This window comes from Zalophus californianus, chromosome X, assembly GCF_009762305.2.
Source record: "Zalophus californianus isolate mZalCal1 chromosome X, mZalCal1.pri.v2, whole genome shotgun sequence".
Classification (NCBI taxonomy): domain Eukaryota; kingdom Metazoa; phylum Chordata; class Mammalia; order Carnivora; family Otariidae; genus Zalophus; species Zalophus californianus.
This window is the reverse complement of record NC_045612.1, coordinates 117259999-117323250: the sequence shown is the minus strand read 5'-3', so window position 1 is coordinate 117323250 and position 63252 is coordinate 117259999. Positions and strand designations below refer to the sequence as shown.

General features: G+C 43.1%; 2 protein-coding genes across 5 annotated transcripts; one reads left to right on the top strand and one right to left on the bottom strand.

Moving 5' to 3' along the window:
- Nucleotides 1-9870: 9870 nt before the first annotated feature.
- On the top strand, nucleotides 9871-37113 carry LOC118356484 (carbonic anhydrase 5B, mitochondrial-like). 4 transcript variants are annotated; one of them, XR_004819797.1, is made up of 7 exons: nucleotides 9871-10162; nucleotides 15580-15774; nucleotides 25215-25412; nucleotides 30081-30258; nucleotides 31165-31223; nucleotides 32450-32605; nucleotides 36806-37113. XR_004819797.1 is itself a non-coding variant. In XM_035725377.1 (4 exons), exons 2-4 carry the CDS (start codon nucleotides 15633-15635, stop codon nucleotides 28615-28617), a joined length of 384 nt encoding a protein of 127 aa, XP_035581270.1. In that variant the 5' UTR covers nucleotides 9885-10162; nucleotides 15580-15632; the 3' UTR covers nucleotides 28618-28703. The 4 variants fall into 4 exon arrangements, 1 of the variants encoding a protein (XP_035581270.1); XR_004819795.1 differs by having other exon boundaries at nucleotides 30081-30273; XR_004819796.1 differs by lacking the exon at nucleotides 9871-10162 and adding an exon at nucleotides 10288-10357 and having other exon boundaries at nucleotides 30081-30273.
- Nucleotides 37114-46122: 9009 nt separating this feature from the next.
- LOC118356572 (collectrin-like) lies at nucleotides 46123-53385 on the bottom strand. The gene is made up of 4 exons (XM_035725772.1): nucleotides 53258-53385; nucleotides 52897-52955; nucleotides 48974-49059; nucleotides 46123-46267 (listed from the first exon to the last, which is right to left on the bottom strand). Exons 1-4 carry the CDS (start codon nucleotides 53313-53315, stop codon nucleotides 46123-46125), a joined length of 348 nt encoding a protein of 115 aa, XP_035581665.1. The 5' UTR covers nucleotides 53316-53385.
- Between the last annotated feature and the right edge of the window lie 9867 nt (nucleotides 53386-63252).

Sequence of the window (63252 nt, the reverse complement as noted above, 5' to 3'; positions counted from 1 at the left end):
TTTAGAGGGAGAGGCGGCCAAAAGTTAGGCCCGTCATTCTAGCAGTTTCACTATTAGGTGAAATGGAAATTTCCTAGAAGGGGGAGCTCACATAACTTAGCCCTGAAAAAAAGTCAGACTAGATGAAGTTATCTTGAGAAATGTTAGACTAGATAAAGTCATCATGGGAAGGAAAAGCCAGTAGATGGAGATGATCACAAAGCTAATTATTTGCATCAGGGAACAAAGCCATGTTAGAGACAAATCTGATTCAGCCTTCCTTTAGCCTTAAACTTCCTAAAAGTATCAAATGTTTCTCTTTTGCTCTTACTTAATCACATATGTGACTAGGATTGAAGACAGTAAAATGCAGAATTATAGTTAAGCCATTCTTTGAAAAGCAAAGAAAGTCTCTTCCCTTTTGAATTATGATGTCTCTTTTTTCAAAATAAAATTCACCATTTATTAAACAATTTCTATGTGCCAGGCACTCTAGTAGTGCCTAATATAAATATGATTTTTAAAAATTATCATTACTAAAATAGAATTTACAAACAATATTATATGAATTTCAGGTGTACCAAAGAGTGATTCAACATTTATATACATTACAAAATGCTCACCACAATAAGTGTAGTTGCCATCTGTCACCGCACAGTTATTACAATTTTATTGACTACATTCCCATGCTATAATTTCACTTTCACTATTCTATACTTTATCAATGTTTGTTGTCTCATTTGAAAAATGACAGAGGAAAAAAAAAAGGCAGGAAAAGAGAGCAAATGAAGTTCTGTATAGAAAATACAGAGAAGCCAAAAGAGAAAAATACAAAATATCCATAATACCACCAGCATGAATGACCAATGCTAATATATTTGAGAGTTGAAACATACCTGCCTTAGCTTTGGATCTTCTTGTGTGTTCTTGTGTGATGCTGTTGTTTCATCTCATTATAGCAGCACTATCAGAATCGTAATGGTGGAATAGCATGGACCCTTGTTTTCTTCCTTAGTCTATCTAATGGGAGTGCTGCTCTTCCACAGGATCTGGTGGGTCACTTTCAGTTTGATGTGTCGTGAGATAAAAAGTCTCCTTTTACTAAAAATTCTTTTTATCCAGAATTCATGTTGAATTTTATCAACTGCTCTTTCAACTTCTCTTAATATGATCCTAGAGATCTTACCATTTGGTACATTTTACTAATAAATTCCTTTATGTTGATCCAACCCGTAGATAAGCTCAGTTTGATGATTTTTAACATACTCCTGGACTTATTTGCTGTGCTTTTCCTTAGATTTTTAAACCTATTTTCATAGAAGAATATCATTTAGGTTCCTTTTCAAGTGCTGATTCTTGAAGTTTATTTTTTTCTGGCCCTTACATTACCATCTTGAAAATGGTATGCAAAGATTTCTAATATCCTCTACATTTACAAATACTTTAAAATGCAGAAGAAGGGGCACCTGGGTGGCTCAGTCATTAAGCGTCTGCCTTCGGCTCAGGTCATGATCCCAGGGTCCTGGGATTGAGCCCTGCATTGGGCTCCCTGCTCAGTGGGAAGCCTGCTTCTCCCTCTCCCACTCCCCCTGCTTGTGTTCCCTCTCTCGCTGTGTCTCTCTCTGTCAAATAAATAAATAAAATCTTAAAAAAATAATAAAAAATAAAATGCAGAATGCAGAGTTGAAGAATCTGGACCATACATATTTTGGGGGAAGAGTTCTTTCAAAACTTCCATTTCTTATATTGCCATTTACTGCAGGTTTCATGTTTCTGAGTCTATTCTGGCTGTTTACAATTTCTAAGAAAGTCATTATTTCATCAAGATTTTCCAGTATTCTCATGGACTTATACAGTATTTCCCATCAAGTATCTATATTCTTTGCTATATCCCTTTGTATTTTCTAGTATACATATTAATTTTTCTCACTTTCCGCTATTCTTGCCAGAAATTTGTCTAGTTTTGTTGCTGCTTAATCAAAGAACAAGATCTCAAATTTAATTTTCAAGTCTCTTTTTTTCTGCTTTCTGAGTCATCAATCTTATTTTTATTTATTAAGTCCTTACTCCTGTTGTCATCATGCTGGTTTTCTTTTTCTTCTTATACCTCTTGGGTTGACAAATAGGCTTATGCATTTTTAGTCTCTCAGTTAATAATGAAAATATTTGTGGCTATGAATTATCCTTGGAGTACTGTTCTGGCCACATTAGAAGTATAGATGTACAGTGAGCTCATACTTATTTTCTAAGAGTCTGTAATTATAGTTTCAATTTTCCTATATTCCAATGTTTGCTTAGAAAAGTATTTGACAGTAGCAAAATTAATAGCAGCCAAAAATACAATGATGAAAAATATCGACTTTTATAGTCCTGTCAAGTGAATAGAAAAAGTATAATGACAAAATAAGACATTGTCCCCAATAACTCAACTTAAAATATGAAAACTCTTACAAGGTACGGGTCACTTAGAACATGCTAAAACTTATTAAAGTTGTTCTTGAGGCACCGGGATGGCTCAGTAGTTAAGCATCTGCCTTCTGCTCGGGCCATGATCCCAGGGTCCTGGGATCCAACCCCGCATCGGGCTCCCTGCTCAGCAGGAAGCCTGCTTCTCCCTCTCCCACTCCCCCTGCTTGTGTTCCCTCTCTCACTGTGTCTCTCTCTGTCAAATAAATAAATACAATCTTAAAAAAAAAAATGTTGTTCTTCCCTCTTAACATACTGGGGTCTTTTTCTTCCACTTTTAAAATCTTGCACAAACTTGTTCTTTATTGTCACACAGAATTTGAAGTAGTAAACTCTCCAGAGAAATTCACACCAAACTTGCTTCATACAATGCTCATCTCTGTAATTTCACACACAGGAGGTTCAGAATTATCAGTAACAGTGGTAACGATGACAAAAAAAGCAGTTTCAATCATTCTGAATATGTTACTATTTACTTCCAACATTCAGAGTTTAGAGAACAAAGATAAAAAGTTGAGATTACTGTTGCCATGAGCATTACAAAAGGCACTGAGTCTCCTGGATAGGAAAAGAAATTGATTTCTCTGTGTTTTTTCATACTCCACAACACTACTGAAAAGCAGTTTCTCAGTACATAACTATTGATCTACTGCTCTGGAGGGTAAATTAATATGAGATTCACACAAAAAGAACACATGTGCGTCATTCTTTGATGTATGCAAGATGCCTTTTAAAGTTCATCAGAGTTGTAAAAGCATGTGGGCATATGAATTACTCCATTTATCTGCAATCAATCAACCAACATGTAGGTAGAACCAACGTTGCTTTTCAATTTTGACCCTGATTATTCCATTTCACTGTCACAAACATGTTTTTTGTAAACTTGTAATACCCAAAGCCAGTAAAGTGTGGAATCATTTCAAATATAACTTTACTCTGTACATTTTTATTGGGATTTGGCAAATGTATTTAGCTGTGACATATTAAAAATATAAGAAAATCTTTAATAGCTGAACCCAGAAATTTTTTATAAGGATAAAAGCTTGCACTTTTCTCAACATCACTCGGCATCAGGGAAATCCAAATCAAAACCTCAATGAGATACCACCTCACACCAGACAGAATGGCTAAAATTAACAAGTCAGGAAACGACAGATGTTGGCGGGGATGTGGAGAAAGGGGAACCCTCCTACACTGTTGGTGGGAATGCAAGCTGGTGCAGCCCCTCTGGAAAACAGTATGGAGGTTCCTCAAACAGTTGAAAATAGAGCCACCATACGATCCAGCAATTTCACTACTGGGTATTTACCCCAAATATACAAATGTAGGGATTGAAGGGGTACGTGCACCCCAATGTTTATAGCAGCAATGTCCACAATAGCCAAACTGTGGAAAGAGCCAAGATGTCTATCGACAGATGAATGGATAAAGAAGATGTGGTATATATACACAATGGAATATTATGCAGCCATCAAAAGGAATGAGATCTTGCCATTTGCAACGATGTGGATGGAACTGGAGGGTGTTATGCTGAGTGAAATAAGTCAATCAGAGAAAGACATGTATCATATGACCTCACTGATATGAGGAATTCTTAATCTCAGGAAACAAACTGAGGGTTGCTGGAGTGGTGGGGGGGGTGGCAGGGATGGGGTGGCTGGGTGATAGACATTGGGGAGGGTATGTGCTATGGCGAGTGCTGTGAATTGTGCAAGACTGTTGAATCACAGATCTGTACCTCTGAAACAAATAATGCAATATATGTTAAGAAAAAAAAAAGAAGAAGATAGCAGGAGGGGAAGAATGACGGGGGGAAATCGGAGGGGGAGACCAACCATGAGAGACGATGGACTCTGAAAAAAAACCTGAGGGTTCTAGAGGGGAGGGGTGGTGGAGGGATGGGTTAGCCTGGTGATAGGTATTAAAGAGGGCACGTTCTACGTGGAGCACTGGGTATTATGCACAAACAATGAACCATGGAACACTACATCCAAAACTAATGATGTCATGTATGGTGATTAATATAACAATAAAAAATAAAAAAAAAGTTTGCACTTTTCAAAACTTACAGCTTCACTCAATTTTCCACAATAGAAGTTGTAGAATTTTGAATGAATGTGATCCTTTATCATTTAAATTGGAATAAAATTGATATACCATATAATAAACAATGTCAAGATGTTTGTAGTAACTAGTCTAATATTTTCAGTACAGTTAGGAGGTAAGAAAGTGATTTTATTCTTTTTAAATTGTCAGCATTGGGGTGCCTGGGTGGCTCAGTCCTTAAGCGTCTGCCTTCAGCTCAGGTCATGATCCCAGGATCCTGGGATGGAGCCCCGCATCGGGCTCCCTGCTGGGCAGGAAGCCTGCTTCTCCCTCTCCCACTCCCCCTGCTTCTGTTCCCTCTCTTGTTGTGTCTCTCTCTGTCAAATAAATAAAATCTTAAAAAAAAAAAATTGCCAGCATCAAGATGCTTGGAAAGATATATTTTTGTCTATAGTGAAAAATATTGTATTTTAACTCTGTTTCTTAATTGGAGGGGTGGTGGATTTTTTCCTCCAGAAGACATTTTGGCAATAACTGGAGACATTTTTGGTTGTCATGAATTGGGGAGGGGTGCTACTGACATCTACTGAGTAGAGGCCAGAGATGTTGGTAAACATCCTGCAAACTTTAGAAACATCATTTAGGCCTTCATCTAGTAACTTTTTTTCTCCTTGTATTTGGGTTAATGGAAGTAACTCACAAAAGGAAGCATAAGAGATATAAGGGAATCAAATGTGTGCGCCTGTGTGTATGTGTAAAATCAATCATAAGATGTTAATATCTTTTGTTCCATATTCTGAAACTATTATTAAAATAAACTAATTTATCTTTTTATTAAGATGGCTAATGAGAAAGAATAATTGCCTTGTTGCTGGAGCACTGGGTGCATATGGGCTGCCAATCCAACAGCCCATGGTTAGTAAGTATAGGCACATTTTTTTTTTAAAGGTTTTATTTATCTATTTGACAGAGAGCGAGCACAAACAGGGCAGAGGGAGAGGGAGAAGCGGGCTCTCCACCAAGCAGGGAGCCAGACTCGGGGCTTGATCCCAGGAGTCTGGGATCATGACCTAAGCTGAAGGCAGCCTCTCAATCACCTGAGCCACCCAGGCATTCCAGTACAGGAACATTTAAAACTCACTGTCGCTGCACGATGTTTCAGCCTTCCATTGCCTTTGTTCTCGTTATCATTAACACCGAAGCCATTCCCCACTTGAAAATCTTCTCAGCACCCCAGGGCCTATGTCAGGGAATCCAAATTCTTTGGCCTCTAAGATCTGAATCTAACCTGGTTTTTCAGATGCATCTACACCGATGCCTCCCCCATCCCCCTCTGAACTGCTAGTCCCCGCAAGTGGGCCTCATTCCACCTCTGTCCTTTGTGTGTGTTTCTTTTCACACTGCTTTCTTAAGTTCAATATAGTGAATTTTCATTTTTTACCTTTAAACGTCTTAGCCATTGTTCCAGGTCTATCTCAATTATCATCTCCTTTGAGAAACCTTTGTTTTGGGACGCCTGGGTGCCTCAGTCGGTTAAGTATCTGCTTTCTGCTCAGGTCAGTGATCTCAGGCTCCTTGCTCAGCGGGGGCCTGCTGCTCCCCTACTTGTGCTGACAAATAAATAAAATCTTTAAAAAGGAGAAAGAGAGAAACCTTTCTTTGTTTTGTTTTTGTTACAGGTTTTAATTTGTTATTACTTGTTTTACACTTGTCCAATCCACTAACTTTTTATTCTCTCCTTCTCCTGGGTTCCCATAGCATTTTGTTCACATTTGTACATGCATCTATTGCCAACATGATTTACTTTTGTGTCCTACAAATTTTAAGTTTCTGGGGAGTAAGGGCTATATTTGGTTTAATTTTGCATTTCTCATGGCCCATGAGTATTTGATAAGAGAACTGAATTTACTTATTTGAATCATAAACTGACATTTGAAGAAGCTCAAGAATGCAGAAATAAAAAGTCATGAGGTACACTGCAATTTTTTTTTTTTTTTTTGCATTCCTAGTCAGAGAAAAGCAACTTCTAGTATCTGCTAAAGAAGGGACACTGGGCTTTGGAACATTTTTGTCTCCACTTCCATACCTCTGCCCTTTTTAAGATGAAAAGAAATCTGAAGCACAGCATTCGGAAGGCTCATCAAATTTTGTAGGTTAATCAACAGCCATAACCATTACAAACTTAGTCTTTTTATTCACAGGGTAACATTTTTCTAGTTCAGAGAAAGTTAATCACTACTGCATAGAAATAAAGATTAATTTAGACAAGCTGAGTGAGTGTAATTCTGCCAACTTTATATTCTTAAATTAAAAACTTAAAGGACAGAGAGTATGTGCTATGGTGAGCGCTGTAAATTTTATAAGACTGATGAATCACAGACCTGTATCCCTGAAACAAATAATACATTATATGTTAATTTAAAAAATTAATTAAAAAATTTTGTGCAAAAAAAAGAATTTAAAGGACAGTTTCTTAAATGGAATGCATGTGTGCTTGTGTGTCTCATCTCGTGCATGAAGGCCAACACATTAGGGGTGCCTGGGTGGCTCAGTACCAACACATTAGGGGTGCCTGGGTGGCTCAGTACCATCACATTAGGGGCGCCTTCGGCTCAGGTCATGATCCCAGCATCCTGGGATCAAGCCCCGCATCAGACTCCCTCTCCCACTCCCCCGGCTTGTGTTCCCTCTCTCGCTATGTCTCTCTGTGTCAAATAAATAAAATCTTTAAAAAAAAAAAAAAAGACCAACACATTAAATGAGTCTCAGGTAGTAAAAGCAAGATCTTACTGATATTTCTTCTTAGATGTAACTCTTTCCAATGTTGTTTGGGTGTTATATTAAGAGTTTTCTCATGGTTTAGGCAAGTTATAATTTTTTTCCAAAATTATTACGGCCATACTCTATGGAGCAGTATTTTCCACCTTCTATTTGGCGAACAGTTAGTGGCACCCAGTCACATTTAGCCCTGACTATAGCTACTTATTTGCCAACCTATATAAAAAGGTGGAGGGGCCCACTGGGCCATGTACCTTTCAGGTTAGATGCTCTCATTTTCCTAACAGAATCTTAAAATACCCTCATTCTAATGGATATACAAATCATATGAATTAATCAACATATCAAAGTTTCTGCCCTTAAATTATGACCAGCAACAATGATTCTGACCCTTCTACTGTCTGAAAATCCTCAACAGCTTATAGTAAGAACTGTTGTTTGTGAGGACTGCCTTAAAGGCATGCATGCAATACCTCTATCACTACAAATCAGAGATGCTAGATAGGTTGTTGCAGCCACTCATCCATCCTGGGCCCACAACAAACATTGTTTATCTACTACAGAACTTTTTCCTTTTCAGTGTGGACTCAACCACAAAGCTTCCCAACAGTTACTCAGTCAATTGACAAGTTGAAACTTATTTGCCATCATGGGGAATAATGATCTAAATGCTGCCCTGAATAAAGCCATACCACCGAAGGCCTGTGATCTCAAACGAACAAAAAAGTTTGGGTGGTTCATAGGATTGATTCAATACTTTGGATCGTTGGCAACAGAATACATTGAGGGGATCTATATAAAAGTCCTTTTGGCACTTGTCTCCTACTTAATTCCCAGTGTCATCAAGATGAGGAATCAGGACTTCCCTTGGGACTAAAAATCAAGAAAACCTGCTTCTCAAAAACAACAAAAAACTAAACAAACGGATGGACCTGGAGGGCATTATGCCAAGTGAAATAAGTCAGACAAAGAAAGACAAATAACATAAGATCTCACTACATATGAAATCTAAAAAACAAAAACAAAAAACTGAACTCATACACGTAACAGATTGTTGGTTGTCTAAGGCAGGGAATGGGGGAAGGGCAAAATGGGTGAAGACGGTCAAAAGGTACAAACTCCAGTTATAAAATAAGTCATAGGATGTAATGTACATAATGGTAACTATAATTAATAATACTGTATTCTATATTTGAAATTTGCTAAGAGTAAATCTTAAAAAGTTCTCATCACAGGAAAAAATTATAGCTATGTATGGTGTTGGATATTTATTGTGATCGTTTCACAATACAAATACTAAATCATTATGTTGTATACTTGAAACTAATATGTCAATTATACCTCAATTAAAAAGAGAGACCAGCACTTACCAAGCCCTTTTCTACCTATTCCAACCCCCTTACCACACCTTACTTTTCTCATCAATTCTTGTCTCAGCCAAACCCAGGTTGGAAAACTTCAGGCTGTAAGGTCCTTGAGATTTGTCTTGTCACTGGAACTTAGTACTCCATAAATACAATTTAAATGAATGAATAACTGAAAGGCTAATGGTCAGTGCCCTTCCCCCAGAAGTGCCCCGTTCAGAGATTTCTGGACAGGAAAAAAAAAGTGGTAACCCCCTTCACTTTTTTCTTGTGGACGCAGAATTATAAACGGAGGAGTAAACCTCTTTTCTTTAATCCCAGAACAGGGGGTCTACAGATGTCTAAGTGTTGTGTTGTCCGGACAGGCTCTAGACAGCAGGAGGGTACTAGGTGCTTAGAAAAAGTCTTCTGAAGAGGTCAGGAGGTAGAAGAATGTGCTTATTACTCCGTGCATCTGCCTAGCATTTAAGGTTGGCTGAAGGACTCATAAGAACACAGTCCCAGTCAGTGCCCAGTTATGTTTCCTATCCGGTTTCTGCTCGTGGAGTTGTGGTGTCTGGAACTGGAAAGAAATATGGATAAAGTCTATTTTTAGACGAGTATCAGGAATCCAAAGTCTCCTTCCACTTTATAAATGCCACTGACGTCTAGCTCTGAGGCGTGGGCGGCTTTCTCCGGAACACAAAGGGCCCGGCCCGCTCCCGAGCAACTTCCCAGTACCGAGTTCCGCCAGCAGAGGGAGAGCATGACGCGTACACTGGTGAGAGCGGACCCAAAAGTGGGAGTCCTGAGAACCCAGGGAGTGGCCATGACGGAACGCCAGAAAATGCTCAAACGGGCTTGAGCGTGGCCAATGCAGATCGTAGGGTCGTGCCGTGTGGCGCTGGGATTGGCCATGACGTAGGACCCTGCGGAAAGCAGGGAAGGAACGTGACCCGGCGTGAGGGGCGGGGCCTGGACACCGTGGGAAGGAACGCCTGCGACGTTCTAGGCGGGAAGGGCGTGGCCTAGGCATAGCCCAGGGGCGTAACCTGAGAAAGCTGGACTTAGTGCGTGAAGGGCGTGGCGTGGCCGCTACAAGGGCACGACAAAGCTGGTCGAGACAGCGAAGAGGTGAGCGCAGGCAAAGGGCAGAGGAATTGCCAGAGTGGAAAGGAGGGACGTAGACACAAGGAGGGATATGGGGTCAGAGGAATGAGCGTGATCCAGGGGATAACAGGGATGTGAAAAAGACCTGTGGAAAGGCGGGGCCTCAGAGTAGCATCCGGGACACAAATTACGTTAGAGGAAGAAGGGCCGTGGTGTAGGCGGAGCGCGAGGGCGTGACGCATACGTGAGGGCGTGGCGAAGATGGTCCGGCTCGAAGGAGGGGTGACCCAGGCGGAAGGCAGAGGCGGGACCAAGTTAGTGCGCAGGCGCGTGGTTGCGGCTGCAGGCTCCGAGCGACGGCAGCAGAGGTGTAGCCGGGGCAGAGACGGGGTGCGGACCCAGGCTCTGGGTGGACGGAGAGAGATTCGGGCTCCGACGCGGTGAGTAAGCCCAAGATGGGACACTGTTTTGTCGAGACTTGGGCTGGGGCGACGGGGACGTGATGTGCTTAAGCGAGATGACGTACCCGGCATGAGGGGCGGGGCGAGGCGTAACGGGACGTAGCCAAGATGGCCGCGCGCATGAGTCTCTCCCGGTTATGGAGCGGAGGGGTCCGCGCTCAGGGAAACATTCGGGTAAGGTCGGGCGGTGACTGGAGCATGAGGAGTAGGGGGGTACGCGTAGCCCTTTCAGAGAGGACAGATACCGTTCTGCTCATGACCACGCTGTGCGATGGGCCCGGGAGCTGGGGCGGTTCCGCGAGGATGGCCGCAGTGTCGGCCGGGCTTTTCTGTAGAATGAAGACGAAGAGGCAGGGAATCGCTTTTTCCCTACTCTATCCCTTTTACTCCACTGTGTGGGTCACCAGACAGCTACATCTCCTTAGGGTCTTGTCCATTTAACGGTAGAATAGCTGTCTCAGAGACTTGGGGAGGTGGGGGAATTGCAGTTGCAGAAACCGAGGCGCAGCAGGCTGGGACTCACTCACATCTGCATTGTTGCTCTTCCCCCACTGACCATGCCAAAAGCTATGGATAGATTCACAACCACCCCCAGGGCAGGGGATCAGCAGCATAACTCTGTCCTGTGGACGTATCTGAGTTTTCTCTGTTCAGTTATTTCCTTTTTCATTTGTGCTCTGCCCCAGATCTGGAGGGAAAGAACCCACAAAATATGAACGTTGTTGGTAGCCCTGCTTCTTTGTGGCATGAGTTAAAAGCTACTGTTTGGAGGCAGCCGAAAACTCGTTATTATCAGTGTAATTCCTTCTCATTTATTTTTGCTGATAAAGCTTGAAAATTGTGGGATGATAACGAAGATGTGTACACTTTAATTTGGGTGGAATTAATTTCCTGTCAGCCCCCTGAAAGTCACATTATTTTCTGCTTTCCCTTCGTCCTTTACTGCGAATCTGGCCGTCTCCACTCTATTGAAAAGTCTTCTGGAATAAGGAGAGAAGTCTGATATCTCTGGTGAGAGAAACTGCCCCACACTCTACCCAAAACCTGCTCCTGCACGTCCCTGAGAACTGTCACTGTTCTCAGCCTGCTTTGGAGTTTACAGTGAACCAAAGTTCACCACACCCACCCTCCCTTCTGAGTCTTGGTAAAGAGCTGCACTATTCTTGAATATTTTGGGAACAAAAATATTCTTTTTAGCCTCATGGCCTCTGCTGAGCACCATAGCTGCCCTGGCAACTATCTGCTAGACTTTTCCTCTCGCTGTCCCCTTGGGCCTCAAATCCATAGGATTAGCAGGAAGACTGCCCTCTTTCCCTTCCCACCTGCTCCTTTTGCCGGCTTGTTTCTCTCTTCAGGCATTCATCCTCATTCTACCACCAGCATCATCCAGCCATAAAATCACGGGGCCTTCTTCAGCAACTACTTCCCTTCTCTGTCCTCCAGTTGAGTGCCAAATCCTACGTTTTTTTACCAAAATGGCAATCTCCTGAATACAAAGAACTTTGGTCCATCGCTACTGTCACTCTCTGGTTCAGTGCTTCATATTGTCTCACTTGGATTACTGAATTTCATTTCAGACTCACGTGCCCAAATCTGAGCTACTGATGTCCCACCCAAAACCTGTTCTGCACACTGTGGTCCTCATCTCAGTTCATGACAACGCCATCTTTCCAGATTAGGCCAAGAATCTTCTAGCCATCCTTAACTCCTTTCTTTCACATCTTATGGCAGTCTCTCCAAGATGTAGCCAACGCCCAACCCCTTCTCACCACTTCCACCATGACATCTTTTCTTCCACAACCCTGGATTATCCTGAATGATCTCCCTGCTGCTTTCTTGCTTCCCATCCCAGTTGATTTTCAGTAGGGCAGCCTGAGTGATCTTTTAAGACTATAAATCAGTTGGTGTCCCTCCTGTGCTGCCAAAACTCCATTGTGCCCCCATTTCGCTTAGAGCAGTGGTTTCCAATCAGAGGTGATTCCCCTTTTCCAAGGCACATCTCCGGCATCTGGAGACATTTTTGGTTGTCACAGTTAGAGGGAGGTGCCATGGGCATCTAATGGGTAGAGGCCAGGGATGCTGCTAAACATCCTACAGCATATAGGACAGCCCCCAAACTGAGTTATCTGGTCAAATGCCAATAATGTCAAGGTTGAGGAACCCTGAGTTGGAGAAAAAAGCTTTACAAAGTAGCCTAGAAATCTACATGATCTGGCATCCATGATCTCTCCACCTTCTCCCCTACTACCCTGCTCCTAGTGCGTTCTATTCCTGCCATGCTGGCCTCCTTACTATCCCCTTGTATGTGCCAGACATGCTCCCACCTCAGGGTCTTTGCACAGGCAGTTCCCTCTTCCTGGGCAATACCCTTCCTCCTGCTAGTCCTATTACTAATTCCTTCATTTCCTTCAATCTTTTGCTCAAATCTCACCTTCTCAGTAAGGCCTCCTTTGAGCAACTTACTTTAAATGCAACACTCCTTTCCCAGTGGCACTCCAAATTTACTTATCCTGCTCTGCTTTTCACTGAGTATATTTTAATTTAATTGTCTGTACAACTGACTTACGTATTACACTGCTGTTTATTGTCTGTCTCCCCCTACTAGAACGTAAGTTTCACAAGGGCAGGGACTTTGTTTTATTCCCCCAATGATCCTAGAACAGTGTCTGGCGTTTAATAGATGTTTGGTTGCTATCCTGATGAATGAAAGGATAAAAGAGTGATGGATTGAATGAAGGATGGTTGAAGGAATCTCCTTGTCACTGACCTTTCCGGCTCCACTCTGCCCACTGCATTCCATCCTGTGCTTTGCACACGGAGTCATCGGAAACCGTCCTGTATGTACGGAATAATACCTAAGGGTCTTCCAGTCTCTTGGAAATGGATATTTTTCAAGTTAGTCTCAAATCCCCATCCAGCTCCACCTTCAACTGTGTCACCTGCATCTCTTGGCCAGATTGACACATAGAATTAACCATCCCAAGTAGAAAGGCCTGGAACAGATTCTCCCTCACAGCCCTCACAAAGAACGAACCCTACTAACTCCTTGATCTCGGACTTCCAGCCTCCAGGACTGTGAGACGATAAATTCTGTTGTAAAATTTCTGTTGTTTAAGCCACCCAGGTCGTGGTTCTTTGTTACAAACTAATACACTGGCCCTAAGACCCCACGTAGGGATTTAGGCCTGGAGGCGAGGCACCTATATGGGATTCTAAACTTTATACTAGACCCCTTTAAAGTGGTGGCCGTGTGTCATGGACTGAATGTTTCTGCTCTCCCTACCCCCATCCATATGTTGAAGCCCTAATACCCAATGGAACGGTGTTAGGAGATGGAACCTTGTGAAATAATTACGGTTTGATTAGGTCATGAGGGTTGTCTTCCATGATGGGATTAGTATCCTTAGAAGAAAAAGGAGAGTCCAGAGCTTGCTGTCTGTTCCTAACATGAAGGCATAGTGAGAAGGTAGCTGTGTGCAAGCTATGATGTAGATGACCAGGAACCAATTGGCTAGAAAATTGGTCTTGGATTTCTAGCCTTTAAAACTGTGGGAAATAAGTGTCTGTTGTTTAAGCCATTCAGTCTGTGGTATTTTGGTCTACAGCCCAAGCTGGCTAACACGCTGTGCATTTTCACTCACTGCCTTGAGAGTGTTCATTGGCAAAGTGATGCATACAACAGAGTGTGTGGCAGCAGGTTGCAAGACTGGCTGTTTGCCACAGTTCACTTTACAATATTTGTCCAGACACATGGCTTATTGCTGGTTATAAAGGGATCTGCCTGGAGCCCGCATTTGTTCCTTTCAAGGCAGCAATAGGAAGTAACTCTGCTTCCTGCTTTTACTGGACACAGCTCAGGTGTGATTTTTTTTTGTTCTCTCCTTTCCCTTGGGTGTAGCCTTCTCCTCTCTAGCTCCGATCTAGTGGGGTCAAGGGCAGCAGTACAGGGGAGAAGAGCTCTTTCACAGCCAATTAAAAGCAGTGAAGTACATGAAGAGAGGGAAGGGTGAAATGAGAACATTTGCCTCTTTGCTTAGCATTGGTAGGGATCCGCCACCATTGCCAGACTTCTGAGTGCCTCCTTGAGCAGGCTTAAGGAATAATAGACCACTGGCTACCTCATTTCAGAATCTATGTCCTTTTTTCCCTTAATTTTTTATTTTGGCAAACTTCAAATTTGAACAAGCAGTGGAAATACTATAATAAAACCACCTATGTACCCAACACTTTATTTCTTTTTGTGACTTTGGGCCCCTCTCCTCCCCGCCACCATTGCCAGACTTTTGAGTGCCCTCTGATAGGCCAAAGGCAGAATCTGAGGAGTCGCGGATGGTTTTCCTTGCCATATGATGTGCATTTCCAGAGGCTCCAAGGGGGAGAGATTCATTGCACACCTGGAAGGTGGAGTTCATGCCTTGTTCCACTTTGCATCCCAGCAGCCAACATGGTTCCTGGAACAAAGGAAATGACCATAACTGTTGAAATGCGAACGTTTAGTGGCAGAATTCCCATCCCTGTGAGACTAGCTTCGATTTGTCTCTGGACATGGTCCTCCTTCAGATGGGCAGAGCTTCGGGGGTCCTTCAGATCTTATCGGTAGGGATACGAGGCCCTCCTCTTAAATGGCAAGCATTTAAAAGTGTTTCAGAAGTATAGATAACCACACAACGGGGTGATGGCGGCATCTAGGAAAAGCCCTTCCTACTGTGCAAGAACATGCCGGCAGTCACTTCACAGTGTGCGGTTCTTGGAATCGGGATCAACATCTCCCTCACCAAGGAAGTGTGCCCAGGTCACCGAGCTGCCCTCGCGGGCCAGGCACCGTGTCCCTGAGAGATGCAGCTGTGCCAGAGACAGACAGGGTCCTTACCGCCGCGGGGGCTCGTGGCTGGGGAGGTGGCGTCCTAAAGTCCATTCTCGATGAGGTGTGCAACTGCACGCAGCACCGCGAGGGAGACGAGGGCGCCAGGCTCGCCCGGTGAGCGCAGGGTCAGGGGAGGCTTCTGGGAGGTGGTGCAGGAGAGGAAGGCCTGCGGAGAGGGGAGGAATTGACCAGGCTGCGGGTGGAGGAGGAGCATCTGCACCAGCCCTGAGGCGGGAGGGAGCTTCTTCGGGAGCGAGCGGGAAGAACCCGAGTCCACGGGGCTGGTGTGCAGGCAGGAGTGGGAAGTGGACGGCACAGCAGAAGAGTCTGTCCTCCTGGGGTAGCCAGTGAGTTTCCGGAAGAGGAGCGGATTAACCACCGACTCATCCCCCCCTCCTCCCCTCCCCCTCCCCACCCCCAGCCCTGCCATGTGTACTCATAGTCTGAATGCTGTGGTCCTGCTTACAGGTTTCCACTTGATGGGCAGTCTCCGTTGTTTATAGCTTTGCCTCCTCTGTCCTCCTGCCTCTAGGTTATTAGGTTCCTGCAAGTTATTTGGGGCCCGGTCAAGATTTCAAGCTAAACATGGTGGCGATGAGTAGCCTGAGGGTCATTCTTCAAGCCTCTCCATGCAAGTCACTGTGGAGAAGATTGCAGACCGCCAGGTTCGTGCCAGCGAGGCCCTGCAGCCTCTACACCTGCACGTACAAAAGCCGGAACCGAGCCTGTGAGTACACTGCTGCCTTAAAGAGAGCGGAGGTGGGGGTGCCTGGGGGGCACGGTCGCTTAAGCGGCCGACTCTCGGTTTCGGCTCAGGTTGTGGTCTCAGGGTCACGAGATCGAGCCCCGCGTCGGGCTCCACACTCAGCTTCAAGTCTGTTTGAGATTCTCTCTCCCCCTCCCTCTGCCCTCTCCCCCCCCACCTCCCCCGCTGGCCCATGCTCTCTCTCTCAAATAAATAAATGAAACTTTTGAAAAAAAGAGAGAGTGACAGGCTTGGTGTTGCATGACAATGACGTGTGTCCTGTGTTTATCCATACGGGTGTCGGTGGCATTGCAGAGTGGGATTATGTATGTGCCTTTAGAATGTGAGAATAACCACTTGTTTCTTTGTCTTCTAAAATAAATGTGGAAAATTCTTTTCCCCCAGGTTTATTGACATAGAATTGCCACCTAACATTGTGTAGGTCGAGGTGTGCCATGTGCTGATTTGATACACATATATATTGCAAAATGATTTCCATGATAGGTTTGGAAAGTTCTTTTCTTGACTAATTTTAACATGTTAAAATGATGTCGTGTCGGTGGTGCCTGGGTGGCTCAGTCGTTAAGCGTCTGCCTTCGCCTCAGGTCATGATCCCGGGGTCCTGGGATCGAGCCCCGAGTCAGGCTCCCTGCTCTGCGGGAGGCCTGCTTCTCCGTCTCCCACTCCCCCCTGCTTGTGTTCTCTCTCTCGCTGTGTCTCCCTCTGTCAAATAAATAAAAACAAAATCTTAAAATAAATAAGATGATGTCATGCAGAAATAGGATAAGAGAGGTGTCCCAGTTTCAAATACTCTGGAACCTGTTCTGTATCGTTCTTGTTAGCAGCAGTCTTCTTACTGACACTGATCCACAGACTGCGAATTATTTCTGTGAGTCTTTAACGTTCTGGAAGTTGCATGTTAATGTGTGTAAGCAGGTCGGTAGCTTCACGCTCTGGAATATCCTTTCTCAAGTCACAAATGGCAGCGTTCATTCCAGTTGACCAGCTTACCGGTGTGTGCTCTGCCGTAGACGCAGCATATCAAGCGAGGCGGCAGATGGCCTTTCCTGAACGCTTTCGCATCTCGTTCCCCTCCTGAAATACCAGTTCCCTGCCCCATCCCTATGGAGCAGGGATTGTGCACCGAGGTACTGCTGACAAGAGGGATGGGTCATTCTGTGTTGTTGTGGGTGCAGTGTACACTGTGGGGTGATTAGCAGCATCCCTGCCAAATACCCATTAGATGACAGTTGTATCCCCACCCAGTTGTAACAACCAAAAATATCAGCAGACATTACCAAATGAGCCCTGGGGGCACAAAACTGCCCCTGCTTAAGAATCAGTGGGACGGGGGCGCCTGGGTGGCTCAGTCGGTTAAGCGTTTGCCTTCGGCTCAGGTCTTGATCCCAGGGTCCTGGGATTGAGTCCCACATGGGGCTCCCTGCTCCGCGGGGAGTCTGCTTCTCCCTCTCCCTCTCCCTCTGCCTGCCACTCCCTCTGCTTGTGCTCTCTCTCCCTCTGTCTCTCTCTCTCTGACAAATAAATAAATATATATATATCTTTAAAACAAAAGAATCAGTGCGACGATAGGAGAGAATAATGTATTTATTTGTGGAGAGATGAGTTTGAATTTGTGGAGAGGTAAAATGGCTAAGTATGTTGTTAAAGAGGAATTTTTCGTATTTTCTGTTATTTTAAAGGAATTGACAGAATTTTCACGTGTTGCCTTCCTTCTGGGTCTAGGTTTCTCCACTTTTTCTCTTTGGGTTTACTCTCTTTTGATATCATATGCACGTAATAAAGAAAGAAGGTAAGAAAGGAATGCTTTTAAATTAGTAGTGCTAACCTAGCTACATCCAAGGATTTGGAACTGCTCCATAAATACATTTCTATTCCATATTTACTTTGTTTCCTCCAACAATGACAGTGTTCTCATTCAAGTGAACTGGTTGGAGTCATAACAGATTTCTGGTTGCTGGGTGTGGCTTCCTACCAACAGACCCACATCCTACCAGGACTGGCTTATTCTCAACACTGGCATTTTGTGGTCTGAGGCTTAAAATGGAAAAAATTAGTCATGTTCATGTAGTTACTAAAGTTTTACTTTTTTAACAGAGAGTTGAAAGTTAAAGGTCTAAAATCCAACATACGAATGTCTTTAGGATGGTTTGTTTCTTCTAGGGCTGACTAAAACAAAAAGTGGTGGCTTGGGGAGATGTGGGCTTTCCGTGATTAATTTGTCACATCAGATGTTCTTGTTTTTAAGTTACTAAGAAAAAAAGGTAACAGACATGATTTGATTTGGCTTTTGGCATATTGCACCACCCCTCCCTTTTTGCAGGGGAGAATATTACAGTCTCTGCTGCCCTGAGCCACTGAGCATGTCGTGTTCCTAAATCCCAGACCCTCCACGGATCAGTTGTAAAAACAATACACGTTGTATCTGGCAACTTAAAACTCCAGCAGGAGGCCCGTTGTCTACTTGTGTGACAGAATGACCCAAGATCATTGAGGGTTAGAAAAGATAACATGGAAAGTCCTTAGCTGGTGCCTGCCACACAGTGAGGACTGTGTTGGCACGTTACTTCGAGTACTAGGATTATCGTCATCACCGTCTTTATCTAATCATCACAGGCTCAGTGCCTCCCTCAGATGTTTGTGTGGCCATTGTTAAGATTGGGTTAAGCAGAATGAGGAGTAAAGGAAGGAGGAGGATATGGCCGATTCAGAAAGCAGCATTTCCCTAGAGCCTGTCTGTGCTTTGTGCTTCACCTTCACTCCTCTCCCCCCCCCCCGCCCCCAGGGAATCATTGGCTGTCCACGCACATTGCTGTTTGCTCTTATCTCAAGGAGCAGACGGTAAATGTTGACAGTCCGGCATCTGTTACCTAAGGTGCAAATAAAATCAGTTTCGCTTAGTGTATCATCTAGTGAAGTTTAGCCTAATTGTCACATGAAAAAAAAATACTAGGCAGAGATCTTAGAGCAGAAAAAAATAAATTCAATAATGTTAATTTTTAATTTAATGAAATATAAAGAGTATCAACTAGAATGAAGATGGTACAGATTTGTTGTTATTCCAATGATAACGATCTCCCTGCTTTGAGAAGGAAAACAAACTTTTTTTTTTTTTCTTTTTAGGACAACGTGGAATAGAATGGCACTGTATAAAATCTAGCCACTGGCCCCATGTGTGTATTTTCACATAAATGTCAATTTATTATAATTTTATGGGCACAAGTTGCTAGCACTCACCATATTGAAAATTTCCATCATCGGAGAAAGTTCTATTTGACAGGACTGGTCTGTATCATAACTGTATTAGTAAATTGTTCTATTATTTCTCCTGTTAACTTTGATGAACACAAAGGCTGGACAACAATAGTATTAAGAAGCTTGTTGTTTGTGTTGGGCGCCTGGGTGGCTCAGTCGTTAAGCATCTGCCTTGCCTTCGGCTCGGGTCGTGGTCCCAGGGTCCTGGGGTCAAATCTCTAGAGACAGCGAGAGAGGGAACACAAGCAGGGGGAGTGGGAGAGGGAGAAGCAGGCTTCCCGCTGAGCAGGGAGCCCCAATGTGGGGCTTGATCCCAGGACCCTGGGACCACGACCCGAGCCGAAGGCAGACGCTTAACGACTGAGCCACCCAGGCGCCCCCGTAAATAAAAAAATCTTTAAAAAAAAAAAAAAAGAAAAGAAAACTTGTTTCGCAATGTCTTCACAGAGAATTTTATTAATCCCTAGATAAAACAAACTGGGATACCCCGACTATGTTGTCTTCCATTAACTCATGAATAATCCTGAGAAACAAAGGACTGGTTAAGAACCCCTTGAAATTATGTTAATAGCCTCAGGGGTGCCAGTCGCTATAAGGAGCTAACACTTAGCCCTCAACACATGACCCCCAGGAACTGTGGGCTTTAGTCTCCTGTGCTGATAAATGCATGTGTATGCTGTAAGCTACCTGGGCTCAGCATCAAGGTGCATCTAACAGCCCTCATGCTCTGAGAAGACAGTTTGTGATTCTGAGATCATCCTTAACGTTTTGTCATTTGGGAGGGGGCTGTCCCTTTGTGTCACGTCCCTGTGCTGAGCCCCAGGCCTACTAGGGTGGTCTTCAGTTCCATGAGGAAATCGCACGTCTCGAGAAAAAGGACGGTAACAGGGCAAGGCGCGGGAGGAAAAGCCAATGAGGGTGTAGAACAACAGTGTCCATTGGAAAAATAACGTGAGCCACCAATATGAGCCATATAGGCGATTCTGTGTTTTCCAACAACCACATTTAAAAAAGAACAAATAGCATGTCAATTACATCTCAGTAAAACTGAAGGAAAAACAAACAAAATTGTTCATTTACGAAATACTATACAGGAAATATATAGATGAAATATAGTATACAGATGAAATTAATTTTACTAATATATTTTACCCAGTATATCCAAAATATTAATCACTTTTTTAAAAGATTTTATTTATTTATTTGACAGAGAGAGAGGGAACTCCAGCAGGGGGAGTGGGAGAGGGAGAAGCAGCAGGCTTCCCGCCGAACAGGGAGCCCGATGCAGGGCTCGATCCCAGGACCCCGGGATCATGACCTGAGCCGAAGGCAGACGCCTGACGATTGAGCCACCTAGGTGCCCCCAAAATATTACCACTTTAACCTGTAATTGGTGTAAAAAGTATTGAGATAGTTTACATTCTTTATTTTGTACTAAGTCTTGAAAGCGTGTAGGTGTTTTTACACATTTATAGCAGATATCACTTGGAATGACCAAGGAGAATAGAATGGCAAAACCAGAGTTTGGGAAGAATGAGGAGCCAGGAAATTTAGGTGGCTGAGGTGGGTTCCTGATAGGAAAACCTTGGCACTGGACACAAATTAGGACTTGACATAGAGACTTTAACGCAGGAACAACGTGATGAGTGGTAATTTAGGAAAACTGGTGAATGACAAAACATGGTAAAGGGTATTAAGACCAAGAGGCATGGTATGAAGTCCAGGGTATAGGGCCCTGAACTGGGCTGCTGGTTATGGGCAAGGCAAGAGATAAGCCTGAAAGATCCTTAAAGAAAATATAATGTGATCAGTAAAGTAATAGGCATAGAGATGGAAAGAAGACTGGAACCTTCCCAGCAGTGCTCTTCATCTTATATGTTCAGTGAACAGGCAGTGATTAAAAGCCACTTCAGTTCTTCTTGGGGCTTATCCAACCCTGGGAGAGGCAGATAATTAAGCATGTATGCATAGAATTATTACGCCTGTGTGACAAATGTTTTGAAGAAAACAATGTTAGGATTTTTTTTAAAGGGGGGGATCATATAATAAGAGGGTAGTCAGAAAGGTGAGGAGGTGACACTTTTGCCGAAGAGGTGACAAGCCAATAATAGGAGCCAGCCCTGAGCTGAATGAGGGGAAATTGATTTCTGACGAGGAGGAGCAGGAACTGAGGGGCTAAGACAGGAACGTGCTTTCTCTGTTTCACGAGTTGAAAGAGGGACCCTCCTGAGGCTGGAGACACAGGGTGGTACAAAGACAAAATAAGTCAAAACCAGGACTAGTCCTCCAGATAAGAACTAGAATTGAGCACATTTTCGCTATGGAATCTACAGGTATTTTTGTTGCTCATCAGCAGTATAGGAGTGACAGCCTCGTAATGGGAGTGTGGCTCTGCTCACTGAAACATGGTGGGTTAAGATCACTGTTTCTGTTTATTTCACTTTCCCCATATGAGAAGAACCTGAAAATGAAGGCACTGTTGATCAGAATACTTAATCCTCTTCCTGTTTTGAGGGAAAGTATGAGCAACTACCAAGATATTTCAGTCTGTATTTTGTTAAAGTGGAGGAAGGAGATGGGAGTATTGGAGAGGAAAATTTTTCGTTTACTCTTCAAAGTTCTAACTGGTCTAAGAATTAAATTGACATGAGACAGATCGACAGAAAAGAAATCCCAAAAGTTTAAGTACGTGCATGTGGAGGCTCAATAATACGGTTGTCATCCAAAGAAATGACCAAAGTGGCTAGCGTTTCTACCGTTACAAAGAAACAATAACAACGTGGGGAATTGGCAAGACAAAGAAAACGTATTATTCAGGATCTTCAGTTCGTAAGGAATTCTAAACAGAATTTGGGCTGGAGTAGTAAATTAGTAAAAGGAACAAGGGTTACCTATACAAACTTCTCGGCTCTGAATTTCCTATCTCTGGTGATAAGGTTTGTCTCTTTACCTCCCTGGTGCAGGAAGAGTACCTTTCACATGGGAGATTTATTTCTTGCCTTCTGGAGGCAAAGGGGGTTCCAAGTGTTCTTGCACTGGCTGTTTCTTAAGTGACTTTAATTCGAAATAATAAGCCAAAGTGGCACATTTTGGGGTGGCCTGCCCTTGGCACCCACAGGAAGAAAGAACAAAAGTGTCACTGTATCTCTCACGACAGTTTATCTTGCAAAACAAACCCTTGGGAAAAGCTGGCTTCACTAGGGTGACAGTCACTAAGGGGCCTTGGTCGGGGGATGGTCTGGGTGCCCAGAGGAGGAAGTGGTGGTGGGGGCAAGGAAACCTTCTAGAAGCTGAACTTGTGAATCAAAGGGCATAAATTGATAGGAGCGTTAAGGTCATAAAAGAGCAATGAAGGAAAAGGCCTGCTTCTCTTGGGCTAGTGTTTGCATGGGTGAGAGCAGATTCTGGGCATTTCCTGAATGGAGTGTGGGGGACGAGTCAAGGTGAAAGGAGGGATCGTCTTGGGGATCTGCTTGTTAGTTTCCTTCTTGCCTAGTCCTTACAGGAGACCCTCATGAATTGGGTTTGAAGAGTGTGAGTTGTCAAACCTTCAGCCATAGTCTGAGTATCTTAGAGGGGAAGGAGTTGCAAGGTCTCTTTGTGCCAGGCATGCTTACAACTGAATCAGGGTTGTTTGCCTGTGTTGGAAGGTGGGAGAAGGGTAGTAAAGTTTCCCCCAAACTGAGAAGACACTTTGAGACCGGAACACAAAGCAGGCCACTCCGTACAGTTTACACCGAGTTTTATTCAGAGTAACTTACTGCGGGGTATCAGGCAGGTGACGGCCGATCCAGACGAGACACAGCTATTCTTTGGAAAGTCTGGACCTTGGTCCACAGATTTTATAGAGCGAGGGGACTCTCAGGGGGCGCTGTAGTGAGGTCAGAGGGCTCACATGCATTTCACAGGGTTTGCAAGCACCTAATTGACAGCCAACATTGAACAGACCTTGTGGCACTATCTGTGCATCGGGAAGGGGCGAGAGACTGTGTTATCTCTGATAGATTCGTAGGAGACCAAGACGAACCTCTCCACATTCTGGCCTTGGCTGGCATTTCTAAGGTACAAATATTAATCTCTAAGGGGCCCATAACACATAGCCGCAAGACAGGTCAGCGAACAAGATGGAGGGCCAAAGATGGAGTCAGTATTGTCAGCACCCCTACAAGTTACTTTCTAATTTGCATTCCAATTAGATTATTATATTAAAATATCGTACCAGGCAAATGCATTTTCTGTTTTAGGTTTTTGAAACAAAATTCTTGTTTTCAAAGGAACAAGTTCTTTTATACTAAGAAAATCAATAAAAACATTGGGTTTGGATCTCTCCAGAGATAAGATGGTACTGTTTTACAGAAAGAAATAGTTAAAAAAAAAAAAATACCCTGAGTTTGCAGAGACCATGGTTTCTCAACTTACTGACATTTGGGGTCATACAATTCTGTGCATTGTAAGATGTTTAGCTGCATGTCTGGCCTCTATCCACTAGATGTCAGTAGCACTCTCTTCCAGTTGTGACAGCCAAAAATGTCTCTAGACGTTGCCAAATGTCTTCTAGGGGCAGCATCCCTCCTTCTGTTGAGAACGACTGGTCTACTCTCAGGAGAGCCCTCTGTCTCATTTTTAACCCCCGCAAAAAAAACCCATACGGCTAGGATTTTGAATTTATAGATTTTAGCAGCTACCCAAGCAAAACAAATGTCTCCTTTGTAAAGGTCAACCGGAAGCAAGTTTCTGGGCCTTTTTAAAATTTTTCTTAAAGATTTTATTTATTTATTTGAGAGAGAGAGAGAGAGAGAGAGAGAAACAGCATGAGAGGGGAGAGGGTCAGAGGGAGAAGCAGGCTCCCCGCTGAGGCGGGAGCCCGATGTGGGACTCGATCCCAGGAGTCCGGGATCATGACCCGAGCCGAAGGCAGTCGCTTAACCAACTGGAGCCACCCAGGCGCCCTGGGCCTTTTTTTAAATGAAAAAAGGTGTCTCTGTGAACCTGCCATACAGAGTGGGTTGACTGAATAGCAGCTACCTTATCACTTTCTCAGATCCTTACTCTCATTGTTCGTAGTGGGGTGAGGCTCAGAGGGTCATTGGTAATGATTTATCTCAATTCATGTTTCTTCTGCCTCTCCTACTGCGCTTGGTTCTACCCATCTGGGGTGTTTCTACGGGGCAGAGAACTGGAGCACCCCCAATCATGCATGTCGTCCTATCCCTCATGCATGGATGTCTCATCAGCTCTCTGTTACAGGAAGTCCGCTGAGATTTATCAGACTTCCCACAAACACCTGGTGCTTGATTCTTTGTAGAAAAATCATTATCAGTGATGTGTGGCATCTGTGTGGAGTCCCGGGCTCGAGTCCCGCGTCGGGCTCCCTGCTCGGCGGGAAGCCTGCTTCTCCCTCTCCTACTCCCCCTGCTTGTGTTCCTGCTCTCGCTGTCTCTCTGTAAAATAAATAAAAAAAGAAAAGAAATGACTCCTTCTCCTCGCCAGATTCATCGGTACCTTCCTTCATTTTTCCAAAACCCTGGAGTATTGCCCTCATCTCAATTGGAAGAGTGTAATATCGCATTGTATAAAGAATCCAGAAGTCTTCCAAATCGCAAGCTAAATTACAGACGCATGCCACGCAAGCCTTTATTCCTACTAGCCCGGCAATTAAAAGATTTACAGTGCTTTAGTGAACACTTGCGTTCCAAAAATTGTCCCTCCTCTTCCCCCGTGGCCTTGGTTGAAGAGAAATCCACGACGGAAAGTTTCATTAATTTGTACTTGTATGCGAACCTGGTTGGTGGGTGGGGCTCAGAAGATGATCAATAAAGAAAGGAGACCCGTTTGAGAATCCCCTCCTTCCACGTGGTGCTAGTCTGCACGCATCTTACTGTCCTCAGGAGACTGGGCGGCACCTGGTTTAGGTGAGAGGAGAGGGTAGACCGAGCGGCTCGTGGCTGACAGAGCAGCAGGCTGCCCCTGCGCCAGGCGCTCTCTGAGCCGCCTCTGTCCCCTGCTTCCGTCGGGCCCATGAGCCCCCGGGTGGCTAATTCCTGAGACTTGGATTCCGTCACCTCGACACACGCCAGCACCGGAGTTGCCTGCCGTGTGATCCCGGATAGCGGCGTCTTGACGATGGCCCCCGCTGTGCTTTCTCCTAGTGCACCCGCTCTGGGAGACCGTGGACCTGGTCCCGGGGGGCGAGCGCCAGTCGCCCATCAACATCCGGTGGAGGGACAGCGTCTATGATCCTGGCTTAAAACCGCTCACCATCTCTTACGACCCCACCACCTGCCTCCATGTCTGGAATAACGGGTACTCTTTCCTCGTGGAATTTGAAGATTCTGCAGATAAATCAGGTGAGAGCCCGACTGGTGGTCTTGTCTGGAGTTAAGGGACAGCCTCGTGTCAGCCCAGGCCACACCACACCGCATCCACGGGCACGCAGACCGCCTTGGGCAGTGGCATGGGACTCACTGCACTGAGCTTTTCTTTTTTTAATGTGGTAAGATACATGTAACATGGAATTTGTCTTCTTAACCATCTTTAAGGGTACAGTTCCACAGTAAGTCCAGTCACACTGTTGTGCAACCATTCGTCTCCATTACTCTCCATTTTGCAAAACTTAAACTATACCACTTAAACAATAACTCCCCATTTTCCCCTTACCTCAGCTCCTGGCTGTGACCATTTTACCTGTCTGTCTGAATTTGACTACTGGGTACTTCATTTATGTGGAATTGTGTAGTATTTGTCTTTTTATGACTGGCTGATTTCACAGAGCAAAGTGTCAGAGTTCACCCATATTGTAGCAGATGTCAGAATTTCCTTCTAAGACTGAAAAATACTCTTGTATGGATAGACCACATTTTGTTTATCTGTTCACCTGTCTGTGGACACCTGAGTTGCAGCCACCTTTTGGCTATTGTGAATAATGCTGCTATGAACATGGGTGTCCAAGTATCTTCTGAGGTGTTGTTTTCCATTGGTATATACCCCAAAGTGGAATTGCTGCATCATCCTTAGAGTTTTTTGAGTGTATGAACCATGTCCCTTTTCATTTTCGTGCATGTTTCCTTCTGGTATGAGTGGTGTTTTCTATTCATACACACACACACACACACACACACACACACACAGATTGTGTATTTGAAATTATTTAAAATTAGATATTTGAATTTATTTTTATTTGAAACCATATATATAGATCATTTGAATTTTATTTGAAATTTGTTTTCTGGTATGTGGAATGTGTGCTAATCTTCCTCTGTTTGCTGATGTTACAAATAGCTTCTATATTAAATAGTAATACTCTTTAGCCAGATTTTAAATGGTAAGATTGCAGTACATTGGAAAGGATAGGCAAGAAAAAGAGACTTTGTATTTTTAGTCACATTTTGTATTTTAGCCAACATGTATGTATTTTGTCAACCATTGATTTATTTATTCGTTCTGTATTTGCTGAGTGCCAGCCATGTGCCAGCCATTGCACCAAGTGCCAGGAATACTAACTAGATTCTTGATCTCCCAGCAAAGTGTAGTGAGAGAAGCATGCAGGAAATTAGAATTATAAAGCCAGTGTGATTTGAGGAAGGGTTTCTAAAAGTGCTGTGGGACCACGGAGGAGGGGATGATGTAGACTGCTCCGAGAAGTCTGTGATGACTTCACCAAGGACAGGTGTTGATGCAAAATGAACAAACCTAGAATATCTGGGGCGGTGTGGGGGGGGGGGAGTTTTATTCGAGCCCAAGTGAGGACAGCTGCCCAGGATACACAATGTTCACAAAGAAGAGAGTGCTTCCTGTAAAGGTTCATTTGAGGTAGGGTTACATACATTTTATATACATAAGAGGTTACAACATTTTTAAAAAGTTACAAATAATTAGACAAAGAACTTTTCTGGAAGTTGCAGCCCTTAAGTTTCCAGTATATGCAGTGCTATCTGACTTTAACCTCTTGGGAACCAGGGAAGTTTCTTACTTTCTCTTATCTTTTGTGTTCAGAATGCACGTTTTTGGTTATTTTCAACAAAGCAGATACACAGTGTGTGCCCAGGGCAGATGTGGAGGGCATGCTCTGAGGTGTTGCTGAGTCATTTTGACCTTGGCAAGTGTTAAAGCAGAGCTTCCCTGGGACCCCCAGAGCAGGACCCACAGATATTAAAAGTTGAAAATTTCCTTTATCGGGGGACATTTATCTTGGGTATTGAAGGGTGAATTGGAGTTTGTCAAAAGGATTAGAAGGGCATTGGAGACTGAGGGAAAATCATGTGCAAAAGCAGATGTTCAGAAAATGGCCAAAAACAGTGACCAATGCAGAATGTGCATTTTGGGGAGAGACAGGAAGAATGATGATTGTTGCCGCTTAGGAGGGGAGATAGAAGACAGCTTCATCAGTACTGGTTATTTTTATACGACAGTGTGGTAGAGCATGATTTCATTTAATTAATAAGTCATTCGCTTTATTTTTTGAGATTAACCCAATCAGCACAGGTCCACAAGGTCAGATCAATCCAAGTGTGAGACGGTAGGAGCTTAAATGAAGGCTGTAGCAATTGAAGTAGGGAGAAGGCACGTTTTTAAAAAGCATTTCTAAAATAAAAGTGTCATGAGCACACTGTGAAGGCACACACAAGTTGTGTCTTCCCACAATGTCAGCCTTATTCAGTCCTAAAGGAAAGAGCAGGTCCAGGTTCCCAGCTCAGTGACATTTCACCACGTGGTTAACTTGGTTTCTTACCTTTCACACAGAGCAGGACAGAAAACAAACCACACAACAAAGAAGATAACACAGGGGGCAGGAAGTGAAGGAACCAAACACATAATCAGTCTACAGGCGCGTAGTTGAGATAAGGTGTCAGTCCAGGCCAGGTCAGCTCTCGGCACTCACTTCTGATATTCAAGCAGCGGAGGATCTCAGTGCTGTTCAGAGATCCATTGGGCACAGCTTTCAGCAACAGATGCCTTTTGTAAGTGGTTAGACATAGAGGGGTTATGTCTGAGGAGTCTGTTTGCTGCAAAAGCCCTCTCTTTTTAAAGGGATTGAATCAGTCCTGGGCCCCTGCAGACTTCTCTGCTTCTGCTTGTTATAAGTTCTGGGGTGTCATCGGTTGATGCTGCTCTCGGCAATATCTGGTAGCTGCAGTATGCTTAACTGCCTGTATCACCACTTGACATGGGCCCCTGCTTGACATGAGTGCCTCCATCTTGCTCTCTACAAAAAGCAACGGGACTTGGAGATGGACTCCTCTTCAAGTGAGGAGAAAGCGAAATTAACCACATCCTTGAGTCATCTCCCTTGGGAGGCTGGGGGGATGGTGATGCCAGAAAGGTCATGAATGATGGATGGGGAATAATTTGTAGGGAAGTATAGGGAGCACGTAAGGAAATAAAAAAAAAATTTTACAACTTTTCCCCTAATTTAATTTTAAATACTACGTTAAAAATGGAAAGAAACACACTTGGAGTGGTTATCCATCGAAGAAGAATTGTGTCTTCACCTCCTGTTTAATTTCCATAGGGAGAATCTGCTTCTCTCAGGATAAGCATCTTTACTGCTTTTGATGCCAGTGGATTTTGGATTTTCATATTTCCTGCAAATCAAGATGGAAATGAACAAATGTTGATCCCTTACTGAAATGTTATCCTCTTTCCTATATAAATACTTTTTCTCATCAAATAAATCCCTTTATTTCAAAGTAATATTAAGTGCTCCTGCATAAATTTCTTCCTTTTCTTTATTTCTGTCTCATTTTGCATCAGATTGTCATATGCTTTTCCCAGTGGCTTTATTTTGCATGAGGAAACATGTTTAAATATTGTAGGTTGAATAAGGCAGTCGATTTCTTTTGGAGCAATCCTATAGGGTCAGGCATTAATCCTCCTTTTTATCGTGTTTCAGCTGCACTTGGTGCATCATAATACAAGCAAATTTCAAAGCTTTAAGGATGCAACAACTGGAGGAAGATGGTTTAGCTATGATAGGATTTTTTTTTTTTTTTTTTTTTTTTTGAGAGAGCATGAGCAGGGGGAGGAGCAGACTCTGTGCTGAGTGTGGAGTCCAATGCAGGCCTCAGTCTCACAACCCTGAGATCATGACCTGAGCCAAAATTAAGAGTCAGGACACTTTTAAGCCACTGAGCCACCCAGGTCCCCCTATGATAGGAATATTTTTAAAGGTAAAAAAAATCTTACCAACTTTAAATGTATACTAGAATCGAAAGATGGAACATTACAATGTTGTTATTTAAGAATATTGGGATCAATACATTGGTAAGATAAGCAATGCTTAAAATACAAGATTGTTAAAAATACATCCCAAATGATATAAAATGGTGCTGTCCAATATGGTATCCATAAGGCATTTGTGGCTTTTAAGCACTTGAAATGTGGCTAGTATAATTGAGGAAATGGATTTTTTATTTTATTATAATTTGAATTTGAATTTAAGAACTAATAGTTCAGTTGTTAGAAAACTTGTAAGAATGTTTAGAACAAGTTGAGTATGTGTATCTATATTTTCAAGTAAAATATGAATCAAATATTTTTGATGAAAATTTAACATCTAATTTGATATGTGTTGTGTGAGTAAAATACACAACAGATTTTTAAGACTGGAAAAAATGGAAACTCAGTAATTTTTCATGTTGATTACATGTTGAGATGGCAATCTTTTCAATGTATTTGGCAAAATAAAATATGTTATCAAAAGTAGTTTCACCTTTTTTAAAACTTCTTAAATGTGGCTCCTAGAAACTTGAAAATTTCCTTTGTGGTTTGCATTACATTTCTATTTTTTGGCACTATTATAAAAGGATGAGGGCAAATAATGGTTAAAATGTGAGATCAGTTAATATATTCTAAATGGCATAAAAAGATAAAGGCAAACAGCTATGGGAAATGATCTGGAAAGGAACTGCTAAAGGAACAGGGCTGCTCTGGGTGCTATGTAACTATGTATTTGCTAAGTGCTTCATTTGTCTTCTCCAGAGGTCTTTGATGACGATACTATCATCTCCGTTTTTCAGATGAAGTGAAGCTCCGTGAAGTTCACTGCTTCCTTGCCAGGTCATACAGCTGACAGCTGGAGAACTGGATGGAAAATCTGCAGACCACACTCTCTGCAGGGTCTCTGAGCTCCTGGAGGCTCAGCAGGTGCAGGCCTCCTGCAAACTCTGGAGGCGGAGTGTTGTCAGGGTGCCCCAGGTTTGTTTTCATCAGGTATGGCAAGACACACAGACATGGGAATGACTGTTGTGAAAGAAAAATTTTATCCTACAGTCCCTAAAGCTGGAAGGCAGGGCCACATGGGGAAGCACCAGGGATGGCCAGGAGGCAGAGGGAAGGAGGAGAAATGGTGGATGAGAGCCTGTTGTGGCCTGGGGGAAGGAGCGCATAAAGTAGTATAAGCGGACTGAAGATTGGCTACTTTGAATAACCTCAGTAGGTTCTGTGGTACAGAGGTTGTCCCTGGTTGTCTGCCACCTGGTCCTGGGGCAGGTAGGGCACAGGGACAGTGTCCCAGCATGTCAGAGCCCGATAAAGGAGCTGCTTGGGCTCTGGATTGGTTGATTTCCTTATGAAGGGCACTCTCTCAGTTGTTTGTTCTCTCTTCGAATTAGCTCACCCTGGGAGGGGCAACCCCCCTAGTGTTGGGAAGCCTCAGATGTCAAAGCATCAAACACAGAAACTGGAATACATGGTTATTAACACTGAGGCTCCAGGAATGAGCCCCTGAGGACGTGGGTGTGCGCTGAGAGCTGGGCCTTACCCACTCCGTCTGGCTGGGACAGCTTTAGCCATCAGTGTCCCTGGAGGCCAAGCAGCAGGGAGGCTGGGGGTGGGGGGGGAGGTGGGAGGCTAACAGAGCAGGGGCACCTTTTCCTGCACACAATGGGCTTCAGCCTGTCCGCAAACCACCTGCCTGTTTGTTTTGTATGTGCTTTCATTCAGTGATGTTTATAACATCCTGAATTCTCAGTTTAAGTGCAGTTTCAGTACTGTAGATTGTTTTTAGGTAATCACCAATTGTCTGATAGGAATTCACATTCTGTAACAATATTAGCATAAGATCTTATTTTAAAAAATATTTTCTCATTTATTGTTCTTTAGCTACACATCATGAAGAGCTACAGAAATTGGTGGACACTGTGCCGTCAATTAAGCATAAGGTAATTTTTTTCCCTACGTCACTTGAAATACATGTTATGTTTAATCTCAGAGTAGAGACAGAAGGCACGTTGCGAGTTGTCGTGAAAGAGCACTTGCCACTTAATATGCGTGTGTTGAGAGCCCCCAGCCCTGGGACACCTTACAGGGGCGGAAGTGGTTCTGTGGGCGCACGCTGACCGCTTTGGTTTTGCTGCCCTGCCCTAGCACTGGGGGACTCGGGAACCCAGTGCTTTCCCCTCCTCTGCTCCTTCTGAGTCCCTGTGGAAACACCCAGAGCAGCCCTGTTGACTCGACCTCCCATCCCACGGGCAGGGAGCAGAGAAGCGTTTGACAGAAACGTGGCTTGGCTGGCTGTAAAGAACAATGACCCAGGGTGCCTGGGTGGCTCAGTCGTTAAGCATCTGCCTTCGGCTCAGGTCATGATCCCAGGGTCCTGGGATCGAGCCCCACATCGGGCTCCCCGGTCCGCAGGAAGCCTGCTTCTCCCCCTCCCACTCTCCCTGCTTGTGTTCCCTCTCTCGCTGTGTCTCTGTCAAATAAACAAAATCTTTAAAACAAACAACCAACCAAAAAAAAAAAACAATGACCTGTATCCTTCAGAATGGATACCTTTGTCCAGGCCCCAGGACTAACTGTTCATGATTCAGAATCCCGAAGGGGCTGTTCCCTGGAGGTCCGCATCTTCTCTCTCTCTCCCCACCCCTCCCTGTTTATCTCCCTCTTTTCCCTTCCCTCTCTTCTGTCTCCCCTTTTTGTCCAGGAGCCTGGCTCCCCCAAATTTGCATTGTGTTTTCAGAAAGGAGAATTCTGTTGGTTTCTCTTGAAAAAAGGAAATCTCCTTGTTCGTGCACCAGCTACTGCCTGATGCCTCCCAAAGAGTTCAGAGGGGACTACCTGCAGTAAACTTACAGAATGGAGGGAGGAAGTGGTTTGTGCCATGTTCCCGTGGAGGACTATCAGAACTACACTGTTGCCAATTATATCTCAGTTTAAAAAAAAAAAAAATCAGTTATGTCTCAATTTTAATAAAGAGAACCTTGCATAGTTAATCATATATAGAAACAAAGCATGGGCTTGACTCTGTCCTAAGGCACCCGGAGTTACCTGCAATTCCTCTAGACCAATGCTAGTCCCCAGCGCCCCCAAGAATCAATGCCTTGTCATCTAATTCCTGAGTGGTTTTCAGCACCGAATGATAGTTTGGGTGACCTCTTCTCTTGGCCAGGACACCCTTGTGGAATTTGGGTCGTTTGATCCTTCCTGCCTGATGCCTGCCTGCCCAGATTACTGGACCTACTCGGGATCCCTGACTACCCCGCCACTCTCCGAGTCCGTCACCTGGATCATTAAGAAGCAGCCCATAGAGGTTGATCATGATCAGGTATGTTCTTTCCACATTTCTGTCTGAGGAAATCCTAGCCTCCCCATTTAAAACAAAGCTAAGCTCCAACTTTGGCATCAGTTTTTAACATCTCATAATGCTTACGCATTTTTATTAAGATGTGCTAACATCTTATCTCAGTTTGGACATGAATTTGGAGATATGTCAAGTTAACCAGAGACAGGAGTTAAAACATAGAAGAACATAAGCTGTTAGCTTTCATTTTTGACAGTAACATGTTATTTTACTTTATATCCTTTGTGTAGAATCACTATAAAAATTAAGATCTTTAAATGGAAAAAAATGAAGGCTGGAAGTGGATGTGTTCAAACTGGTTTGATACTTATTTATTACTGAAGTACAGTTGACACACAATGTTATATTAGTTTCAGGTGTACAGCATGGTGATTTGACAACTGCATATGTTCTGCTGTGCTCACCCCAAGTGTAGCTCCCATCTGTTACCATACAAGTCTATTACAATCCCATTGACTCTTTTTTCCCTGTGCTTTTTACCTTTCATCCCCGTGACTTACTAATTTCAGCACTGGAAGCCTGTACCTCCCACTCTCCTTCATCCATTTTTCTCATCCCCCCCCCATTCCCCTCCCCTTTGGCAACTATCATACAGAGTTTGCTCTCTGTATATGCAAAAGTCCTTAATTTTCTTAGGAGAAACTTACTGTGGAATTTCAAAGGAAAGACAGAACCCAACAATGTCTGTACAGAAATTTTATTCTAAGTCAGAAGTTTTGACTTGGTATTTGTTTTTCAATTAGAAACGAAAGTTTAAGTGGTGGTTACTATGTCAACACACAAAATGTTGTTTAATTCATAAATGAACTAAACTAATAATAATGGCTTTTACTTGTTTAGGAATTTTATTGATTAAAAAATTTTTACAAGAACAAAAGCTTTTAAGTTCTTTTTTATGAAGCCAAGATAACAGTGAAAGCAAAACCCACCAAAGATTGGACACCCCCCCAAAGTAAACACTAAGTCCCAAAAGTAGTATCTCTCAAGAATATTTAGAAAATATTCCACCCCCTAAAAAGTAAACACTAAGCCCCAAAAGTAATATCTCTCAAGAATATTTAGAAAAAAGGAAAGCTGGGGCACGTGGGTGGCTCAGTCGGTTAAGCGTCTGCCTTCGGCTCAAGTCATGATCTCAGGGTCCTGGGATCGAGCCCCGCATCGGGCTCCCTGCTCCGCGGGAAGCCTGCTTCTCCCTCTCCCACTCCCCCTGCTTGTGTTCCTGTTCTCACTAACTCTGTCAAATAAATAAATAAAAATCTTTAAAAAGAAAAAAGGAAAGCTAAATAAAATACTAGAATCTACCAGTACATCACATAGGATTTTTTCTAGTAGGATTTGTCCATGTAGAATTTTTGTTAGTAATGTAAGGATCATTCAATATTAGGAATGATATAGTTACGATTAATAGGCTTCATCCCATCAGGGGATGGAAAGGGAAAACTAATATTTTCATTTTCATAAATTCCTAAAATATATTTCACAAAATTCATAATATATTTTTTAAAGCCACCCAGGCACCCCATTTTTGTAAAATTTTTTAATAGAATTAAATGAGAATTCCCTGAGTTGATAAAGTAGACTGACCAATCTCGGCTCAGGAGTAAAGAGTATGACTAAAATGGAAAGGATATCTAGTAACTGCACTATAATTAGCATATTAAATTTTAAATTGACTAAATTCTGGTAGCAGTCAATAAAGTTAGACAAAAAAAGATAAATGAGAGAGACATTAGTGGAGTACCATACTGATTTATAGACATGAATTCTTTTGACATGTAAATCACAGGATAGAACGGAAGAGAGAACCCTACAATGGAAACTAATAAACTAAAATACCTTGGAATGAACTTAAAATGTTAAAAAGGAAACTGTCAGATGTTCCTAAGGGACACAAAACACTATTTGAAATAAAATTCATACCATGGTATTGAATAGAAAGGTATCCTAAAGACCCCTTTGATGTCAATTTTTAGGTTGTAATTTTCCATGAGTTGTTTATTTTCCCTAAATTTTATCTGGTCCCAATAAATAAATCAATAGTTACATTGTGGAGGGCTGTCCTGTGTATTGTAGGATGTTTAGCAGCATCCCTGGCCTCTACCCACTGGATGTCAGTAGCCCCCCAGCAAGTGACAACCAAAACTGTGCCCATACAGTCTCTGATGTCTGGTGCAAGCTCACCCCTGCTCAAGCACCAACTAATGTGTGCTAATCTCTAATATCCGCTAACACATGAAATCCTTTACCACCTAGTGTGTGAAAAGAAACATTGTCAATGGGAAAACGGCTTTTAATTAATCAACACATTGGTTTACTAGTAAAAGCATAGGGGTGATCTACTTATTACTGCCTATAGCTCACCAGCAGAAGACTGTTCTGGAGGATTCTTTACCTACAAACCAGAATGACACCCACTCGTTATGCTGCAGATGTGAGAAATTCTGTAGACATTTGAAAGAAAAAGACATTATAAGAAATCAGTACACGGTGGCATGAGACCGTCCAATCTCATGCTGTGATCACCTGAAGACATACGTTAGGTATGTATGAAGAGTTATTTCTACCATGAAAAATGTCTTTAAGAACTTTCTATCATAGGAACTTCCTTTTAAAAATCATCTACCTGGAGATCATTCCTTAATGAATTGGCCAAAAAAAAAATTTAGCAGTGAGTAGTGAATGTTGGGGGTCTCATTGCCCTGCACCCACCAGTTAACCACACCCCCTCATCCTGAAACACTCTGACTTCAGAAGACTTCTGGTGCTCATAGTGATCTGAAGAGGCACCTGCACCCCAATGTTTATAGGAGCAATGTCCACAATAGCCAAAATACGGAAAGAACCCGGGTGTCCAACAGATGAATGGATAAGGAAGACGTGGTGTGTATGGGGGGGGGGGGGTGTATAAAATGGAATATTACTCAGCCGTCAAAAAGAATGAAATCTTACCACTTGACAAGGATGTGGATGGAACTAGAGGCTATTATGCTAAGAAAAATACGTCAATCAGAGAAAGACAATTACGATTTCACAAATGTGGAATTTAAGGAACAAAACAGGATCATAGGGGAAGGGAAGGAAAAATAAAATAAGACAACATCAGAGAGGGAGACAAACACTGAGAGACTTTTAACTTATAGGAAACAAACAAGGGGCGCCTGGGTGGCTCAGTCGTTAAGCGTCTGCCTTCGGCTTGGGTCATGATCCCAGGGTCCTGGGATCGAGCCCCGCATTGGGCTCTCTGCTCGGCAGGAAGCCTGCTTTTCCCTCTCCCGCTCTCCCTGCTTGTGTTCCCTCTCTCGCTGCGTCTCTCTCTGTCAAATAAAATCTTTTTAAGAAAAAAGAAGGTTGCTGGAGGGGAGGTTGGTGGGGGGATGGGCTAACTGGGTGATGGGCATAAGGTGTAATGAACACTGGGTGTTATGTGCAACTGATGAATCACTAAACTCTACCTCTGAAACTAATAAAAAAAGAAAACTTCTGGTGCTTCTTCATTAAGTTATATTAAGTATCCTCACCGTTGAGCTGTCCACCTCTCAGATCTGGATGGAATCTGCAGCCTGCTCTTGGACTCAACATTGGCTTCTACTTTCTCTCTCTCATCCCATCACTGGAGACAGCCCAATAGGTGCATTTCTGCATGGGCTTTTGAGGGAAATTTTCACCAAGAGATTGATTCAAAGAAATTAAATGTTAAACCTAAACACTATAATCAGTTACCCAGCAGCCTTTAAACAGTGTTTTAGAAGTCAGATGTTATCAACTGTTGTAAATGCAAAACATGACTCACTCTACTCCGACATTACCAGCAGAAACGAAAAACAGAAATAGCATTTGCGTTCACAAAAAACACATTCTAGGAATGGAAGGAGACTGAAAATTATAGGAGAGTCCACATAACTCAACGTTGTCAGGGCTAAAACAGAAATCATGAATGGCATTCACCATTTTCTTAAGAGCACAATTGCAAAAAGTGACATTAGCAACCATTATGGAAGATGGAAGCACACATCCCCTTCACTAATAAACGTAGATTCCTCTTCCTTTTAAAGAGCATTCAAGTGCATTATGTTCATTTTTACAATAATGAAGGAGAGTGTCATTCCGTCGGTTTTCTGTAATTTTCAGGACCTGATCGAAATGCCTACATTTTCTCCCTTTCAGTGTCAGGTACAAAAGCCGAAGCCCTCGTGGCCCCCCTGCCTAGAAGCCAAGCGTCTGGGACCTGCAGTGGGAGCTGGAGGTTCCCCTGTCCTCAGCGGCGGGCACCCGGGGCAGTCGCTGTGTCCGCGGGGCCCTGGCCTGGCTCGTGCCGGACCCGTGTCCAGAGCGTTCCCCACGTGAGACTCCATGTGCCGCCCTCGCGCCCTGATACCAACAGTCGCTCTTAGACCTGCGAGTTCCCCGTCTGCCGACACTTGGGGCACTTGTGAAGGCCGGATTTCCCCGTCAAAGGCCCCAACCCCGCCGCACCGCGAACATGGGCAGCTACCTGGGCAGAGCCAAGGCCACGCTGCCACGCCCCTCTTGGAGGCGCCAGTCCCTGCGGCCCAGGCCAGCCCACCGCCCCCTGGGCCTGGTTCAGAGCCAAGTCATCTCCATTCACGGGGAGCGCTGGATCGGGAGCCGGCCCTGCCCCACCTGGACCACCCCAGAGTCCAGAGGGCGATAGTCCCCAAGGCCTGGAGGCGCTTTCACAGCAAGTCACCCCTCCACACCTTCCTGGGGTTGGATTTCTCTAGCAACCGCAAGAGTTTCATGAAGCAGTGGCTTTGGAAAGCCCAGAACCTCCTAAGCATCTGCAACATGGTGACCATCAAAATCACTCCTCCTGAGCGCAGTGGGAGCTTCAACAGGGGTCCACCCATCCCGGAGCAGCTGGACTGCTGTGCCAAGGAGACCCGGCTGAGGGCTCGGAGCCCATGCAGGAAAAGAAAGAGGATCCACAGACCTCTCCAGTTTGAAGCCACCCCCACGAAGAGAAGGAGGCCGAGCCCAGGGGCCAGGCCATCTGCCTTCAAGCCTGTGTGGAAAGATGGAGTGGTCCCTTCCTTTGTGCCCAGGCCGGGGCCTCTGAGAAGGGGCCTCTGCTCCTGGCATCCTGGTGACGGAGCGGACGCCCACCCCGGGCCTGACCTGCTGCCAGACCACCGCAGAGTCCCAGGCCTCGACTGAAGAGCTGATGATCAGCACTCCCCAGGGCCTGGGCCCTCCTGCAGCCTGGGGTCCCCCTTGACTCCTCAGCCAGAGCCCTACCCCCACCACTTCCTGAGACTCAAAGCCACAGTTCTTTTACCCTGCTGACCCCTGCTTGACCCCTGCATGAGTGACTGACCCCACCAGTCAGCCCTCACCACCCCAGCATGCAGCCCCTCCAAGCACCCAGACCCACCTCCCCTCACCCTGCAGAGTCCACACTGAAGAAGCACCGTTGCTTTCAAAACCTCTGCCTTCCTCCTGCCCACCCACTCCTCCTGCCTTTTCCCTGGAAACACTCTGAGCAGGAAGGCATGCTTCTCCCCTATATTCCCAGTTTCTAGAGTGAAAACTGGTGTTCTTATTTTTAAAATAATAACGAACAACCTCATTGTCATACAGAGTGTCTTTGTCTTTCTTGCAAAGGTACATATATTAGGATTTTGTCTACACCATGAATTCTCTACCCTGGCACGGTAAACATGTGGGACCAGATAATTCTTTTGTTGTTCGTTGGGTGCTGTCCTCTGCATTGTAGGGTTTTAGCAGAATCCCTGGCCTCTATCCTCTAGGGGCCAGCAGCATACCCGCATTGCGAAAGTACAAAAAAAATATTTCCAAACATTGCCATATATTCCAGAGGGAGGTGGAGGGGGTGGGGGGGCGCGAGAAGCACTCCCCAAAAAACCAAAACAAAGCACCACATTGGTGGAAAACCACTGAGGGACAGTGACCTCTACTGGCAGAAACAGTCAAGCTTGGTCTTTAAGATTTTAAAACAGCAAAGATACAGAGATGAATAAACCGAAGTGGTACATGTTTGGCAAAAACATTTCCCCCAGGATTGGAGAATGCTGTGGATGAGTGTGAATGATTCAAATAGTTTGGCAATATTAATAATCAGAAAATGTAAATTTAAAAAAAAAATAAGCTACTCTTTTAAGCTTCTCAGGTTGCCAAATGAAAATGCTAAATACTATGAAATGCTGGTAAAGATGCTGAGGATTGGAACCCCAGGCAGTGCTGTGGGTGTGAATCTGCAGCAGGACTTGGAAGTTTTCCTAGAGCAGAGTGTGACTATGAGAAACTCTCCTCCACGTGTGTGTACACACACGCGCACACACACACCGCATACACCACACACCACATACACCCCCCCACACACACCCCCCACAGACCCCCCACACACACACCACACACCATACATACCCAACACACACCACAAACACTACACACCACACACACACACCCCAAACCACACGACACACACACACACACACACACACCGCACACGCACAGATGCACACACACCGCACACACAGTGGTGAGGATGTTCTTCCCAGCACTCTGTCAGAGCAGAGAACTGGAACAACCTAAATGCCCACCCACAGGGGGATGGATAAAGCAGACACGCTATGTGCTATCAAGGGAATACTGTTCCACAAATTGAAGGAAAGAAGGAGCCCAAGGATTCTCCACTCGTGGGCTACTGGGCCACATAATTCTGTGCACCGCGGGATGTTGAGTGGCATACCGGGCCTCTGTCGCCCGCATATCAATAGGACCAGCTCCAGTTGTGACAGTCAAACGCATCTCCAGACATTGCCAAATATCTCCAGAGGGACAGACATCACCCCCAGTTGGAAATCACTGAACTCCATATTTTTAACGACAGGTTACATCTCAAAATACACTGCTGAGTGGAAAAGATAGGGAGTGGTATATTATGTGTAGCACACGCCATTTGTAGAATTGAAACAAATGCAAAGTAATATTGCTGGAATAATGGGGAAGCCAGGAACCGGGTAAGAGGTCATCTGGACGCTTTGCCTGCACTGTTCTTTCCATCTAAAGCCTCTTTAAATCCTGTTCAAACATGAATTTCACGGCATCCCCCTTTAGAGAGTCAGAGAATAAACAAAGCAAAGTCTCTTCTCCCATGAAGCTTGCTTTCTAAGGGGGTGCAGAGAGAAGATAAATAAATGGACACACTAGCAGGTGTGGAGAAGTGCTATAAGGAAAAATAAAGAAGGAGGAAGGACACATTTAAAAGTCCACCAACACAACCGTGACCCCATATACTTTCCTGTGGTGTCCCCATCACTGTGGAACTACACCATCCTTTACCACAAATTCAGGTTCTTTACTCAGGGTTTCCATTGGTGGCAACTCATGCTTTCGTGTAGCACCTCGGCAAAGGGATTGCAAATATTTTACCTACCTAGATATAAAGATTTCTAGAAGATTCACATTGTTGCTGAAAATATTAAACTCAACATTTTCAGTGTTGACAGTTACTGTTAGATACAAAATGTCCTGGACTGAACCTCTAGAAATCAAGTTTGTGTTTTGAAGTTTACTACCTGCCATTTGCTAGACTTGAGACAAGGCCTTTCACTCTACGTGAGTTGCTAGAAAGGGCTTGAGATCTAGTGTGTCCATGAGGGTGCTGGTGGTATTTTGAGTAGGAGATTCCTTATTACATGGGACTGTCCTGAGCTTAGCACCATGTTGATTATCTCTCAGCCCTGCCGTCTAAATGCCACAACACTGTCCAGGCATAGATGTAGTCCAAAACACACCACATTTCCATATGCTACCTGGATGGGGTCAGAACCGTACCCACATAAGAAACACTTATAAACCTCCTCCAAAGTGTCAAGGTCCTGAAAACCAAGGCAGACCAAGTTCATGAAAACCAAAGGAAGATGGAGAAACTGTCTCCATCACTGGAATGATCACCGAGGAGGTACAGATTCTGGAACAGAAGAAGGACAGTGAAAAGGGGAAGTAGATCTAAAAATTCCATTAGCTTAATAATATTGAAATAATGATAGGTCCTTAATTTTGATATATCTATCGTGATTATTTAAAATAATAGCGTTAGCTGGAACACATCAAAAACTAATGATGTAATGTGTGGTGATTAACATAACAATAAAAATTATTTTAAAAAATAATAGCATTAGGGAAATGAGTGAAGAGTCTAGAGCAGTTTCTCAGACTCAGCACTATTAACATTTTAGACTGGATAAGTCTTGCTTGTGGGAGGCTGTCTGTTCTTTTGTAGGATGTGTACCACATCCCCAGCCTCTACACGCTCGAGGCCAGTAGCACGTCCAACTGTAATACCAGAGTACCTCCAGACAGTTCGAAATATCCTCAGGAGCAGTGGAGGGAAGAAATCCCTCAAGGTTGAGGACCGTTGATACACAGGATCTCTCTATGCTATCTCTGCAAGTCTTTTGTAAATATATCTGTATTTTTTCTAATTAAATACAAGTACAGGAGCAAAGCAGGTGGTTGTAAAGTAGCCTGGGTACAGTACTATGATCTACAAGAATAAAACAAGGCAATGGATTAATAATAGTTTTACTGGCTTCCTTGATAAAGAGATAACATACAAATGTACTCTGAAAATAAGAGTCATATTCAAATGAAGATACTGGCATCCATCAGCCTAACAGTGATCTTATGGTTATGTAAAATTTTTGGAAATTAGTTGTGTTATGTGTTCAAATGTATCAAGGGTTTATCAGGGAGCCTCCCACTGTACTAGTGTCCTGTGAAGCACTGTTTCCATCACCTCTCCAAGATTCACAGAGTGAAAAGGGGGAGTAATAGTCACTGCTGAGGGTCTTCAACTAGAGAATATTAAGTATCCTCCTGACATAGTAGTTCCTCCGGTAAAAGAAGTCTAGGATTTTTAGAAAACAAAAAGTAACCTTCTGCTCAACAAAGACCAACCATAGAAATACAATGACTGAGAAGTGTTTATATTTTGTTCAGATACAGGCAGTTGAAGTAGTAATGAGTAAGCCCACTTCCTAAAGGAACAAGGTTGTGGGAAAGGCCAGGGGAGAGCACACTCTGCTTCTGGAGACAGCTGTAAGGCAAAGGCTGTAGAAGAAGACAGAGAAACCATGGGCTGGTGCTTCCTCCCTGTTTGGATGATGCTCTGAGAAATGAGCCATGATGTCTTGGTTCCCCCAAGAGTGAGGAACTGAACCAACAGGAGCTAGAACCCAGGCAGTCCAGAGCTACTTCTGCTATGGCAACTGACACCAGATCCAGCAGGAGAGTCTCCACTGTGGTAGAAGAGGGAGAAACGGGTGGGTGGGCACTGATTCCGTGTGCCCTTGGTTTAAGAGCCTGGATGGTAAGCATGCTTCACTCACTCACAAAAGTGTACTAAGAACTAGCATAGATTAGCCAACATGGTTAGGCATGGTGAGGAAAAGAGTTCCTACTGCAAGGGCTTTTAGAGCCCATGACGCTTCCCCTAAGTGCAGGAGTGTAGTGCTGAGACCCTTGAACACCAAGGTCACAGTGTCTTGAGCCAACCAGAAGATTAAAAACCAAAGTAGAGGCCAATAATTCCTGAGATGCCTGGATTGGCTCACAAGATTCCATACCCCATCTGAGAATAGACCCAGCACAGTCGGGAGGGCAAAGGGCTTCTAGATTTCATGCGGTTTGTCGACAGTCCTTGTCACGAGGGTCTCTAATCCCTGCCCTGAGATGAACTTCATTGTCCCCAAGCAAAGAACACCCTTTTTAATTTTATCAGCTGCAGAGTCACCTGGGAGACTATCAAAAATACTTAGTTTATCTGCAACACAAGCCTTCTCTGGGCCCTGGGACATGAGGGCAAGGCCCAAGCCTGTGCTGCACTGTGAGCCCCTGCATTCCTGCAGTGTGGCCCATGTGGACACTCAGGGAGGGGTTGTGAAATGGATGGATGGATGGATGGATGGATGGATGGATGTGTGGATGCATGGATGGATGGATTAATGGAGGGAGAAATGAACTCCCATTGTTTCTATGATATTCCAAGAGTGACAAACTGAGAAAGTAGATTGGGCCAACACCAAATAGGAAAGGGGGGAATGAAAGGAGGGAGATTTCTTCTCCAAAACATTGTTTACTCAACCACAGCTATTCAGACAACACAGTAATACCCAAGCGCTCTAGCAGAAGAGCACTCCCGAATACAGTGCAGATAGGGGTAGCCCAGAGGAAGTGTCAATGTGAGGGAAGTTGGTACTAAAGCAGAAGTAGCATGAAGCCTGATCCTATAGACCAGTCGTGATTTACATACCAACAAAAGGGTATAAATTCTTCCCATTCTTGGGTTATGTACAACTAGTGTGACTTCTCCCTGGTCTTTCTTCCAAATGTGACCACAATGAATGTCCTCTAAGATTTACACAGAATGAAAACTTTAAACAACAAGCAGTTACTGAGCTACACTTGTCTTTGTCAAGTTTCTTTTGATGTATTCAGTAAGCTGAAATGCCTAAACCTAAAAAGTTCTCAACATAAGAACAAAAATTCTAAAACTATGTATAGTGACAGAGGGTAACTAGCCTTCTTGTGGGGATCATTTTGCAGTCTATACAGATATCACTTCCTTATGTTGTCCACCCGAAACTAATCGAATGCGGTAGGCCAGTTATACTTCAATTTAAAGAACTAAGTAAATAAACTGAAATGCCAGGAGCACAACTAAATAGAAATCCTACATTTTCAAGATTGTAAATATAGGTGGTCTGATGGAATTACTGGAATTCACTTCAATAATCATTTTGTACAACTGTTTTACAAAGTACTAATATTTATACATATTCAAATGGCTTCTCAAGCAAATCCCTGAAAAGGTAAAAATGTCTATTCCTTTTCCTCAAGTGTGGAAAGCCCTGGTTTTATATTAATCCTCTACGATTTGGCTCCACTGCCGTTTCTCATCAATGGCGCCAGACAGGGCCAACTGCATCCAAGGGGTGGTAAGAATCAGGCTCTTGTTTCTGGAAATCTAAGGACTAAATAGGAGCTGCGATGCTGTTTTACAAGCACAAGACCATTAATCCCCTTACTGTGGATACAACAGCACGTTGTTCCTTTTAGATCACAAGACTTATCCTTGAATAAGTAGGCAGAGGAGGAAATCCATTCCATGCCCTACACCATGGAATTCAGAAAGAAAATGTCATGCCTGGGTTAGACTTCTCCCTCTCTTGCTAAAAGTGATAAATTACCCGAAAAACCAACACTTGAGCAAACTAGGCAGGTACATTTCCCGACTTACGTGGGAAGTAGACCAGGATTTAACCTTAGATTACATTTCCCTAGAAACTACCTTCAACATTTAAAAGTTTCTGTGAAACTATTTTACTAAACCTGGCCTGAACCTTATTGTAATGTGAAAACACCTAGTTGGCATCTTCAAATTCACAAGAAATCTTCAAATAACCTGACCTGATGAAACCAGAATGTTCTATCAGTGAAATTTTTCCATACATCTTCCATTCTGCTTTTAAGGAAATCTGGGAAATACCAAGAAAACCACTTGATATCAGGATTTAAGTAAGGACTTCAAAAGAATTGTCTTGTTTTGGTCACATTTAGTCCACCTTCCTCTCATTTCTCCCAGGCCCAGCTTCCTCGGTGTGGGCGCTATGCCCTGTGAGACCTGGTTTTATCCATCATCCTAATCTCAGGGCCAAGCATGCAGGAGGCTTCAGTAGAGGTTCTTCAATTCTATGGATTGAGCTGCAGCCATGCAGGTCAACAGGCTGGCCTCAGTAGCCTGCAATGCACAAAGAGGTTTCTGTTTCTCACACCTTTGCCTTGGGCTGCTCTATCAGTTCTTTCTCCTTCATTCTTTGACAGCATCTCAAGTAAATGGTGTAGCTTTCCAGTCACTTGTACTTATTAAAGAGTTCAGGGCAGTCGAATCAAAACTGTCTTCCTGCCTCTGACACACAGCTGCTCTCCCTCCGGCAGGGATGTACTCTCCACTGATGTACTCTCCATGCACACTACTTCCCCATGTCTCCCCTTCCGTTCCCCCCCCCCACTTCATTCTCGCTCCTTTAGGGATGGAAAGGAAGATGGGAGAGGGCTGTGGGCATCTAAAGAAGGAAACAGCAAAGTTCTCTTTCCTTAGCCAGGGTTCTTTGTGGATCCCCCAGGCTGTTCCACCATCTGGGGTCCTCTGCTCCGCTGTGGCGGGCGTCCTCAGGTTCTCCATTCAGACTGTCTTGTGGAGCCTCTGCAGACCTGTCTGGGCACCTCTGCACTGCATCCTCCCTGATGCGGATGATGCACTCTGACCAACATCCTCCATCCCACCCTCAACTCGGCCTCCAGTGGGGCACTTCCAGCCTCACACCCCTGCCTCCTCTTGGCCCCGCAGCTGATTCTCAGCCCCAAAGGCAGGGACTCCATCCAGCTCCCTCCAGCAGCCTCCGCTTGGTCCCAGGGATACATTGGAGGGCAGGCTGCTTGCAAAGCTGTCCTCTCTCACCCAATCACTGGAGCTTGAATCAGCCTTCCACCTTTAGACTTCTCCGGCTACAAGGCAGGCCCCAGTTTCTGTTCCATGGTACACCCTCAGTGACTGGCTTCACCATCGTGCACGTTGGGGAGCATCCGACCAGGAAATAATATGCCAGTCTCTCCTCTATGGACAACTCCACGCTCTGTGTGCAGTTCTCGGCCTGACTTGAGGTAGACGGGGACGCAAGCAAAGGTATCACTCAAAGCACGTAATCGCTAGTGTGGCGTGGGCAGCAACTCATCCGAATGGGCCCAGTTGTCAGCACCCCACCTGGCTGCATGTGCAGATGCGCTGGACCCCGTTCCCACCCGGTCCTGTCCTATGGGGAAGGGAGTGGAAATGCCACAGCCCTCTCTGCGGGCCCACACCCCCTGCCTCTCTGACCCTCTAGCTGTCTCTCCCACTGCCCGCTGGGTGAGGGTGACTGGACCAGTTCAGCTGCCCCATCAGTCTTGTGTGGACGCAGCCAGGACCTCTCACTAGGATAAACATCCTCCTGTGTAGCCAGTCAAGGTTATACTGGATCAAGGATCTGCCAACGCTAGGTTGCCAAGTATGCAAAAGCATCGTCAGGAGATCCTGAGCTCTGTCTCACTGGAGGCGGTCAAGCCCGATGTAAGAGATGTGGTAGTAAGGACTGGGTAGAAGGTGGAAGTAAACGAGAGTATTCATTATTCTGATTATGATTTGATTATCCTTAGTGAGTTACTTTTTACATTTTTCAATTCTGTACGTCTCAGGATCTTCAAGTTTTCTGCAATCGTTGTAAAATAAGCCGTGAGGAAAAAGAAGGAAATAAACAGTGATGTTCCAGATCTGGATCCCTGAAGCCATTCTGGAAACGGATACTTGCCGCTGGGTTAGTCCGCTAGGGCTGCTGTAACAAACACTACAGACCAGGTGGCTTAAACAACAGAGATTTATTTTCTCACATTTCTGGTGGCTAGAAGCCCAAGTTCAGGGTGTGGTCAGGGTTGATTTCTTCTGAGCCTTCTTTCTTTGGCTTGTGGATGGCTGTCCTCTCCTGTCGTACCTGGGCTTTCCTCTGCACATCTGTGTCCTCATTTCTTCTTGTAAGGACACCATTCCTATTGGGTGACAGCCCACCTCTATGACCTCATCGTACATTCATTACCTTTTAAAGGACCCTATCTCCAAATACAATCACGTGCTGAGCTACCAGGGCTTAGGACTTGAATATATGCATTTTGAGGGGATGTAATGCATCCCACAGCCGCTACCGTGCAGAATTTATTTTGTCCCTCACTGGCACCAGAAGGCCTTTCTAAGGCAGAAGAGTTAAAACCTGAGCCAGCTGCCAAGCCCCCCGGCGTCTTCCATCCACCCACCTGCTGGAGAGCGGCAGCCTCTCTGCAAAGTCGTTTTCAATCCCATCTTGCATTCTGTGGTGCCCTTTCCCACAGGGGAAGCCTGTTCATGTAAGGATGCAGCCTTCTTTATGGCAGCGTATGGAGAATGGGGCTCAGCAATTGAATTGCAGCTTAAACACATCCCGATTCGTGAGGCAGCCCTCATCACTCAGGCCTGACGGCAGTACTGTTGCCACTCATACCGCCTGTGGCTTTACAGAAACGTCTGTTGACCCTTGATGGAGTTTTGCACTTTATGACTTTTTCAACAGGCATTGGCAACAAAGCCTTCTCTATATTTGTGCAAGTGAAACATGTCTGCAAGTAAACAAGATCAGATATTCACAGACTTATACAATGCTTCAAGTCAAAAAAAAAAAACTCAAACATGAATTTCTCAAAATTCATCTAAAATGTTATGTGTTTAAATTAACTTTTCCTAAGAATAGAAACATCCGATTTAACATAGTCATTTACAAGGTTTAATGCAGGCACCCAGAGGAAGAAATAGTACGATGAACACTGCAATGTGTAAAACCTGGGACAAGAAGAGTAGAAGATAAAGAGACTATTTGGGTAGGGGGTTGTATTGTAAGATGACAAGGGGGCTTTTTTCTTATATTTTTCCTTTTCAATTTTTTGCAAAGCAATCACCTAATTTTTTTGAGAAAAGTTAAACAGTTGTGGAAAGAATGTGCAGTTTAAAAGGTGTATATAAGCACAAATATATTTTTTTCTAAAACTCTATAAAACAGGAATAGAATTCACTTTGGATATAATTTTGTTTTACTATGTACCTCCTTCTTTTAATTTTTTAAATCATGTGAATATATTACCTATTTTTAAATATATATATGTGTGTACACACACATATACCGTATATCATATGTTTATTTTGCTTCCCCAAATGCCACTCTTCTGTTTCATTCTTTATATTCACAGCCCATGCATCATATATTGTGGGTTTGAGGGAGGTCAATAAATAGTGATCCTCTTTATCAGGTTCTGAATCCCTACAGAATTAAGACAAAAGAATGAAGCAGATTGGACACTAAAATAAAAGGCCAGGTTGGAAGACACAACATTAATCAGCAGGTAAGTTTTCTTCCTAATTATAAAAATCGTGAAAGGAAATCAATTCATCGATAGTGTCCCAGGTAGAGCTCAGCTGGAGCATCTACCACACATGCTGGAGTAATATGCAAGATACTTACACCCTATATGCTATGGCACCTACCAACGGAACCAGTCCTCATCTGTAAATAGCACGTCCAGCCTTACAGTTGTATGGGCCTGCCCGTGCAGGGCCTGGTTCTGTACTCAGTGTAGAGAGTAGCAGAGAAAAATGCCTGCTGTCTGAGGGCAGGCCAGCTCCTGAAGAGAAGGGAACCCACAGAGAGGTTCTCCTTCCAGCTCACCAATCAGGTCAGTCATTTCTCTTCTCAAAGGGAAGAAGGAGGGAGGGAAGAGACAGAAACCAGGAGTGGCACCAGAACCACAAATAGAGATAGAAGGATACATTACAAATAGAGATGATTCCTCTGGGAGAATAGAAAAAAATGTAAAACTGTGAAAAGCTGTACCAAAGCTTCTAAGAAAATAACCACGGTGCTACGATAGACGCCAACATTGGCATGAACCTATACATGTGTATCTCCAAAATGAGTGCTGTGGACTGATTTGCTCCCCTTCCCCCAAATTCCTATGCTGAAGCCCTCCCTAACCCCTCCCCGTCATGTGACTGTGTTTGGAGATAGGGCCAATAAGGAGATAATTACAGTTAAATGTCATCATAAGGGTGGAGCCCTGATGGGATTAGTGTCCTCATTAGAAGAGACACCAGAGAGCTTGCTCTCTCTCTTTCCTCCATGCCCCCTCAAGAAAGAAGAGGTCATGTGAGAACTCATGTGAGAACACGGTTCTCATGGTGTCTGCAAGGCAAGAGAAGAAGCCTCAGAATGAAACCTACCTTGCCAGCACCTTGATCTTGGCCTCGCAACCTCCAGAACAGTGAGAAATAGGTGTCTGCCATTTAAGCCACCCAGCGTGTGGTATTTTGTTACTGCAGCCCTAGCAAACTTATACAGTGAGAGAGGAATTCTTTTCTTTTCTTTTCTTTCTACCTACCTGCCTACCTACCTATCTATAGGAGAACCTATATGTATACAATAGGAATGTAGAACAAGCTTATGACACACGAGTACATCTAAAAATTTTTATCATCGTAGTACCTATTGAACAAAGATCATTGTTGGAACATGATACAAACGGCAAGGGGAGCTAGATTACAAAAGTTTTTTTAAATGTTACAATGTGGATCCTTTTTAAAAATTTGGTTAATTATTTTCAAGATAGATTTTTGAATTAATGCATGCCTCAAATAACACTGCAAATAATCAATTAAAATTTTTTCTATTTACTTACTCTGTTGTTTCTCTGTTGGGAACTTTTCTCATGGAGAAAGCCACCATTGCTTTGAAAAGATATTCCTCATTTGTATCCCAGGCATACTAAAAGAGAAGTAAAACAGGAAATGTAAGAGGCATAGGATAAAAAATGGTCCGTTGGAATCTAATTGTGACCACAGTGGTGGTGGTAATCAAGACCTGCCTCTCTCTCTCATCTTTCTCATACACTAAACACCAAAGACCAAGATAAATCATGTCACAATAATGTTCAGGATGGGCTTTCTTGGACATTCTGTCATTCCAAGTGTGGTGTACTTTCCATTGCATTATCTTCTTCACAATCTGCAGTATCAGTAGCCAGTCAACAAATAGGGCATTTGGACATCGTATCCTGAACATATACAGTTGGTTCCCTTCCTCCTTTACTCTCTTCCCTCATTAACTGACTACCTCTCTCAGCTTCCTTTCCTTTACTAACATAGGTACAATTTTTCTTTCCATTTTCTTAGCTGGAAACTTGAGTGTGTGTGCATATTATGGATTTAACTGTGCCCCCCCCCCATTTATATGTTGAAGTCCTAACCTCTAGTACCTTAGAATGTAACTGTATTTGGAGATAGGGTCTTTACAAAGGTGATTAAGTTTAAATGAGGTCATTAGGGTAGACCTAATCCAATATGGACTGGTGTCCTTGCAAGAAGAGGAAATTTGGACACAGCCACATATAGAGGGAAGACAATGTGAAGATACAGAGAGAAGACAGTCATCTATAAGCCAAAGAGAGAGGCCTAGAATAGATCTTTCCTTCACAGACCTCAGAAGGAACCAACCCTGTTGATACCCTGATCGTGGACTGCTAGCCTCCAGAACTGAGAGAAAATAAATTTCTATTGTTTAAGCCACCCGGTTCACAGTACTTTCTCACAGTAGCCCTAGCAAACTAATGTGGCTGACCACATATTTCAGGTGAGTAATCAAGTATAACTGGAGAAAGTCACGTAACAGGGTTTAACTCTAAGTTCATGATGACCTACTCCCAAAGTGCCCAGGAATCCCTTAGGTCTCCATCAGTTTTCTCTCTCTCATGGTTCACAATGGCTGTTTCAAACCTCTTTCAGCTCCCCGCCTCCACCAAACTCAAAGCTTTCCCTTACACCTCATACTCACTAGATGCTCTTTTTTCAAAAGATTTTATTTATTTATTGAGAAAGAAAGAGAGGGAGCATGAGCAGGGGGAGGGGCAGAGGGAGAGGGAGAAGCAGACACCCCGCTGAGCAGGGAGCCCGATGTGGGGCTCCATCCCAGGACCCCGGGATCACGACCTGAGCTGAAGACAAACGCTTAACTTACTGAGCCACCCAGGCGCCCCTCACTAGATGTTCTTATCTCGTAATTTAGAGATACATCCTCAAGTCATCAATTTAAACTTCCCCATCCTCCTGACACCAAACAAAAAACTTCCTCTGTAGACATACATGCTATCCACATCCTCCCCCAAAAGGCCGGCTGTGGTGTTTCTCCTCCTGTCAATGGCTCTTGCATCCACCTGGATTAGGAACACTGCCCTTCTGCCCTTCTCAGAATCTAAGGATATCAGTTTCCCCTCTCCTCCGTACGCTGGACTCTGGCTTTTAGCCATGCTCAAGCCTTCCCATTAAAATGACACCAAAACCAAACCACTGTACTCAATCTTTCTTCTCTACCTACTGCTGTCTCTCTCCTGCCCTTCACAGCCAACATTCTCAAAGGAGTTGTCATACTTGTGTCTTCACCTGTTTGCCATCCACTTATTCTCAACTCCCTCCACTATCTGCTTTCCAGTCCCACCACTCCATAAAGTTGGCTCTCTCTAAAGTTACCAGTGACCTCTACATGACTCAACACAATGAGTGGCTTTCAGGATCATCCTGGTTGGCCTGTCAACAGATCACTTCCTTCAACTTGAAGCACTCTCTTCCCTTTTGTGATACACATTCTGGTTTTCCTCCTGCCTATTTGCCCCCTTTGTAGGTTCGCCTTCTTCTATAAGGGCTTCAGGTTTTAGACCATCTCAAAGCTCTATGCTAGACCTTTCCCTCTTGTCACTCTGTACTTTCTCCCTCAGACTGTCATCTACTCCAGGCTTCCATTATCACCGTTAGGTAAATGACCCAGGAATGCATATCTCAAGCTCACCCTGTCCTTGCCTGCCCAATAATATCTCAGGCTCAACAAATCCAAAATTAAAGCCATGATTTTCTTGTCTGTACCTGTTTCCCTGATTCACCAGTGGGTCACCATCCATTCAGTTGCATAATTAGAAACTAAAGTGTCATCCTTGACTCCTCCTTCCCCCTTTCTCCTTTCTACTCTTATCCTCTCCCAATCTGCCTTCTACACTGTGACCAGAGTGTTTTCCAAGCATCAATTCTATCATAACATCTCTTCCAGAAAGCTCTCACTTGCTTTAAAGATAATCCCAAAACTTCCTAACACGGTCCATAAACTTCTTCCGCCTGACTTCTCCCTTCTGCCCAAACTCATTACATGCCATGCTCTACCTCACTGCTCCAGTTGCAGAGACCTCAGCCTTCCTTCCATCCCATACTCTCACCAAGTTCCTTCCTGTAATAAGCCTTTGCATGTTCTGTTCCCTCTGCCCCTTTTTCTTTTATCCTCTGGCTCACCTCCACTCATATGTTAGACCTCATAGCAAATGCCAAGTACTAAGGCTCCCAACAAGTCCAAAGCCCCCATGTACTTCTCCTTCCTGCAATACTTGTCAAGACTGCACATTTCTACTTCATTTACTGAATGTTTCATTGACAACCAGTCCTCCCAATATCATAAGCTCCACGAGAGCAGGGACAAGCCTGATTGATCTGCCATTGCATCCCCAGGGTCTAGCATGGTGCCTGCCCTCAGAGGACCCTGGGATGAGCAACTACACAGTGGTAGAGAGAATAGATTCTACAGTCAGTCTGTTGGGTTCAAATCTCACCTCTGTCACTTGCTGACCTGAGATCCCGAGCACGTTGCTTAATTTCTTTGTACCTCGGTTTTCTCATTTACCCAGGGAGAATGGGAATGCCGGTACTACCTTCCTCAAAAGGTTGTTGTCGGGGCTGCATGAACCGATGTGAGTAAAGTGCTCAGAAGGGTCCCCGCTGGAAAGTAAACTAAGTTCTCAATAAATGCTGGGTGTTATAATGATCATTACTCATTGAATAAATAAAATAATACATTGGCGGATTGGCCTGCAAACAGAATACGTACCTCTAAGTTTCCTTAGCACTCTTTTATTGCTTCTACCCCGAAGTATCTTAATATCGCCTTCTATTGGGGAAAATTTTCACAGACCACACAGGGATACTAAAACTAGAATTACACAAATCACCTCATTAATTCGACAGGCCGTACTGTTCTTATAGCTACATGAACCTTATGAGTATTTTTTAACTTCAATTTCATAAGCACATATTTCACATTGTTACTTTGATATTTGAGAAGAACTGAAGAAACTTCACATTAGAACTAGAAACTAGCTATGAAAAATCTGATGTGGGTGGAACCATACCATCTTTTAGCTGACAAGAAAACTGAGGCTGACAAAATACAAATGACCGCAACAGTGAGGTGCAGAGCCCAACCCAGACATGAGTACCCGACTTAGGCCCCGCAGCTCCACTGTGCTTGACTGAAATGTTCGAGTTTGCTACATTGTTTTGTGTAATACAAACCTTCACAGATTTTCTAGCACACACTGCAGATTAAAGACTTGAGGCACAATCATTTTTTAAGAATTTCTATTTTACTATTTTTTAACTTTAAGACAATATCAGATTTGAGGTCTTTAGACTTAAACTATATGAGTTTAAGATAACGAGGCAGAGGCTCATTACTAGAGAAAGTAGTATTAGCAAACAAAATTAAAAATGAACATGCAGGTTCTCCACTTACTGCTTTATCTCCCAGAGCTGTTCTGATACTAAGTCTTACTTTAAAAGCATTTTCTGCATCTGCCAGAAAGAAAAAAGAGCAGTATATGATGATAAAAATCTGCCAAAACATGAAGTCCAAACATTTAATCAACTCAAATCAACAGAACACAGATCTTCAGTTAAACTGCCCCCAAAACTGAAAGTTTAACTACAAGCCCCTTAGATGGTTTAAAGTTTTCTTTCAAACTTCTAAAACATTCACAGTCTCAACTTTCAAGCCACAACACGTCTGCAGATTTAGAAAAATAGAGAAACCATTCAAAGACTTGTCAATCATTTAGAAAACTGTTACCCTATTTTTAAGTTTCAAGGCTGCATACCTGGTTGACACAGTTCAGCATGAATAGCAGTCACCAGAAAAAAGAGCAGGCACAACATTCTTTCAGAGTGCAAAGCACAAGGCAAACGGAGGGGAAAAAATCCGCCCTCCACTTAAAGCTGCCTTAGCCATTCTGTGACCCGGATTAGAATATCAGAGAAACAAGCCAGCCCCCACCTAGAAGGTTTAATGATTAAACCCCATTATTCGGGTTAATATTTAAGGAGAAGCAGCCCATCTCCTGTCAGTTATTTACGAAAATCTGTTGGGAAAACAGATTAGTTGTCCTTCCTGAACTGTACCTCCAGAGACTGTTTCTTCTGCTGACTCCAAGTCAGAATCCTCCCCCGCCCCTTCTGTTGTGGCCCAGCTAAGCGCCCCTTGGAAAGAACTGAGCCCTCTCTGGACGGTTTCCTCAGCCTCAACTTTCCATCTTTTCAGGGCTAAAATAGCCAACTCCTAGATAAGCTATCTTAATTTGGAAAACAAACATCACCCCTTTCTTTCCCTGGTGAACAAAAGACGACCTTCCAAGAATGGCCTCACCTGACTCTCACCTCCACAGATATACATCCGTAAACATCCGGGGAGAGTTTCCACCTCAAAGGGAATCGTTTTGGTCAGCCCTAAGTTCTGGTGGTTGTGTAAAGTCAGAGTTAACGATACAGAGCAGTGCTGTCCAGTGGAACATTCTGTGATGATGGAAATGTTCTCTATCTGTTCTATCCAACACGGTAGCCACCAGACCTTAGGTGGCTATTGGCCACCTGAAATGGGCCTGGTGCTGCTGAGAAACTAAATTTTCTATTAATTTAATTTATGTAGAAACATGTGGCTAGCAACTCCGTTGGTCAGTGCAGCTAGAGAACAGTCATTAAGAGCTTCCTGCCATGAACTAGGTTTGCTGGATTATCTCTCTCGTCCTCAAAACAGCACCTCACAGTTGCCGTTGTTATAAGCATCTTACACACCAGGGAACTGAGGGTCTGGTGGTTAAGGCATCGGTGCCAATGGGAGGAGTGGAATGGGTGTCACTTGAACCCTTCTGCACCACACCGACCTGCACTGGGTCTTCACTGGTCATCACTGGTCAAAACTGAAATTGCAACCAGGCCTCAGAGATGCTCTGAGGATGACCATAAGGAGTGGAAGAGAGTCTCCCCTAGTGGGCATTCTATGGATGTCATTAGAAGCCCCCCAGGCAGGTTGATGTCAGGGCTTTCCTCTCTACCACATTGCCTCTTCGTGATTTCAGTCCCCAGATTCCACCTCGTTGCTTGAAAACCATGTAGATTGGGTGACCCTGATGTTAAATAGAAAATTTGGATTTTCAAAGCAACCGTGGGAAAAAGATCAACAGCTACACTTCTGCACCACTCTGAGAGTCCTATCATTTCCCTCTCCTGGGTAGGGTGATATTTTACCATAGATGACCCATTTCTGTTTGGTGACTCCACCCGAAGAAGCTTCTCTCCTCTCCCTCGCCTTGGTTGCAAGGGCACAGTCAGGAAAAGTTGGATTTAGAGGGAGAGGCGGCCAAAAGTTAGGCCCGTCATTCTAGCAGTTTCACTATTAGGTGAAATGGAAATTTCCTAGAAGGGGGAGCTCACATAACTTAGCCCTGAAAAAAAGTCAGACTAGATGAAGTTATCTTGAGAAATGTTAGACTAGATAAAGTCATCATGGGAAGGAAAAGCCAGTAGATGGAGATGATCACAAAGCTAATTATTTGCATCAGGGAACAAAGCCATGTTAGAGACAAATCTGATTCAGCCTTCCTTTAGCCTTAAACTTCCTAAAAGTATCAAATGTTTCTCTTTTGCTCTTACTTAATCACATATGTGACTAGGATTGAAGACAGTAAAATGCAGAATTATAGTTAAGCCATTCTTTGAAAAGCAAAGAAAGTCTCTTCCCTTTTGAATTATGATGTCTCTTTTTTCAAAATAAAATTCACCATTTATTAAACAATTTCTATGTGCCAGGCACTCTAGTAGTGCCTAATATAAATATGATTTTTAAAAAATTATCATTACTAAAATAGAATTTACAAACAATATTATATGAATTTCAGGTGTACCAAAGAGTGATTCAACATTTATATACATTACAAAATGCTCACCACAATAAGTGTAGTTGCCATCTGTCACCGCACAGTTATTACAATTTTATTGACTACATTCCCCATGCTATATTTCACTTTCACTATTCTATACTTTATCAATGTTTGTTGTCTCATTTGAAAAATGACAGAGGAAAAAAAAAAGGCAGGAAAAGAGAGCAAATGAAGTTCTGTATAGAAAATACAGAGAAGCCAAAAGAGAAAAATACAAAATATCCATAATACCACCAGCATGAATGACCAATGCTAATATATTTTGAGAGTTGAAACATACCTGCCTTAGCTTTGGATCTTCTTGTGTGTTCTTGTGTGATGCTGTTGTTTCATCTCATTATAGCAGCACTATCAGAATCGTAATGGTGGAATAGCATGGACCCTTGTTTTCTTCCTTAGTCTATCTAATGGGAGTGCTGCTCTTCCACAGGATCTGGTGGGTCACTTTCAGTTTGATGTGTCGTGAGATAAAAAGTCTCCTTTTACTAAAAATTATTTTTATCCAGAATTCATGTTGAATTTTATCAACTGCTCTTTCAACTTCTCTTAATATGATCCTAGAGATCTTACCATTTGGTACATTTTACTAATAAATTCCTTTATGTTGATCCAACCCGTAGATAAGCTCAGTTTGATGATTTTTAACATACTCCTGGACTTATTTGCTGTGCTTTTCCTTAGATTTTTAAACCTATTTTCATAGAAGAATATCATTTAGGTTCCTTTTCAAGTGCTGATTCTTGAAGTTTATTTTTTTCTGGCCCTTACATTACCATCTTGAAAATGGTATGCAAAGATTTCTAATATCCTCTACATTTACAAATACTTTAAAATGCAGAAGAAGGGGCACCTGGGTGGCTCAGTCATTAAGCGTCTGCCTTCGGCTCAGGTCATGATCCCAGGGTCCTGGGATTGAGCCCTGCATTGGGCTCCCTGCTCAGTGGGAAGCCTGCTTCTCCCTCTCCCACTCCCCCTGCTTGTGTTCCCTCTCTCGCTGTGTCTCTCTCTGTCAAATAAATAAATAAAATCTTAAAAAAATAATAAAAAATAAAATGCAGAATGCAGAGTTGAAGAATCTGGACCATACATATTTTGGGGGAAGAGTTCTTTCAAAACTTCCATTTCTTATATTGCCATTTACTGCAGGTTTCATGTTTCTGAGTCTATTCTGGCTGTTTACAATTTCTAAGAAAGTCATTATTTCATCAAGATTTTCCAGTATTCTCATGGACTTATACAGTATTTCCCATCAAGTATCTATATTCTTTGCTATATTCCCTTTGTATTTTCTAGTATACATATTAATTTTTCTCACTTTCCGCTATTCTTGCCAGAAATTTGTCTAGTTTTGTTGCTGCTTAATCAAAGAACAAGATCTCAAATTTAATTTTCAAGTCTCTTTTTTTCTGCTTTCTGAGTCATCAATCTTATTTTTATTTATTAAGTCCTTACTCCTGTTGTCATCATGCTGGTTTTCTTTTTCTTCTTATACCTCTTGGGTTGACAAATAGGCTTATGCATTTTTAGTCTCTCAGTTAATAATGAAAATATTTGTGGCTATGAATTATCCTTGGAGTACTGTTCTGGCCACATTAGAAGTATAGATGTACAGTGAGCTCATACTTATTTTCTAAAGAGTCTGTAATTATAGTTTCAATTTTCCTATATTCCAATGTTTGCTTAGAAAAGTATTTGACAGTAGCAAAATTAATAGCAGCCAAAAATACAATGATGAAAAATATCGACTTTTATAGTCCTGTCAAGTGAATAGAAAAAGTATAATGACAAAATAAGACATTGTCCCCAATAACTCAACTTAAAATATGAAAACTCTTACAAGGTACGGGTCACTTAGAACATGCTAAAACTTATTAAAGTTGTTCTTGAGGCACCGGGATGGCTCAGTAGTTAAGCATCTGCCTTCTGCTCGGGCCATGATCCCAGGGTCCTGGGATCCAACCCCGCATCGGGCTCCCTGCTCAGCAGGAAGCCTGCTTCTCCCTCTCCCACTCCCCCTGCTTGTGTTCCCTCTCTCACTGTGTCTCTCTCTGTCAAATAAATAAATACAATCTTTAAAAAAAAAATGTTGTTCTTCCCTCTTAACATACTGGGGTCTTTTTCTTCCACTTTTAAAAATCTTGCACAAACTTGTTCTTTATTGTCACACAGAATTTGAAGTAGTAAACCTCCAGAGAATTCACACCAAACTTGCTTCATACAATGCTCATCTCTGTAATTTCACACACAGGAGGTTCAGAATTTATCAGTAACAGTGGTAACGATGACAAAAAAAAGCAGTTTCAATCATTCTGAATATGTTACTATTTACTTCCAACATTCAGAGTTTAGAGAACAAAGATAAAAAGTTGAGATTACTGTTGCCATGAGCATTACAAAAGGCACTGAGTCTCCTGAGATAGGAAAAAGAAATTGATTTCTCTGTGTTTTTTCATACTCCACAACACTACTGAAAAGCAGTTTCTCAGTACATAACTATTGATCTACTGCTCTGGAGGGTAAATTAAATATGAGATCACACAAAAAGAACACATGTGCGTCATTCTTTTGATGTATGCAAGATGCCTTTTAAAGTTCATCAGAGTTGTAAAAGCATGTGGGCATATGAATACTCCATTTATCTGCAATCAATCAACCAACATGTAGGTAGAACCAACGTTGCTTTTCAATTTTGACCCTGATTATTCCATTTCACTGTCACAAACATGTTTTTTGTAAACTTGTAATACCCAAAGCCAGTAAAGTGTGGAATCATTTCAAATATAACTTTACTCTGTACATTTTTATTGGATTTTGGCAAATGTATTTAGCTGTGACATATTAAAAATATAAGAAAATCTTTAATAGCTGAACCCAGAAATTTTTTATAAGATAAAAGCTTGCACTTTTCTCAACATCACTCGGCATCAGGGAAATCCAAATCAAAACCTCAATGAGATACCACCTCACACCAGACAGAATGGCTAAAATTAACAAGTCAGGAAACGACAGATGTTGGCGGGGATGTGGAGAAAGGGGAACCCTCCTACACTGTTGGTGGGAATGCAAGCTGGTGCAGCCCCTCTGGAAAACAGTATGGAGGTTCCTCAAACAGTTGAAAATAGAGCCACCATACGATCCAGCAATTTCACTACTGGGTATTTACCCCAAATATACAAATGTAGGGATTGGAAGGGGTACGTGCACCCCAATGTTTATAGCAGCAATGTCCACAATAGCCAAACTGTGGAAAGAGCCAAGATGTCTATCGACAGATGAATGGATAAAGAAGATGTGGTATATATACACAATGGAATATTATGCAGCCATCAAAAGGAATGAGATCTTGCCATTTGCAACGATGTGGATGGAACTGGAGGGTGTTATGCTGAGTGAAATAAGTCAATCAGAGAAAGACATGTATCATATGACCTCACTGATATGAGGAATTCTTAATCTCAGGAAACAAACTGAGGGTTGCTGGAGTGGTGGGGGGGGTGGCAGGGATGGGGTGGCTGGGTGATAGACATTGGGGAGGGTATGTGCTATGGCGAGTGCTGTGAATTGTGCAAGACTGTTGAATCACAGATCTGTACCTCTGAAACAAATAATGCAATATATGTTAAGAAAAAAAAAAGAAGAAGATAGCAGGAGGGGAAGAATGAAGGGGGGAAATCGGAGGGGGAGACCAACCATGAGAGACGATGGACTCTGAAAAACAAACTGAGGGTTCTAGAGGGGAGGGGGGTGGGGGGATGGGTTAGCCTGGTGATGGGTATTAAAGAGGGCACGTTCTACGTGGAGCACTGGGTGTTATGCACAAACAATGAATCATGGAACACTACATCCAAAACTAATGATGTAATGTATGGTGATTAACATAACAATAAAAAATTTAAAAAAAAAAGCTTGCACTTTTCAAACTTACAGCTTCACTCAATTTTCCACAATAGAAGTTGTAGAATTTTGAATGAATGTGATCCTTTATCATTTAAATTGGAATAAAATTGATATACCATATAATAAACAATGTCAAGATGTTTGTAGTAACTAGTCTAATATTTTCAGTACAGTTAGGAGGTAAGAAAGTGATTTTATTCTTTTTAAATTGTCAGCATTGGGGTGCCTGGGTGGCTCAGTCCTTAAGCGTCTGCCTTCAGCTCAGGTCATGATCCCAGGATCCTGGGATGGAGCCCCGCATCGGGCTCCCTGCTGGGCAGGAAGCCTGCTTCTCCCTCTCCCACTCCCCCTGCTTCTGTTCCCTCTCTTGTTGTGTCTCTCTCTGTCAAATAAATAAAATCTTAAAAAAAAAAATTGCCAGCATCAAGATGCTTGGAAAGATATATTTTTGTCTATAGTGAAAAATATTGTATTTTAACTCTGTTTCTTAATTGGAGGGGTGGTGGATTTTTTCCTCCAGAAGACATTTTGGCAATAACTGGAGACATTTTTGGTTGTCATGAATTGGGGAGGGGTGCTACTGACATCTACTGAGTAGAGGCCAGAGATGTTGGTAAACATCCTGCAAACTTTAGAAACATCATTTAGGCCTTCATCTAGTAACTTTTTTTCTCCTTGTATTTGGGTTAATGGAAGTAACTCACAAAAGGAAGCATAAGAGATATAAGGGAATCAAATGTGTGCGCCTGTGTGTATGTGTAAAATCAATCATAAGATGTTAATATCTTTTGTTCCATATTCTGAAACTATTATTAAAATAAACTAATTTATCTTTTTATTAAGATGGCTAATGAGAAAGAATAATTGCCTTGTTGCTGGAGCACTGGGTGCATATGGGCTGCCAATCCAACAGCCCATGGTTAGTAAGTATAGGCACATTTTTTTTTTAAAGGTTTTATTTATCTATTTGACAGAGAGCGAGCACAAACAGGGCAGAGGGAGAGGGAGAAGCGGGCTCTCCACCAAGCAGGGAGCCAGACTCGGGGCTTGATCCCAGGAGTCTGGGATCATGACCTAAGCTGAAGGCAGCCTCTCAATCACCTGAGCCACCCAGGCATTCCAGTACAGGAACATTTAAAACTCACTGTCGCTGCACGATGTTTCAGCCTTCCATTGCCTTTGTTCTCGTTATCATTAACACCGAAGCCATTCCCACTTGAAATCTTCTCAGCACCCCAGGGCCTATGTCAGGGAATCCAAATTCTTTGGCCTCTAAGATCTGAATCTAACCTGGTTTTTCAGATGCATCTACACCGATGCCTCCCCCATCCCCCTCTGAACTGCTAGTCCCCGCAAGTGGGCCTCATTCCACCTCTGTCCTTTGTGTGTGTTTCTTTTCACACTGCTTTCTTAAGTTCAATATAGTGAATTTTCATTTTTTACCTTTAAACGTCTTAGCCATTGTTCCAGGTCTATCTCAATTATCATCTCCTTTGAGAAACCTTTGTTTTGGGACGCCTGGGTGCCTCAGTCGGTTAAGTATCTGCTTTCTGCTCAGGTCGTGATCTCAGGCTCCTTGCTCAGCGGGGGCCTGCTGCTCCCCCTACTTGTGCTGACAAATAAATAAAATCTTTAAAAAGGAGAAAGAGAGAAACCTTTCTTTTGTTTTGTTTTTGTTACAGGTTTTAATTTGTTATTACTTGTTTTACACTTGTCCAATCCACTAACTTTTTATTCTCTCCTTCTCCTGGGTTCCCATAGCATTTTGTTCACATTTGTATATGCATCTATTGCCAACATGATTTACTTTTGTGTCCTACAAATTTTAAGTTTCTGGGGAGTAAGGGCTATATTTGGTTTAATTTTGCATTTCTCATGGCCCATGAGTATTTGATAAGAGAACTGAATTTACTTATTTGAATCATAAACTGACATTTGAAGAAGCTCAAGAATGCAGAAATAAAAAGTCATGAGGTACACTGCAATTTTTTTTTTTTTTTTGCATTCCTAGTCAGAGAAAAGCAACTTCTAGTATCTGCTAAAGAAGGGACACTGGGCTTTGGAACATTTTTGTCTCCACTTCCATACCTCTGCCCTTTTTAAGATGAAAAGAAATCTGAAGCTACAGCATTCGGAAGGCTCATCAAATTTTGTAGGTTAATCAACAGCCATAACCATTACAAACTTAGTCTTTTTATTCACAGGGTAACATTTTTCTAGTTCAGAGAAAGTTAATCACTACTGCATAGAAATAAAGATTAATTTAGACAAGCTGAGTGAGTGTAATTCTGCCAACTTTATATTCTTAAATTAAAAACTTAAAGGACAGAGAGTATGTGCTATGGTGAGCGCTGTAAATTTTATAAGACTGATGAATCACAGACCTGTATCCCTGAAACAAATAATACATTATATGTTAATTTAAAAAATTAATTAAAAAATTTTAGTGCAAAAAAAAGAATTTAAAGGACAGTTTCTTAAATGGAATGCATGTGTGCTTGTGTGTCTCATCTCGTGCATGAAGGCCAACACATTAGGGGTGCCTGGGTGGCTCAGTACCAACACATTAGGGGTGCCTGGGTGGCTCAGTACCATCACATTAGGGGCGCCTTCGGCTCAGGTCATGATCCCAGCATCCTGGGATCAAGCCCCGCATCAGACTCCCTCTCCCACTCCCCCGGCTTGTGTTCCCTCTCTCGCTATGTCTCTCTGTGTCAAATAAATAAAATCTTTAAAAAAAAAAAAAAAGACCAACACATTAAAATGAGTCTCAGGTAGTAAAAGCAAGATCTTACTGATATTTCTTCTTAGATGTAACTCTTTCCAATGTTGTTTGGGTGTTATATTAAGAGTTTTCTCATGGTTTAGGCAAGTTATAATTTTTTCCAAAATTATTACGGCCATACTCTATGGAGCAGTATTTTCCACCTTCTATTTGGCGAACAGTTAGTGGCACCCAGTCACATTTAGCCCTGACTATAGCTACTTATTTTGCCAACCTATATAAAAAGGTGGAGGGGCCCACTGGGCCATGTACCTTTCAGGTTAGATGCTCTCATTTTCCTAACAGAATCTTAAAATACCCTCATTCTAATGGATATACAAATCATATGAATTAATCAACATATCAAAGTTTCTGCCCTTAAATTATGACCAGCAACAATGATTCTGACCCTTCTACTGTCTGAAAATCCTCAACAGCTTATAGTAAGAACTGTTGTTTGTGAGGACTGCCTTAAAGGCATGCATGCAATACCTCTATCACTACAAATCAGAGATGCTAGATAGGTTGTTGCAGCCACTCATCCATCCTGGGCCCACAACAAACATTGTTTATCTACTACAGAACTTTTTCCTTTTCAGTGTGGACTCAACCACAAAGCTTCCCAACAGTTACTCAGTCAATTGACAAGTTGAAACTTATTTGCCATCATGGGGAATAATGATCTAAATGCTGCCCTGAATAAAGCCATACCACCGAAGGCCTGTGATCTCAAACGAACAAAAAAGTTTGGGTGGTTCATAGGATTGATTCAATACTTTGGGATCGTTGGCAACAGAATACATTGAGGGGATCTATATAAAAGTCCTTTTGGCACTTGTCTCCTACTTAATTCCCAGTGTCATCAAGATGAGGAATCAGGACTTCCCTTGGGACTAAAAATCAAGAAAACCTGCTTCTCAAAAACAACAAAAAACTAAACAAACGGATGGACCTGGAGGGCATTATGCCAAGTGAAATAAGTCAGACAAAGAAAGACAAATAACATAAGATCTCACTTACATATGAAATCTAAAAAACAAAAACAAAAAACTGAACTCATACACGTAACAGATTGTTGGTTGTCTAAGGCAGGGAATGGGGGAAGGGCAAAATGGGTGAAGAAGGTCAAAAGGTACAAACTTCCAGTTATAAAATAAGTCATGGGATGTAATGTACATAATGGTAACTATAATTAATAATACTGTATTCTATATTTGAA

Excerpts from the sequence above, each read along its gene's own strand:
- LOC118356484 (XM_035725377.1), top strand. The coding sequence starts at position 15,633 with ATGGTGGCGATGAGTAGCCTGAGGGTCATTCTTCAAGCCTCTCCATGC. Across the intron at positions 15,775-25,214 it reads CAAAAGCCGGAACCGAGCCT|TGCACCCGCTCTGGGAGACC; the intron begins GTGAGTACACTG and ends GCTTTCTCCTAG. Across the intron at positions 25,413-28,573 it reads AGATTCTGCAGATAAATCAG|GGAGAATCTGCTTCTCTCAG; the intron begins GTGAGAGCCCGA and ends TAATTTCCATAG.
- LOC118356572 (XM_035725772.1), bottom strand. The coding sequence starts at position 53,315 with ATGTTGTGCCTGCTCTTTTTTCTGGTGACTGCTATTCATGCTGAACTG. Across the intron at positions 49,060-52,896 it reads CAGCTCTGGGAGATAAAGCA|TATGCCTGGGATACAAATGA; the intron begins GTAAGTGGAGAA and ends CTTCTCTTTTAG. Across the intron at positions 46,268-48,973 it reads CCCAACAGAGAAACAACAGA|GAATGGTGTCCTTACAAGAA; the intron begins GTAAGTAAATAG and ends GTCACCCAATAG.